The 59,307-nt window shown below is 42.5% G+C and overlaps 4 protein-coding genes across 6 annotated transcripts; 2 read left to right on the top strand and 2 right to left on the bottom strand.

Annotated features, from left to right (window-relative positions):
• Positions 1 to 9,206: 9,206 nt before the first annotated feature.
• Positions 9,207 to 17,030, top strand: LOC130210917 (microtubule-associated tumor suppressor candidate 2-like). Of its 2 annotated transcripts, none has more exons than XM_056441445.1 (9): positions 9,207 to 9,395; positions 11,286 to 11,352; positions 11,726 to 11,940; positions 12,102 to 12,207; positions 12,292 to 12,365; positions 12,485 to 12,583; positions 12,706 to 12,825; positions 13,068 to 13,165; positions 14,653 to 17,030. In XM_056441445.1, the coding sequence occupies exons 1-9, from the start codon at positions 9,339 to 9,341 to the stop codon at positions 14,858 to 14,860; spliced, it is 1,044 nt and encodes a 347-aa protein (XP_056297420.1). In that variant the 5' UTR covers positions 9,207 to 9,338; the 3' UTR covers positions 14,861 to 17,030. The 2 variants fall into 2 exon arrangements, with proteins under 2 accessions (XP_056297420.1, XP_056297419.1); XM_056441444.1 differs by having other exon boundaries at positions 13,065 to 13,165.
• Positions 17,031 to 17,113: 83 nt separating this feature from the next.
• On the bottom strand, positions 17,114 to 21,118 carry stoml3a (stomatin (EPB72)-like 3a). Its single transcript, XM_056441446.1, has 7 exons — positions 21,027 to 21,118; positions 20,248 to 20,351; positions 19,540 to 19,612; positions 18,500 to 18,582; positions 18,009 to 18,212; positions 17,492 to 17,626; positions 17,114 to 17,402 (listed from the first exon to the last, which is right to left on the bottom strand). The coding sequence occupies exons 1-7, from the start codon at positions 21,103 to 21,105 to the stop codon at positions 17,211 to 17,213; spliced, it is 870 nt and encodes a 289-aa protein (XP_056297421.1). The 5' UTR covers positions 21,106 to 21,118; the 3' UTR covers positions 17,114 to 17,210.
• A 1,142-nt stretch (positions 21,119 to 22,260) lies between these two features.
• On the bottom strand, positions 22,261 to 27,851 carry slc25a15a (solute carrier family 25 member 15a). 2 transcript variants are annotated; one of them, XR_008834833.1, is made up of 8 exons: positions 27,398 to 27,851; positions 27,128 to 27,200; positions 25,956 to 26,214; positions 25,563 to 25,703; positions 25,301 to 25,476; positions 25,039 to 25,197; positions 22,935 to 23,230; positions 22,261 to 22,720 (listed from the first exon to the last, which is right to left on the bottom strand). XR_008834833.1 is itself a non-coding variant. In XM_056441000.1 (7 exons), the coding sequence occupies exons 1-7, from the start codon at positions 27,491 to 27,493 to the stop codon at positions 23,109 to 23,111; spliced, it is 1,026 nt and encodes a 341-aa protein (XP_056296975.1). In that variant the 5' UTR covers positions 27,494 to 27,851; the 3' UTR covers positions 22,261 to 23,108. The 2 variants fall into 2 exon arrangements, 1 of the variants encoding a protein (XP_056296975.1); XM_056441000.1 differs by having other exon boundaries at positions 22,261 to 23,230.
• Positions 27,852 to 28,338: 487 nt separating this feature from the next.
• On the top strand, positions 28,339 to 56,159 carry foxo1a (forkhead box O1 a). The gene is made up of 3 exons (XM_056441481.1): positions 28,339 to 29,265; positions 51,276 to 51,467; positions 51,908 to 56,159. Exons 1-3 carry the CDS (start codon positions 28,636 to 28,638, stop codon positions 53,060 to 53,062), a joined length of 1,977 nt encoding a protein of 658 aa, XP_056297456.1. The 5' UTR covers positions 28,339 to 28,635; the 3' UTR covers positions 53,063 to 56,159.
• Positions 56,160 to 59,307: the final 3,148 nt, after the last annotated feature.

Below are 59,307 nucleotides of genomic sequence, written 5' to 3'. Positions count from 1 at the left end.
GTATTAGAGAAAATTAAACTTGTATTTCTTGTGTGCATTATTAAACATACAGACATTTATCTTTGCTATACAGCCTCGAGGAGAGAGATACAGAGGACACAGGGCTGGTGCCCTGTGTCCTCACCCAAAACATGTGCAGTGGTTCCTTGAAGCCACAGTCCCCCGGTGAGTGTTATGTCTGTGTGTGTGTGTGTGTGTGTGTATGTTAGGTTTGTGTGTGTGTCTGTGTGTATTAAGGTAAATGTTACGTAAACTCTCATACTCTCATATATGTATTATTATATGTTTAGTTTGTTTTAAAATGGCACAAAAGGAGAAGTCAATCATGCTGTCAACTCTACTGTACCTGTAAAATCCTGCCGCTCTCTCCGCCTTTCTCTCTCTCTCTCTCTCTCTTTCTCTCTCTCCCTCTCCACACTTTATTACAAGACCCATGGCAGCCAGCTGTTGTCATAGCAACAAGCGGAAGGAGCTGTAATGCTCAAGTTTCTTCAGGCATCTGCTGGGTCCGATCCTACAAGCAGTCAGTATTTTGTTTCTCTTTCCTCACAGAGCGACGGACATTATTATGCGATAATATATTTCTCACTATGAGCTTCTTGGTGAAAAAAACTGCAGCTGATTGGTCAAGCGGGCAGAAGACTTGGTAACAGTGAGACCATTTGTCCATGTTGGACAATATAAACGCTACTGTTCCCACCAACCAGCCATTACTTTGTGTGAGCTCAAACTGCTGATATTATCTGCGTTATCTCAGTCTGAAAATTTGAAGTCTGCAAGTGACACTATTTCAGTCTGCTCTGCTCATCATTCCGCTCTCTGTTGCTGTATTTCGTGGGCAGGCGGCAGTTCACAGCTATTGGACTAGCGGGCCCAGAAAGTGGACGGGTTCTGATCCAGCAGCTGCAAGACGCTGTGAGCAGCAGGACCTGCAACTTCTGAAACCTTCAGGCCCAGTTAAAGCCTCCCTGTGCCTGGATATTTCAGCATCTACCCAGCACTTCTGTCTAAGGTAGGCTACAGCAGGCGCTCCGGCACCTCGGCATGGCAAGCAAACTTGGTTTTTGCCTCCATTACACACAAAGTTTTAATGTTTCAGGGATTTCTGACATCCAACATGAGCATTGCATTCCTTTTTTTCTGTTCGTAGGGGTTGCATCTTGAAAACCACCCTTGCATGCATTTGCATTATTGTGTAACAATAACATATCGGCCAATAAGTGAATTTGACATTCGTGATTTTGAAATTAATAACCATCTGGGTTCAAATCTCTGCCAGTTACTTTCATGCCACAATGAAATGGGCCGAAGAGTCGTTCACCAAGGTTGGGGAAATAAATATAAAAAGCAAAATTGAATGCTTTAGAAAGTATTTTGTTACTATTTTAAATAATAACCACAGCATGCAACAACAACCAGTATGTTTTGATATTTTGAGTGTCATGCAAACAAAAATACTGTCATGGGTATTGCATATTTATTTCAAATCAAAAGCTGGCGATGGTTCATATTGTGATCAATGCATTTGGCCTTTGACAATTTTAAATCTACAAAGGAAAAGCCGTTGTGAGCTTCAGAGGCGGCTCTTTAGCACAAATGACACCTGAAGCGTCTGGCTTTTGTTTTCAGCATTACTTTGTTCACAAAGCTTTAAAACCTGGAGCAGTAGGTTTGTCAATGCAATGTGATGATGGTTTGAGAATACTGAAAGTTTAGTGATATGTGAAGTGGATACATTGACATGTGATGGAGCTGTGTTATATGTCATGTTGGGTCTGTCCTACAGCTGCTGAATGATTGACTCAATGGGATCTAAAGACATTTGGTGTTCAAATATCTGGGTTGATCATTCTCATGAGTATTCTGCTATTATGGAAGGTAATCTGCCAACAGTGTCAGAGTCTCCGTAGCCTACATCTTCTGAAGGTCCAGCCAGTCTGCTTGCACACACTGTGACGAGTGTGCTTCTCAAACATGGATTAAGCGCTTTGTTTCTTGCCCTTTCCTGATCATCTGCTTTATCGTCGTCATTTCCCAGCCCCAGCCACGAATGCGGTGAAATAGACAGATATACCAGATGATAAATGATATTAAACTGCCTGCATGAATAGCTGTGCTTTAGTAGAACTTATTGTCCTCGGACTGGTACCAGCAATTATGTGCATCTGAGATATATATCTGCAAACAGTCATTCATTGTTAATCTTCTGATTTTTGGTTGGCAAACTACGGTGAATTTGATAGCCAACTTTACGTTTTCATTTCATCTCTCGTTTCCTGTCTATTTTGCGATATTGGCCAACATACTGTTGTTGTTTCGAATCTTGCCACATGAACCTCCTCTCTCTCTCACCTTTCCACTGCTCGTTCATTATTACTGGTCATACAGTCTGTCCAGCCTCAAACAGTGACATCTTTTAATCTTTGGGCAACCTGTGTGTATGAGACTCATTGATAGGCCGACGTTCTTTTTGCATGCACATAACAAGATTGAAAGTGCTTTGTATTGAATATAAATTGAGCAGTTTAGAGATAATTGTTTCAGTCAGAGCCATGAAGCATATATATGTATGTGTTGAAATGCCTGCATGTGGCTATTTTCTCTGAGCTAAGTAATAGAGCAAATAACTGTCCACTTATTGATCATCTCCCTCCCCCATCTCCTCCTAGTCCAATCTTTTTTTTTTTTTCTCAAAGATGCAAGTGTGTGTTTGTGTGTGTGTGTGTGATTTGCTCGTTGCCATGCGTGTGGATGTGATGTGGCTGTGGGGTGGGGTGGGGGTCTAAGGGGAGGGCAGGCATGGGCTGGAGCTGGCAGTCTTTGTTCATGCGGGAAGTATTGCCGGTCGCAAACCAGGAAACGAGGTGAGTCTCCCCATCGCTCCTCCCCTCACCTTCCTTTGCCTGGTTCCCTCCCCCCTCTGCCTCTCTTTCTGTATCTCTCTGGCACTCGCATCCATCACTGCTGCCTCCCCCGTCGGCTCAGGGATGCCGCTGTCTGCTAGCCTAGTATGGGCCACTGCTGCTGTGGGCTCCATTTCCTCCCTCTGTGCTTTCTGGACCTCGAGGAGAGAGATACAGAGGGACACCGAGGCTGCGGTGCCACCAATGTCCTCACCCAAAACATGTGCAGTGGTTTCGCCCAAGCCACAGTCCCCCGGTGAGTGTTATGTCTGTGTGTGTGTGTGTGTGTGTATGTTAGGTTTGTGTGTGTGTCTGTGTGTATTAAGGTAAATGTTACGTAAACTCTCATACTCTCATATATGTATTATTATATGTTTAGTTTGTTTTAAAATGGCACAAAAGGAGAAGTCAATCATGCCATCAGCTTCTACTGTACCTGTAAAATTCCCTGCCGCTCTCTCCGCCTTTCTCTCTCTCTCTCTCTCTCTTTCTCTCTCTCCCTCTCCACACTTTATTACAAGACCCATGGCAGCCAGCTGTTGTCATAGCAACAAGCGGAAGGAGCTGTAATGCTCCAAGGTTTTCTTCAGCAGGCATCCTGCTGGGTCCGATTACCACAGCGAGTCAGTATTTTGTTCTTTCCTCACAGAGCAGACGGACATTATTATGCGATAATATATTTCTCCACTATGAGCTTCTTGAGGTGAAAAAGAAAACTGCAGCTGATTGGTCAGAGCGGGCAGAAGACTTGAGTAACAGTGAGACCATTTGTCCATGTTGGACAATATAAACCGCTGCTGTTCCCACCAACCAGCCATTACTTTGTGTGTGAGCTCAGAGAAACTGCTGATATTATCTGCGTTATCTCAGTCTGAAAATTTGAAGTCTGCAGAGTGACACTATTTCAGTCTGCTCTGCTCATCATTCCGCTCTCTGTTGCTGTAGTTCGTGGGCAGACGGCAGCAGTTCACGAAGCTGTTCGGACTGAGCGGGCCCAGGAGTTGGACCGGGTTCTGATCCAGCAGCTGCAGGAACGCTGTGAGCAGCAGGACCTGCAACTACAGAGCCTTCAGGCCCAGTTAAAGAAGGCCTCCCTGTGCCTGGATGTGTTCAGCATCACTACCCAGCACTTCTGTCTAAAGGTAGGCTACAGCAGCGCTCCGGCACCTCGGCATGGCAAGCAAACTTGGTTTTGCCTCCATTACACAAAGTTTTAATGTTTCAGGGAGTTCTGACATCCAACATGTGTGAGCATTGCATTCACACTGTTCATCAGGGTTGCATCTTGAAAACCACCCTTGCATGCATTTGCATTATTGTGTAACAATAACATCGCTTAATGAAGTGAATTTGACATTCATTGATTTTGAAATTAATAACCCATCTGGAGTTTCAAATCTCTGCCAGTTGTTTTTCATGCCACAATGAAATGGACGAAGGAGTCGTTCACCAAGGTTGGGAAATAAATATAAAAGCAAAATTGAATGCTTTAGAAAAAGTATTTTATTTACTATTTTAAAATAATATACACAAGCATGCAACAACAGCAGTATGTTTTGATATTTTGAGGTGTCATGCAAACAAAATACTGTCATGGGTATTGCATATTTGGCCTAAAATCAAAAGCTGGCATCGTGGTTCATATTGTGATCAATGCATTTTGCAGCCTTCTTCCAGGCAGGTACATAATCTACAAAGGAAAAGCCGTTGTGAGCTTCAGAGGCGGCTCTTTAGCACAAATGACACCTGAAGCGTCTGGCTTTTGTTTTCAGCATTACTTTGTTCACAAAGCTTTAAAACCTGGAGCAGTAGGATTTGTCAGTAAATGTTGTGATGATGGTTTGGGGAAATACTGAAGGTTTGCAAAAATGATATGTGAAGTGGATTCAAGATTCAAGATTCAAGATTCAAGATGTTTTATTTGTCACATACACACACAGGGTGTGCAGTGAAATGAAAGTGGCAATGCTCAGCAGGAATGTGCAAGGGCAACAAGTACACACTATTTACAAATAAAAAACAACACAATATTTACAGTAAGTGTGTGTGTGTGTGTGTGTGTGTGTGTGTGTGTGTGCCTAAGAGGGGCAGTTGTGTGGGTCTATGTGGGGGTCCTGGTGAGGTCGGAGTTCACAATCCTGATGGCCTGAGGAAAGAAACTCCGTCTCAGTCTCTCTGTTCTTGCAGCGTGACTACGGAGGCGCCTGCCTGACCGCAGCAGCTGAAACAGTCTGTTGTTGGGGTGGTGAGGATCCTTCATGATCCTGCCGGCTCTGGTTCTGCACCTCCTGGTGTACAAGTCCTGCAGGGTGGGAGTGTAGTTCCAATAGTGCGCTCAGCCGAACGCACTACTCTCTGCAGAGCCTTCCTGTCCTGAGCGGAGCAGTTGCCAAACCAGGCTGTGATGCTTCCTGTCAGGACGCTCTCTACAGCTCCAGAGTAGAAGGACTGAAGGATCCTCTGGGAAACTTTAAATTTCCTCAGCTGCCTGAGGTGGTAGAGGCGCTGCCTTGCCTTTCTCACCAGAGTGTCTGTGTTTGTTGACCATGTCAGATCCTCGGTGATGTGGACTCCCAGGTATTTATACCGCTCACCCTCTCCACAGTAGTCCCGTTAATCCCCAGTGGTGAGTACGTCCTCTGTTGTTGTGCCCTCCTAAAGTCCACAATCAGCTCCTTAGTTTTGGTGACATTCATGATGAGGCTGTTGTCCTGGCACCAGAGTGACAGATCAGCAACTTCCTCCAGGTAGGCCTTCTCGTCGTTGTCGGAGATCAGGCCCACCACCACTGTGTCATCCGCAAACTTGATGATGGTGTTGAGCTGAACCTGGCCACACAGTCATGTGTGTACAGGGAGTACAGTAGGGGCTGAGGACGCAACCCTGGGGGATCCTGTGTTCAGGGTGAGGGATTTGGAGGTGTGTCTGCCCACCCTGACCACCTGTGGCCTGGCGGTCAGGAAGTCCAGGATCCAAGCACACAGGGGTGTTCAGTCCCAGCTCAGTCAGCTTGCCGCCAGTCTGGAGGGACTATGGTGTTGAAAGCTGAACTATAATCAATGAACAGCAGTCTCACATAGCCCCCCCTCTGGCTGTCCAGATGAGAGAGTGTGGTGTGCAGTACCTGGGAGACAGCATCATCCGCGGATCTGTTTGGGCGATAAGCAAACTGCAGCGGGTCCATGGAGGAAGGGAGGAAGGCGCAGATGTAGTCCTTTATCAGCCTCTCAGCATTTCATGACCACCGAGGTGAGGGCCACGGTCGGTAGTCATTCATACATGCTGGAGAAGCATTCTTGGGCACAGGGACAATAGTGGATCTCTTGAAGCAGGCGGGGACCACGGACTCAGCCAGGAGAGGTTGAATATTGTGGTGAACACTGGAGCTAGCTGGTTAGCACAGGTCTTCAGTACTCGCCCAGATATGCCATCTGGACCTGCAGCTTTCCTGGTGTTCACCCTCAACAGAGCCCTCCTCACACTGTGCTCGGTCACAGAGAGTGTGTGTTCATCCCCAGCGGTAGAACTCACCTCGGCTACGCTTAACGGTGTTGTTGTTAGCCGGCGAGCTAGCGCTGTTGTTGCTAGCCTCAAACCGTGCATAAAATGAGTTCAGGTCGTCCGCTAGGGATGCGTCGGCACTCACCATTGCGCGGGTCTGCTCTGGTAGTTTGTAATAGTCCGTAGCCCCTGCCATAGGCGCCTGGTGTCGCGCTGCTCCATCTGTGATTCCACTCTGTCTCGGTACTTCCTCTTGGCCTTCTTCACCGCCCTCCTCAGTCCATAGACCGCTGCCTTGTACTCGTCCATGTTGCGGATACAAGACCGGAGTTATAGGCAGCAGTGCGGGCGCTCACAGCTTCACGGATGGATCTATCAACCCACGGCTTTTGGTTAGGAAAGTCCCTAACTTTACCGTGGGGACGATGGTGTCCGTTAAGCGTTGCTATGAGGCTCATTGCTACTTCCAGAACTCGCTGACGTCACTGGAACTGGATTGGATCATGTCCCAGTCGACAATACTCAGAGCGTCCTGTAGCTCAGCCTCTGATTGGTCAGACCACCGCATTACGTTCCTCGTCACTACCGCTTCCCGCGATCCTTTGTTTATACTCCGAAGCAGAAAAATGGCGGCATGGTCTGATTTCCTAACGGAGGAGAGAGACAGCCTTGTAGCCTCTCTTGAATGGCGATAGCAGTGGTCCAACGTTCTTTCCTCTGGTAGCACACGTAATGTGCTGGTGAAAGTTCGCAATGCTTTTTTGTAGGTTTGCCTTGTTAAAGTCCCCAGCCACCACCACAGCCGCGCCGGGATACTTGTTCTGATGCCGACATAACACATCATGTAGGTCCGATAGTGCTACGTCGGTGTCCGCTTGTGGTGGAATGTAGACGGCTGTGGTGATGACCGAGCTGAACTCCCGGGAAGGTAGAATGGACGGCATGAGATCGTCAGATGTTCCAGGTTCCGCGAGCAGGAACGAGAAAGAGTCTTAATGTTCTTGGGGTCGCACCACATGTTGTTCGTCATGAAGCAGACCCCTCCACCCTTAGATTTACCAGACTCTTCCGTTCTGTCTGCACGGAAAACAGAGAAGGACTCGGTTGGGCATATGACTCGATCCGGCACCAGCGGGGTCAGCCATGTTTCCGTCAGACAAAAGATATTACAATCCCTCATGTCCCGTTGGAATCTGATCCTTGCCCTAAAATCATCCATCTTATTTTCCAGAGACTGGACGTTAGCAAGAAGGATGCTGGGCAAAGGTGGACGGTGGGCTTGAACTCTCAGTCTGTTCAATTCCGCCCGTTTCCCTCGATGTTTTCGCTGCCTCCCGTAGTAGCGGCTCCACTGTTGTTGTTGCGGTTCGCCGCACAATCTCCGCCGGCCACGCTGGATCGATGGAAAAAGTGGACAAAAACCCTTGTTTTGCGCAAAAGTTTATGTCCAAAAGTGTGCTGCGGTCGTATGTTGTTAGTGCCGATGTGTTTGTGGCAAAGAAAATATTAAAAATAAACACAAAAACTAAAAGAGCGCACAATCTCCGCGGAGCTGCCGCGACGGCGACTGGACACGGCCGCGCCATCTCCTCCAGGCTACATTGACATGTGACATCTCCTCCAGGATACATTGACATGTGATGGAGCTGTGTTATATGTCATGTTGGGTCTGTCCTACAGCTGCTGAATGATTGACTCAATGGGATCTAAAGACATTTGGTATTTCAAATATCTGGGTTGATGCGTCTCATGAGTATTCTGCTATTGTGGAAGGTAATCTCTGCCAACAGTGTCAGAGTCTCCATCATACATCTTCTGAAGGTCCAGCCAGTCTGCTTGCACACTGTGACCGAGTGTGTTCTGCTTCTCAAACATGGATTAAGCGCTTTGTTTCTTGCCCCTTTCCTGATCATCTGCTTGTACGTCATCCATTTCCCAGCCCCAGCCACGGGTACGGTGGAAATAGACAGATATACAGATGATAAATGATATTAGAGCTGCCTGCATGGGCCCAGCTGTGCTTTTAGTGAGACTTATTGTCTCTCGGACTGAGGTCTGCCAGCAGAATTATGTGCATCTGAGATATATATCTGCAAACAGTCTCGTTCATTGTTAATCTTCTGATTTTTGGTTGGCAAACTACAGGTGAATTTGATAGCCAGCTTTACGTTTTTGTTCATCTCTACGTTCCTGTCTATTTTAGCGATATTGGCCAACATACTGTTGTTTCAGATCTTGCCACCATGAACCTCCTCTCTCTACTCTCACCCAGCACCACTGCTGCGTTCATTTATTACTGGTCATACAGTCTCTGTCCAGCCTCAAACAGTGACATCATATGATGTTTTGGAACGCCTATTGTGTGTATGAGACTCATTGATAGGCCGACGTTCTTTTTGCATGCACATAACAAGATTGAAAGTGCTTTGTATTGAATATAAATTGAGCAGTTTAGAGATAATTGTTTCAGTCAGAGCCATGAAGCATATATATGTATGTGTTGAAATGCCTGCATGTGGCTATTTTCTCTGAGCTAAGTAATAGAGCAAATAACTGTCCACTTATTGATCATCTCCCTCCCCCATCTCCTCCTAGTCCAATCTTTTTATTTTTTTCTCAAAGATGCAAGTGTGTGTTTGTGTGTGTGTGTGATTTGCTCGTTGCCATGCGTGTGGATGTGATGTGGCTGTGGGGTGGGGTGGGGGTCTAAGGGGAGGGCAGGCATGGGCTGGAGCTGGCAGTCTTTGTTCATGCGGGAAGTATTGCCGGTCGCAAACCAGGAAACGAGGTGAGTCTCCCCATCGCTCCTCCCCTCACCTTCCTTTGCCTGGTTCCCTCCCCCCTCTGCCTCTCTTTCTGTATCTCTCTGGCACTCGCATCCATCACTGCTGCCTCCCCCGTCGGCTCAGGGATGCCGCTGTCTGCTAGCCTAGTATGGGCCACTGCTGCTGTGGGCTCCATTTCCTCCCTCTGTGCTTTCTGGACCAAACGGTAAAGACAGTATCTCCTGAAGGCAGCACGTCTGCCTCAGCTCCCAATAGGTGTGTCTGCATGTGTGGTTGAAGGGAAAGGTGGCTGAGTGTGCCGGTCTAAAGGAGCTTTAAATGCACTCCTTTCCGATGAGCAGGAAGAGCAGTGCAGGATTATGCTGAGTCAAAGCAGGCTTGTCCATCTCACTGTTCCTCTTTCTTCTCTCTGAGTTATCAGGGAAATTACATAACATGCTATTGCTGCTTTGCTATATTTGTATACACTTGTCTCTCTAGTCCTGACTGTCTGTTTGCTGGTGTAAGTCTGGGTGATCACATTCCAAAGTCAATGTTGTTAAGTTTCTACAAGATATGGCATGGATTTTTAAGGATAACGTTCATGTCGTAGTTGCAGTTTCCTGCGTGTTGGAGTCTGAATAGCTTCAGGACAAAAAGCACAAATGAAACTGCAGCTCCACATTAGAAGGTGTGTATGGTCCCACTGACACTGGATTGATTACATGGGTGCAGACCTTTGAGAGGTTCATTAACTCATTACAGTATCTCGCTGAGAATGATCCCCTGCAGTATGGAAAGTCATATTTATTCTTTTCCTGAAGGTAAAATGAACAGGGCTGAAATGATTGACAGAATTTCATTAGAAGTTAATTTGTGATGTATCAAGAGCAAATGCCAAACATTAGCTGGTCCCAGTCTCGAAGGTTAGAATTTGATTACCTTTTGTTTTCTGTTTCACATCATTGTGAGGATATTGCCGAATATGTCCTATATCCTATGTTACAGACCGACCAATTGTTGAATTAATCAACAGTGCAATCAATAATGGGAACAATCTTTGGTTGCGTAACTCAAATAGATTGCGACGCCTTGGTGAGGGCTGAATGTCAGATGGGAACATTAGAATGAATGTCACAAAACTCACTGGAAATGTATGTAGTGTGGGCGGGGCGCGTTTGGGCAAATGATGGCTGGGAGCAATGATGGCGCTGAGGAGTAAGACATGAGAAAAGGCTGCTGACCATCCTTCCGACCTCATGAGGTCACAGCAGTCTCTCTCTGATGACTGTATGCTCCGAGTAAAACCTCTTAGAGGGTGACATCACTGCTGCCGAGACATACTGCAGTCTGTCTCATACATATTTAACCCACTTCTCTCGTAGACGCTGCTTTGTGATTCCTACAGTGTACTCGTAGCTGTCTTACTGCATGTTTGAAGTTGTGATCAACAGTCCTTTAGCTGCCTGTGTGTCTTTCTCTGTGAGTAACAGGTGATCTAAGGGCGTCGCACATTACGAGCCCTCAATCTGTGTGTTTCAAAAACTCTGTAGTCGACTCCTGAAGTATTGGAATTCACAATTGGACCCTTTGCTATGACGATCTCGGGGAACTCGATGGCACTCTGATGTCAGATGATGGTTCTGCAGTGAACACAAATGCTGCAAATAATATGTGGTTACCATTCTTCATGGTTATCACGTGGAGTTTTAATATTGTAATGTCATGTTTATCAATGAAACACGGCCCCAGCAAATCTCATGTCAGTACATTCCGAAGGATAGACAACCGGAGAAGTTTTTTTTATTCAGATAGCATTCTGGTGTTTGGTTTGGCAAAGATTCAAAATGGGTTGTGGTTATTGTGAATTACCGGTAAAACGTGTTCTAACTGAGGTGTTATAAGACATACATGGCATAAGCAGTGCCAAAAAACATCCGTTAGTTTGAACAGAAACAGAACGCTATGGTAGAAGGGCTGCTGTTGTATTAGACTGCATTACGGTAGTTACACCTTCTAACCTGGCAACTGGGTGCATATCATTATAAAAGAAAGTGGCAGTGAAGGTGTGTGTGCAGTTCAGAAGCGATCACTGCTGTGTGTGTTTGCTTTTCAGAGCGAGAGTGCCATTGTGAAGGAGAGGGAACTGTCCCTGGAGCTCGCCAGAATCAGGGATGAAGTGGGTAAGTGGGATACAGCGTGATAGACATGGCACCCCAGGGACTCTCTGCTTACTGGATATCATGTATTATATAGTAGACTAACACACGGAAAGGAGGAGTTTACTCTGCTGATGGAAGTCTTTATTTAGCCAGATCAAACACCATCTACCAAGTTCTTATTCAGTACTCAGATGTATTTTATTAATTTTTTTAAACATTTGATCAAATAATTTAATTTGTAATGTCTGGTGTTAATCATCCAGACATTACAATGCCACGATAACAACATCGATGATTTAATAACGGGTTTTACTTTGGTGTATCTTCTTGAAACATTGTGCATGACCTGAGTTGGATCTGTTGAAAGAAACTAAAAGTCCACGTTGTGTTCCAGCTTTCAGTGTTGCACACTGGGAGCAACTGCAGCGGGAGAAGGAGGAACTGGAGCGTCGCTTTGAGGCCGAGCTGCAGGGATTGCGGGCTCAGCAGCAGCGGGAGCTGGGAGTGCTGGAGGAGCGGCTGAAGACGCAGCACGTGGCCGAGGCCAAGAGCCTGCAGGCCCAACTAGGAGCCGAGCTGGAGGAGCTTCGGGTCAGACAGAAAGAGCAGGTGTGTGTGTTTGTGTAGGTGTGTGTGTGTGTGTTTATGTAGGTGTGTGTGTGTGTTTGCATAAAGACTCGCTCTCAGTCCATCTGTTTAATCCACATTTTGTATGAAAAGGTCAAATGTGCACTGTGACTTTAAGATAACTTCTCGCTTCCCTTCTCCAGATTGAAGAGATGGGTGAGAACCATGAGTCTTCCTTGATGGAGATGGAGACGGCTCACGACGACACACTGGCCACGCTGCAGGAGGAGCATGCCCGGACCGTGAAGAGTGAGCACCGCGTTGCAAACCTGTTGCTCTCCTGTACTCACGCTCTCTGCTCATGAGATAACGATGTGTTATGTCTCATGTCAGATCTCAAGATGGCCCACGAGCAGCAGACCAAGTCTCTGGGAGAAGAATTTGAAAAGATCAGACTTTCACTGCAGGTAAAGAGTTCTGAGTGATGTGTTTTTTTTTCATTTTTATTTTTCACAGATTCATGGAATGATGCACTTTGTTGTTAGAGACAGTAATTACCAAGTTTATACCTGTCACTGGTCCCCAGGATCAGGTGGACACGATGACGTTTCAGAATCGTAGCCTCAGAGATCGAGCCAAGCGCTTTGAAGAAGCTCTGCGCAGGAGCACAGACGAGCAAATTGTGGTAACTGCTGCACGATACAGTACAGGACCGTTATGTTGAGCGCTGTGATGACAGAAGCTTGGTAGAACTTGTCTGTGACTGGGACTGTTTTTTACTCATGTTATGTTATCTGCTCTTGCCAGGATGCTTTGGCGCCATACAAACACATTGACGAGGACCTGAAAAGTCTGAAAGAAGTTCTGGAGATGAAGAATCAACAAATTCACCAACAGGAACTAAAGATCTCAGAACTAGAGATAATAGTAGGCTTCAAATTTCTGCTTTTCTTTCATTTACTTTCAAATTCCAATACCACCTAACATCTCGTGTAAACTAATGACAGCCTCGAATGACAAAAAGGGACCTATGCACCCATAGTATTCTATGGAAGAACTTTGTCCTTTGTTAACTCATAGCAATTGTCATATTGCCTGGTTTACTTGTAATGTCATACATCATTTGAAGAATTTAATGTTGTGCACTTTTCTCCTGTGTTTTTGAGCAGGCTGAAAAGAATGTGTACCTGGAGGAGAGAGTCCAAGTGTTACAGCAGCAAAACGAGGACCTGAAGGAGAGAATAGACAAGAACCTGGTTGTGTCAAGGTCAGATATGTTTGAATGCATACTAGTACCAAGTTCAAACTATGGCTGCATAATACATCTGAATCTTAGCAACATTTCAACATGGGCTCGTGCAATATCTAAATCGCAAGAGGCCAAATATGTTTTTGAAGGCCAACTATGGGGTCAAAACACCATTCTGATTCAATATTGGGGTCCTGTGGAGATAGCCCAACGTACAAATCGTATTCTACCAACTAAAGGAGAAAAAGTATTTGTCTGTCACAGATCACACCATGATATTGATATAGTCTCAATACAAATTGGAATAATTGTGCAGTAGTATCATTCCCTCCAATAGCGTGAATCCTAAAACACTTGCAATATCACTCATATATATCAGATATTTATTTTGTCCCTAGTTTATACCAGGAGAAGTAAATGTCCGTTTTCTCATCACACACAAGATAAGAGTCTTTTTCTCTTTCCAAACCATCAATGTAATCGCCAGGACGTGATCACATCCCCCATATCCTCCAGAACTCCACTGGCTCCCTGTCCCACAACCGATCCAGTAGTCCTTCTCATCACCCACAAAGCCCTGCTTCCACAGGCCCCCCTCCTACGTCTCGATAGGATTGTATAGTATATGTGGTGGAATAAATGTTCCGATGCCTTGTGAGAAATCAAAAGTATTTTAAGCACGGTGGTCTTATCACACTTTATTATATAGTAACAAGTTCACAAATGATCAGAATGTGAGCCAGGTACAAACAAGTGGACAAGTGATTCAACTAGACAAATAAGTCATCAGACAAATAAGTAATCACATCAAACAAGTCATGGAAACACCCAGCTGAGTGGAGCAAAACCTGAAACCCTCCGAATGAGAAGTCTCCGATTTAATGCTGCCTTCGAAGTTGATTCTTCTCCTCCTTATACATCTCGCGGAGATGTACACATTCCAGAGTCCATCTGTTTTCTCCAAACTAGGACCTCGCCGAGACGTACACATTCCATAGAGAATGTGGAGACCCTTTTAAGGCTTTGTTTATTCTGCCTAGTTCAAGCTCAGTTCAAGACCCCTTGGTTGTGACCTTTACCCATGACCCCTATGAATGATTTAGCTTCCTCCCTCATAGACCTTTGGGAGAGATAATTGTGAACACATTTTCTACTCCAACAGTATACAGTACAGTATAGTATACTTTAGTACAGTACAGTATAATTGGTTAAGGGTTGATGCACATAGAAAGACTTTAAGCAAATACAGCAGAGGTCAAACACTGTTTTATTGAAGCAGGGGTTCTGTAACGCAGTGGTTCTCAAAAAAATGTCACGCCCCACCGTCCCAAAGAAATTGTAACTAAATGGTCCATGCTGAATTTTTATTGAAATAACAACTTTTTGTGAATACTCACACGAAATATATTTTCAAAACGACAACGTGCAACCGGTGCAAAACAAAATTAGTGCTATAACGCCAGTCCATTGCATTTATGTTTTGACTTTTCCCTCTTCCTGCTCAGGCAACTCTCCGAACATAACGCCAACCTGCAGGTCAACGTGGAGAAGGAGAGCAACGAGAAGAAGCGGCTGAGTCGCAATAACGAGGAACTGCTGTGGCGTCTTCAGACAGGCGAGCTGAGTCCTCGTATGTCCCCCAGCTCCTCCCCCCTCCATCGGCCCTCCTCCGGACCAGGTTCTCCAGCCCGCCCACACTCCTACCATCAATGACACTCTCACTGGAAGCTCTTGTATCAAACGCTTCCTTTTATCTGGCATCCCTGATGTATTTTTTAAACTCTTTGCTGAATGTCCCTTGTGTTTTACACCATGCAGATGGACAGACACATTTCTTGGCACATGCAGCTCACCAATGCCATGCATTTCCAATGTCAACCCCTCTGACCTAATGAATTGTATTTCTGCCAGACGCTTCCTCTACTCCACCGGAACGCCACACAAAACAGACAGTGGATGAAAGACCTGCTCATTGTAGACTTCAGAGAGCAGGAGCGGAGTCCCGGTGCCTCATTTTCATTTGTATGCTTCACATCTCCGCCACTTTCTAATGCAGCGCGAAGGATGAGAGGCATAGCGAACATCCAAAGTGCAGCAACGAACACAAGAAGCGCCTTTGCCGCCCATTCTCTCTCACCAGCAACGTCTATGAAGGCAAGAGCTTGATCAACACCCCCTAACTACCGACAGCAAGTTACTCTCAACAGGTGTGGGGTTATCTCCGGGGTATGCTCATCTTTTAATGCTGAAATACTTCATATATCAGGAGTGTATGAATGACCAGCCATATAACCTCGATCTCCCATCCTACGTTTTCCTGAAGCAACTAAATATCAGTGTTGACATGAAATGTATGGTTACAAGAACATGAATTATAAATCCATCGACTGCCAACACAGCATAATATCAATATCAACAGTATTGATCATTTTGTAAAAACTGTACATGTATTGCTCTCTTTAATAACGCATGTTCTGTCTTCCAGTGAAATGAAATTCATTTTAAGATGACCTACAGTGTGACCATGTGGAACATAAGTTGCCTCCTATTTCTAACACAACCAGGATGTATTCAAGTGATACCAATAAATTGTTCATTATTATTATTATTAGTAGTAGTAGTAGTAAGTATTAAACATTGCTGATAAAATAAAATGATGTCAATCAGGATATAAAACATAAACACTGCATTTCATTCTGTACTGAAGCTGTCATCTTTCTGAAGTTAAGCAATTCATAATCTGCCCTTCATGGTGCAGACACTGCAGTCCAAATATCTTGACCTGTCCATATGTAAATCCAACATGTGGTCATTATGTTGCATTTGCTCTTTTTTTAAATGTACCTTATCATCGCTCTGGCAGCTGACTCCAATTCTTGATGTTTGCTGCTTGTTTTCTGTGTGTTTGGAGATGCACCACATGGAATCTCTCATGAGCAAATGTGATGGACGAATCCGAATGACTTTTGGCAAAATTCCTGTTGAAAGCGTCGATCCAATATTTGATAGAGTTGGAAATGATTGAAATTAGAAAATCCTAAAAATGCGTGAGCTGTTACCTCATTTGTCATTGTAGAGAATAATCTCAGGTCTCAAGGAGATGAAAAAGCAACTGCCCAATGTTTTTTTTATTTTGTTGTTCTTCATTTTATTTGTATTGAAGTTTTGTTCATGTTTACTTTACCACTCTGTTTTGCAATATGTCCTTCGTATAACATGATTTGGATATACAGAATATGTATGACTATTATAAAGAGCATAGTGCAGTCGGCACATATATCCAAATAATCATAATAATATTATATAATGATCAGCTCCCCCAGATACATGAAATGTGGAAATCTGCTCAAACAAGGATTTGGTTATAGTTGAGTTGCAGTTACTGTTCGGACGTGAATTGATTATGTTTGACATGGTGAGCTTTGATGTGGGTGGAAATAATGGTATTTCTCTCCATCCGGTACTCCGGTTGCACTGATTGCCTCTGTGTCCTGTGGACATTACCTTGTTCTACTTTACTGAATGTTTGTTTGACAGTACTAGAATAAGAGGGATCTGTTTACAGTTTACATCCAATGTCAAAGTCGGTTCATCTGTTGGCCGTTTACGGGACTTCTGTTCTATCATGTAAAGATTGTATTTTAAGACGTTATTCTATGGATAAGGTTTTATGAAAGCATGCCTTGTCATTTATTTATTTTTTAACTTTTCTTGTGTATTTTATCGATATATTTATTTATGTTTCCTTCTCCAGAACCACAACTGTAGGTTAGCTGGTTAAAATAGTGTGGTCAGTGATAAGACACTAATGTCCAAACTGTATATGTTGCACTTTGTATTTAAGTATTAAATCACAATCGAAAAATAATTATACAAAAAGTAAGTTCTGTTGTGGATGCATCTTTAAGTTAATAATTATTCTATTTTATATTATGCCAATCTTATGGAGTGAACGTTTGCATAAGAAGTGATAAGCAGTGCATTCAGCAGTTTACATGCGAGGCCATGGGACCATACAGAGTATCTGAAAGAGACACCACTAAAGCACATAACACAAACTTCATTATTCCCTCTTCATAAAATTCTGCAATATATCTATAGGCAGAGGAAAGATGATGGTGGAGTTCTTCTCTCCTGCAATGGAGGTGAGGGTCTGCAGGTATCGCAGCTGGAGACCAGAGGGTGACTCAGCAATAATCAGAGAGGCTTCTTTCAGAGCCCTGGAAGCGTTCATCTCTCCCTCTGCAGAAATGAGCTGAAGCACAGACAGAAAAACAGTATTTCTACAAATATTCTCTCTGCATTAAGAGAAAACTACATGAAATTGTCCAACGCCAACTCCACCTTCGCTCTGGCCTCCCGAGTAGCTTCTGCCTCTGCTGCCATGGCTCTCTGCAGCTGATGAGGCAACTTTACATCCTTAATCTCCACACGCTCCACCTTAATACCCCATGGATCTGTGGCGTCATCCAGAGATGCCTGCATGGGAATATCAAATAACAAATACTCCGGTCACATGGAACCACCGTCAGCTCCACTAATCAGTTATGATTTAATCAAATAAGTATGAAACATATTGACCCACTTCTGAGCTGCATGGTGCTTTTTAGCCTTTATAAATTATAATTCCTGGATCGTTGTGGTATAGAAGTTCTCTGGCTCAGCGCGATCATAAGCATTTTTGCAGAGGCGGAAAGCAGTTTCATGCAATGTTCTGAGAAACACTCAGAATCCAACAACAGGCAGAGTTAAAGATGGCAGATTGAAAAAAGAACCAATTCAAGATATTTAACAATCCCACTTTTCTTGTGTGCTGCAGCTCCTCATGATTGAACTGTACTACCACACAGTTTATGCTCACCTGCATATTGAGGGATATGCCCTCTCTGTCAGAAAGCAGTTCTGCAAGGTTTTTGGTACCAAGTACATTCCTCAGGGTGGTTTGAGCGAGCAGCCGTGTAGATGAGTGTACGTTGGACACATTGGCCACAGATGATATGGGGCACTTTATGCGGAAGTACACCACGCCGTCCACAGACACCGTCACTGAGTCTTTTGTTAGGATCTGCAAGGTGAAAAACAGCACTTATTATGCGGCCACAGTTCTATTTCATCCTTCCTGTTCACCAGAGCCGGTGCTTACCACTGGATATCTTTCGTCTCGTGCACACGCAGGTCGAGTCTTAATAACAAGATATTCAGTGCCAAGCACCGCCTCTGGCGGTCATCCAGGATTCATAGAACCATAGTTACATCCAAAACTTTCGTTTTCACTGATGACAGAGCAAAAGGAGAATTCTATTTTACATAGAAAAATTACATTTCACACAAATGCCCAAAACTGAAATGTACCTCTTGTGGAGGGATGTCAAAGGATACAGTTCTCAGATCCACTTTCACAAAGGTGTCAGTACATGGCAGAACAAAGAAAAGTCCTGAAAAGAAAAAAAGGTTGGGTTTCTAAATATTGTGGATGAAGCCTTTTTTATACGTCATACAAGTGGCATGTCTAAAGTCATATAACGCCATAGTATAGTATGAAATAGATTTCTGATTTAAAAAAGTTGTAGTCCAGTAAGCTATGAATATGTCAATACAAATATTATTACAAAGTCATAGTATTATGACAAACATATCATGTATAAAGAGATACAAAACTCTATAACTAGTATAAAAAAGGGACATACCGTATAGTACGGTAAGTATATGCCATTAGAAAAAGTTAAAAAGTAATGGTATCGTTAGTTGAACAAGTCATATTGTAAGTCAAAAGAAGTCGCAGTGTAGTACATCAAAAAAGTAATGTCATATGTAGAAACATTTAATTAAATGCCATTAAAAAAGTATTAAAATATTAAAGGATGCCATACAATGTCATTAAATAAAGTCATAGATAGTTTCAACATTGTCATATATAAAGTCATACTTAAAGAAAAGTAATGTAACGTCTGGAAAAATCCACAGCGAAGAAACAGACTCAAAACCTCCACTCAGAGAGCAGTTAAGCAGTCGTTACTTTCCAACACAGGTTTGGTATCCAGTCAGTCAATAAGCAAACACAGAGGGCGAAGATTTTTATTAAACACAATTCTAAAAAAGTCGGGAAAAACAGGCAGAGATTAGAAAAGAAACGGTAGAACTAACAATTGCTGGATTGCTTGACATGGGGAACAAAGTGGCACTGAGAAAGGGAAACACACAGACTTGCACACACAAGGGAGGTGAGGGTCATCAGACTCAGGTAAAACCACCAGGGCTCGCAAGAGGGGAGTAACACAAAATAAAACAGGGAATAATAGGAACGATTAAAAGACACACATAGCCTAAGGAGCTGGATAAGACATGACCGGTATGCCATAAACATTTTTAAATCAATCGATCAATCAACAAACCTGGTCCTTTAGGTTTCCTGTCTGTGATCCGGCCGAGTCTAAAGATGACGGCTCGCTCGTACTCCTTCACTATCTGGATGTTAGAAATATGGCCAGTCGGACAGAGAACATGAATAAATGAATTCTATAATTAGATTAAACTCACTGTCATCTACAGTATACTTCTTATATAATATATGTTTGTCTAAGACCACAGTCCCTGTGTCTAACATCTTCACATTTCATTCACTTGATTGGCTGTGGTACAAACTGAAACCGACACATGCACTGCTCCAATTGTGGAGACGCATTTTCTACAAACACAAACTTTCAATCGGGAAATTTTAAGGATTCTGTAATCACATGAAAAGTCTATTAACTTGTATAAACACAGAGACAAAGTCACAGAATACATTACATCGGTTTCTTTCTGTGCGTCACCTGCCATGCCTCCCCTTTATGAAGAACAACGGAATTACATTTATTTATCGCAAATATGCTTTTCTCCAAATATTAGAAACTTTTTGAAAGCTAGGCTAGTGGAATTAATTCCTCTTTTCTGACAAAAATTTGGAGAATGATAATATAAACGGTCTAATTCCAAAGCAGTAAATACTGACTGGAACCCCAGCAAGTCCAATACGAAGACACTGGGATGCGTATCGGCTTCAGACAAGTACTGGCCTAATCCTATACTCGGTGGTGTACGTCAATCAGAATAAACTCTACCTTAATACACATAAATAATGTGATCGGGAAGGTCGCTGCTATAAGGAGAAGGGATATGAGGACCAACAGCCAACCGAAACATCCCAGTCCCTCTGCATTTTTTTCTGTTGAGAATGAAAAGCACTTTACAAAGTTGTATTGGAAGGTCCAGAGAGGTGTAATATTGTCCTCACTTGTGGTAAAAGATTGCTGTTGTAATTTTCTTCACACAATTGAACAGTAAAAGGATCCAGTGGGATAGCATCTTTTATCGAAGATGACAAAACATTCATGTGATCGAGATGTGAGATGAAGAGGATTCACACTTATAATTTGTCACCAATGGCCTAATTAAGGGTCACAGGGAAAATAAGCGACTAAGTTATTTATGTACCTTCCTTAGGATGCTTACACTGTGATGTAATGCACAAGCATCTCTTTCTTTATGAAGCCATTTTTGGAGATCTGCCACCTTATATCAACTATTTATTGATCTTTACCTCTGGACCTTATCAGACTCACCCCAATGATTGGCTTAAACTTAAAGCCGCCAGATATACGACAAATGATTTCAGCATTGTAAGCAAAAAACTAAATTATTGTAGACAATTAACTAGGACTCCAGAGTTTCTGTGTCCCTTGAAAACAGTGGACTTAGGCCCCTCAAACAATATCCATTATCGCTGGCATGTTCACCCTGAATGATTCAGACCGCTCCCTTTCCTTCGGCACCGTCATATTGAAAAGCCCAAGGGACAGCCTCGTCACTCTTTTTTTTAAAGGTCATAAAAAGTATTTACCTTGGATATTGTCCTCGCTGTTGATCTGAACTGTACCCCGTGTAACCATCTTGGCCGTGCTGGACGTGGCTGAGATCATTAGTGACGGTGTGTTTTGTTGGCGTGATGGAGCAAGTGAAGCAGTGCTGCACTTGTTTACCGTGTGGGTGTGGCCTGTCCCCTTCCCTCAGCGCATGACACATAACTCCCACTTGGTGTGTGACTCCTGGACTCACCTAATGGGTGCCAACAGGGAACATGAACCTCAGAGCCTAACCAGCCCCTGTGTGTCTCCTGGATTGGATGCCTTCAAATTCAGCTCATGTGCTTTTCCATTATACTCTCACATCCACTAACAGGAGTTTGACACCTGCTGCTTGCAGGTTATGAATAAGCAATAGGTGGCATCCAAGTCGTGAAACATGAGAGCTGGTGCAAGCAAAAAGGAGAGGTGATCATGTGTATGTCTTCTACCTTATAATGGAAATGTACCCACATTTGTATTTTATTCATTTTTTTAAACAATACAAAATGTATTGAAATATTTTCGATACAAGACAAGGGAGATGGAGAAATGTGCAAAAAAAGACCAGCGAAAACATGATAAATGATATATAATTCATTTTAATCGCAGTGTCCTGTTGAGCGACTGAGAGTAATGTAGAAAATTACAGGATGTAAAAAAGCTACGCTAGACATTAAAAAGACTGGTTATTTCTGTGGTGAGAAGTATGTGTGAGCTGTGGAGCCCTAACAACCAGCATGCAAGCAGCTCAGCGCCTTCCTATTACACTAAGGGCCCTTTGATTGACTGCACTACTCCACACAACAGGCTCATTTTTCCCTTTTGTAAAATGTCATTTTGTGTAAGGACCTACTTGTAAATTGGGAAGAGAATTACATGCGTGTACTTTCTCCAAATCGGTTAGGACAAAGACTGCTCATAATTCGTAGCAGTTGACATTTGTTCAAAATGATTTCCAGAAACCCTTCATACGAAATGTGAGAAAAAGGGAATTTATCATATATATATATATATATATATATATATATAAGGGAGTTTATCATATATATATTTCTCACATTTCGTATTAAGGGTTTCTGTAACTAACGGACATTTATTACTTCCGCTTCACACAGTCTTATCGCACACATCTGTGACGCCTATTCAACCCCTAAATCCAGATTTATTCATGTCATTAAGTCTCTTTTTAAATCTTCACCAATCAAAAGAGTCTCTGTCTGGACCATTCAATTCAATTCAATTCAGTTTATTTTGTATAGCCCATTAAGACAAATTACAAATTTGCCTCAGAGGGCTTTAGTCTGTACACATACGACATCCCTGTCCCTGGACCTCACATCGGATCAGGAAAAACTCCCAAGAGATAGAAAAAACCCTTTCACAGGGAAAAAATGGAAGAACAAGTGTTGGTGTCATCACTGTAACATGTAGTGATGACATGGATTTTTCTCAGATTGGAAAAATCCAGATGAGAAAAAAGGATGAGAATGAGTTTCAACACACCACATTTCCAGCATCAAACTACAACTCTCAAGGTATAATTTAAAATCAGCAAAAAATACCTTTTCTTTTCACAGAATATGGTTTTCAAGCGATTTTAACGCCGGTGCATAAAGACATTGTGTTTTCTGTGGACACAGAAGTTTAGTGTGAACAGGACCCTCCAGGGGTGAGGCAGCCAGCTAAGAATCTGCTTCAGCAAAGATGAAATAAAAGAAACACAGAAAAATGTTTTTAAAGAGAGAGGTTTTCAGTCTAAACATAGCCATTTCCTCAGGACATGCATTTACCATTATATTTTTGAAAAGCTTTATTTATCTATTTATAAGTTGTTGCTACTTTACCACAGAAAATGCTCTCTGTCTATATTCCGCTCTCTGAGTTCTTGACATGATTTGACTCACTGAGCAACGAGTGACGAGGTACAACCGTAGTCTTCGGGCCACGATGAAGTATATTCACAGTAAATGTCGCACTTTGACTTGGGGATGTTAAGATTCAGACTTTATTTCAAATCACTGTGGATCACAGGAGGGAAACATGCGTCACACTTTCTTCAAGTGTCAAGATGCTCCACATCAGTTCCCAGCTTTCTCCATCATGAACCTGCGACTCAGCTCATAGGACAGGAAGAGGGCTCCGTTGGCAGGGAAGGTGCGTATCATGGTAGGAGTCAGGCCCGAGTACAGAGCAGTGATCCCTGTGGGACAAGAGAGATTCAAGCAGATACACAGGTCCTTCCCCACGGATACGTCTGACCCCCAGCTTGTATTGGGCCAATTAGCAACATGATGCATCCCACTCTCTGTGTCAAACTTGGACCAGCAGTGGTGCGTTCAGAGCTTTTCCAAGTAGAAAAACTTCAGCCCCACGATGAAAACATTCAGGGCCTCTATTTAAATTTATAGTACACAAGTTCACATTCAAGTTCTGACATGTGATTAAAGTGTCCTCCCAGGCTTAATCATTAGGATTATTAAGGGTCGCTTCATTTGTGACATGTCACAAATTATTTAGTGTCAAGCTTTGCCAATTTTTTAATTACCAATTTACGTTAATGGTTAATAACGTACTTCTAAAACGTAATTCTATTGTATTAGACCTGCTTCATACACTCCTAGTCCAGGTTATTCCGTATATATCTCCATGCCAACAGATGGTGCCGAAGGTGTGGCTATGTCTTAGTACAGTCAGCATGCAGACAGAGATGATATGAACAGTTAAATCCCAGAACAGGTCAGACTGGACCTTTTTCCCCATGACGGCGTCTCTCTGTAATTTAAAGAGATCCGCAGTAAAAAAATATCCCTTCAGAGGCTGCTTTGTTGAGATGTGTTTCAGCCCGCCATAGGCCCATTAGCACCATCACCATGATTTTAGCACCACAGCATACAAAAAACAATGCATCACCTTTATCTTTTCATTTTGTTGCATCTTGTTATGTTGTTAGTTATTATGTTCACACTGTATATATTCAGATATTACTAATTGACTAAACTGGTGTTTTCGTTGTTGTCAAGTTTCACAAGTCTGATCTGTTGCAATCTTACTTTTTGCTGATCAAATAACCAGATCTCCTTCATGGCATATTCGGCTAATTTTAATAGTACTGAATATTTTAGTCTTATTATGCACATCGTCTGTCACCGTGAGACAGTATAACTCTAAACAAACAGTCTGTCTAATGCCTGTCCCTCTCATCAAACAACTGCCTGAGGGTCACAACAGAAAGAAAGGTGGCTAAAAATACCTCAATGTCTCACTGTATTTAAACACTACACGTTTGTCTTTTTTGCAGATGTCTAAGGGAAGGTGAGAAAACATACAGTAACACAACAAATATTGCTGGAGAATTCCTCTCTTCAGAATTAACTTACAGTCATAAGTGTGTCTATGCAGAGTCATTTCTTTCTGATTTGAATGTCTAAGCTGCTTATGAACAACATTTCAAGTATAGACAGTAAGTGTGTGTATGAGTCAGCACCGCTCTCTACTCGACCATGGTTTTTCACAAAAAGCCAAATTATACAGTTGCAGTTATTTAAGCTATGATTATATGGTTGAGTGATGCACGTTTGCAGTTTTGCTCCCCTGTTGTCACAAATGGTGTTTTGTAAAACTTAGTTTGGGTCTCTCATCTTACTTCTCAAACCTACTTTCCATGACCCCCTCTACCTTTCTCATTCCTTCTCTCCCCCATACCTTCTCAATAAACCCCATCCCCATCCCTTCATTAATCAACACCCATCCCCCATCCTTTCATCCCTCAAGCCCTTTCCACTTCCTAAATCTAACCCTCTTTTTTCATCTCGCAATAGACCATTTGAAACCCATATCGCTATTAGCGTGGTCATTGTTAGTGAAATATGGTTTGGATGGAAACATTTGAGGGACATTTCAGAAGTCAGCAACAGGCAATAGTGATCCTTTTACCAAGTAAACTGGGCTGTTGAGAGACATACACAATCTGGGTTCATTTCTATTTAAAAATACATGTTCAAATCTTACCCTCAGTACGTATGATACCCATGAAGGTCTTCATGAAGCCGTCTTGCCTCCCAGTTAATGAATACACCTGGATCCTGGACTTCACACAGTCTATGGGATAGACCATCAACCACAGACAAGCTCCCCCAAATCCACCACTGAACATGAGTGGAAGATAACCTGCGAAGGCCAAAATGATTTTGTGGGAGCAGATCACAGAAACAAGTGCAACATCCTCAACTGCTAAAAAAATATTCAAATAAATGGAAAATAATAACCATACCTATACCGTCCTTGTCCGTGCCCATGTGCTGTGCAAATTTAGACCGACTCAGTTCATAGGCCCCAAAGAAGCAGAAGTATCCGGGTATCTCCCTGGCCATGGTGGACGTCAGTCCTTGGTAGAAACCCAGTGGGCCGTTTGTCTTCAACACTGTCTTCACTACTGACCACACTGTGCTGGAGTCACATCACAAAACAGTCAGACATGTGGAGACGGAGTGGACGCTCTGCTCATTCCAATGTCTCTTGTTAACCACACTGACCGTCTCTGTCCACTGGTAATCTTGCCAGTTGCTTCCATTTCGTGCATGGCCTGCAGGCGACATTTCACCAGCTCGGTTGGACATATCACTATAGAGGAAAAGATGGAGGCTAAAGAGCCCGCAGATGCCTTCTGGATATCGCTGAAGAGCAATAAAGACAAGTACAATACAATAAATAATGAATAAAAGGTATTTAGTGTGCATACGGGAAGTCTGCCTGGCTTCGTTTTTCAGGAGTAACTGGGAAATTAAAATTCTTAAATTAAGAACATGTCATTTTAAAGTATTTGAACATACAGATTTGTCCAAATGTTGCTCCTCACCTCATCCAGCTGTGGAGCATACAGTATATAGATACCTGAATATAAATGCATGTAAATGTAAGAGTCCAACCTGAGATGTGCTCCTTTATCCATCCTGGACATAAAGCGAATAGCATCCTGGCAGAGACCATAACTCAAGAAGAGCACAGCGTTCTCACTGATGTTGGCGATGAGGGCCGGGGTCGAGCCTTTGTAGAGACCACTGAGGCCCACCTGCCTGAAGGTCGATGTGAAGCAGTGGATAAAGCCACGGTACATGGTGGGGAATGTCTGCATCTTGACCTTTGCGGTGTCAAACGGCTGACCACTCAGCACACATGCTGTCCCACCTGAGGAAGTATTTTAAGACGTGTCTATTTCAGATTCAATAAAAGGGATGTAACTCATGTCCAAAGCAGGGTCCAGGGAACAATTTGAGTATGTTCGTGTTTCCCCAACTAAATACACACAGAGGGTATGATTTTAACTTTGAAAAGATAAAGATAATATACAGGACTGTCTCAGAAAATTAGAATATTGTGATAAAGTTCTTTATTTTCTGTAATGCAATTAAAAAAACAAAAATGTCATGCATTCTGGATTCATTACAAATCAACTGAAATATTGCAAGCCTTTTATTCTTTTAATATTGCTGATTATGGCTTACAGCTTAAGAAAACTCTAAAATCCTATCTCATAAAATTTGAATATTTCCTCAGACCAAGTAAAAAAAAAGATTTATAACAGCAAAACAAAATCAAACATTTGAAAATGTGTTTCCAGGTGTTTCGAGTTAATTAGACGATTCAAGTGATTTATTTAATACCCTACTAGTATACTTTTTCATGATATTCTAATATTTAGAGATAGGATATTTGAGTTTTCTTAAGCTGTAAGCCATAATCAGCAATATTAAAAGAATAAAAGGCTTGCAATATTTCAGTTGATTTGTAATGAATCCAGAATGCATGACATTTTTGTTTTTTTAATTGCATTACAGAAAATAAAGAACTTTATCACAATATTCTAATTTTCTGAGACAGTCCTGTATGTCATCCTTATTCAATTCATCAAGAAAGACTTACATTACTGCTCAAATAATCATTATGAATGTAAATTAAATTAGAGATGGAACACGGAAGCCTTTCTTTGAAAAACTCTTAGAAAAAAGAATGTTCAAAACCTGTGTAGCTTGTCAGTGAGTCAGACAAACAGACCGAGAGAATATATCAGAATATTTGATTAGTCGTACTGTTAACTCACCGATTGCTCCAGCCGAGAAGTCGATTATTCCCTGGATTATGGGATGTGGAGCCATGATTTTTCTTCTATAATGCTGTGAAAATGAAGCTTGTTAACTCCTGTGTCATCATATCTTCACACTCAAAGTACTAGTACACCTTGCACGGATTGATTACGATGTAATCCTACAAAAAAGAAGAACAATAGTCACACTATTGCAGCGTATTACAGACTTCTGACACAAGACGGGGACACATCTATAAAGCAGATCCGGACACATTGCATGCTCACCTGTAGCCTACTCCCCGCGGTCTCTGAATGTTCGTTTATCTTCCTCACACTCTGAACACTTTGAATGCACCATAGACAGCCTGCGCATTGCTCCATGCGGGCACAACAATAATGTACTCCATGACTTCAAAAAAAAATCTTAATCGAAAAAAGAACCGTGGTTACTGTCGTGCTAAACTTTCGCTTTTAAGCAACGTCTTGTGAAATCCGTAGTAGGCCAGTCGCTTCCGTCTTGCGCAAAGGAACGCACCAGCGCGCAAGGAATTGCGGCAAGCCCCAATAACAGAACATATTTATTTAAAACGTACATCAAAGTGTAATGATTAGGCTATTTACTCGATTGTAAAAAAGAAATCTTATTTTTTAAATATCTTAACTTTTAATTTGATAGATGGTACGTTACAGCGCAGAAGGTCAGAGAAATGGAACGAAAAAGGTGATTACAACCATAAAACGTGTCTTCTGGTGAGTTGTCAGTCTTTGTCACGCTGACGAACTAAACATGCGGAAGAGATTATAATGATGCTGACTGAGTCTGGTTGTTATACTACACAATTGCCACAAGATGTCCATAAAGTCCACAGTGGGCGTATGGTCCAACAGACCACCGAGGAGCAGTGCGCCTCCAGCTGAAGGAGGATTGGTTGTATACTTTTCACACGGAGGTGGCACTACTCTTCCCTCGTGTCTTTCTATCAAAATATGCTTGTATTTTTTTCTAAAAAACATATTTATCTTTTGTATCAGATTTGATAATTACAAGACGAAACAAATGAAAACAAGGACACTCTTTTTTCATCCAACACTTTCGATGCCATTCATTGGCGCTCTTCTAGTGTCAATCAAATGTGGCGGCGTCAGCTGACAAATGATACTTCTGTAAATCCTCACATGCTGTACAACACAGAGAGTCCACAGGCTGTGCGGGGCGCGCACGGAACTTCACTACTACGGGACAACCAAAACAAAGCAGCGGGTCCACACGCAGTGGACAGTCAGACAACGTTTGATTTTAACAGGAAAAGGATCTTTACATACTTTTGGTTATTGTTATCACATTTTTATCTGTTTACCGGCTTGGGATGTGACTTGCCGTGTAGACTGCGCCCAGGCGGAGCACAGCATTCCCGGACAGATTGATCTCATTTCAAAGGCGAAGTTGCTTTTTACTTTTGAGGGGCGCCCGCTTCGTCACACTTACATGACATTGTATCATTCGACTCCTTCACCTCTCGACCATGGCGGAAGCGGCCCAGCAGCCACATCTGGTGGAAATCGACCCGGATTTTGAGCCCCTGTCGCGCCCACGGTCGTGCACTTGGCCTTTGCCCCGGCCGGAGTTCATCAACCCGGGCGACTCCAACACGTCCTCGCCGGTGCCGTCCGTGAAGCAAGAGCCCACCGGCAACGAGTTCATCAACAACCTCAGCCTACTGGAGGAGACCGAGGACTTCACGGAGCAGGAGCCAGTCATCCTGTGCGCCGACTTCCAGTGTCAGGAGAACTGCGTCCACCAGCAACCTCCACAGCAGCAGCAGCAGCAGCAACATAATCATAATGCACAGCAGCAGCAGCAGCAGCACCCGAACCAGCAACTCCCGCATCAACAGCAGCAACAGGTGTCCCTGCTCTCCTCCCCGGTGGGCTCGTCGTCCTCGGCGGCCGCAGCTGCCGCCGCTGCCCAGAGGAAAAGCAGCTCCTCCCGGCGAAACGCATGGGGGAATATGTCATATGCAGACCTCATAACCAAAGCTATCGAAAGTTCTCCCGAGAACCGGCTAACTCTGTCTCAGATATACGACTGGATGGTGAAGAGTGTGCCTTATTTCAAGGACAAAGGTGACAGCAACAGCTCTGCAGGCTGGAAGGTACGTTTTTATTTATTTATTTATTTGTTTTAATTTGGTATAGTTTGGAAACAATGTGCGCGTGTGCGCAAGTGTGTGTGTGCATGCTTGCGTGTGTCCGTGTGTGTGTGTGTGTGGTGTGTTTACAGCCTAAATGGAGCATGTCTATATGAAGCAGTTCTCGTAGCCTACACAGTGTTCCAATTCGGACTGTTCACTTAGCTGAGGGTTCACAATGAGACACATGTGTGCTTTATGTTTTATCTCCTGGGGTATTGCTGTTACATCCCTGCAGGGATGTCACGCTTTTCTGCAGCATTTAAGAGTCAATGTGTTGTGATTACATAATAATGTGTTTATTGTTTATCTCCATCATGTATGGTTGTCACTGATATGTCTCCTTCAGGGAATTTTAGTCAGATTTGCATTTAGTGTCCCCCAAACCACCACACCACTACACACCACACACACACACACACACACACACACACACACGGAAAGACAGACAGACACACAAATGCATTGACAAAAAGAGCATCCATCAATATTCAAGTGTCTGTTACTTTGTTTAGAATGTGCTCCCAGTCTTGGCCTCTTAATTGTGACCCATCCAGCTCATGGCGATTCAGTAAACTGGGCAATTGCTACCATGACCTTCGACAGTTATCTGACTTCTCAGTATATGTGATTTATATGAGTCTGCTGACTCAACAGGTTGTTTTCTCTCTCTCTCACTACCTTCTTGCTTCCCTCAATTATGTGCTTTTCAAAAATGCTTTGAGTTCTGGCATGGTGTGTTTGAGACAGTTCTACTGTCTCTGCTGGTATTTTTTATTTTGATAGATTTTAAGGCTAAATCCAAGTTGTAGTTTTTTCCCATAAGAGTAGGGATGGGAATCGAGAACCGGTTCTCTTTTAGAACCGGTTCCCAGTGAACCGATTGTTTGGAATCGTCAGCCAAATTCTTTAACGGATCTGCTAACGGTCCTCTGTGGCGTTGCGCATGCGCACACTTTTTTAGTTTCTTCTTCAGACTGCAGCAAACATGGCAACGAGGCAGAAGCGTTCTAAAGTTTGGCTCTATTTCACACGACAAAATGACAACTACGCCGCTTGTAACGTGTGTAAAAAGTCTATTTCGCCGAAGGGAGGAAATACAACAAATATGAATAAGCATTTGAACACAGCGTGGAATTTAATTACAGGAATGTCATGTGTTCGATGCAGCAGCTCAGCTAACGTCGGCGCTTCATCTCTTTCTGTCCAAGGTAAACTCCTCAGAAGTGATCACAACCACTCACTGTGTGAAGCAATTTGCCTTTATTGTGTGGAGTCGATCAAGTTATCTTCTGTCCCTTCGTTTGAAGCATACATTTGAGCTCCGGCATTGGTCTCCCATTATTGATCACTTCACGTTTGGATTGAAAGTCCAGTTTTGATTAATGTTTGATCGTAAGGTGTTAATTATCGGAGGGCGTGTGTTATCAGCAAACGTTCGCGTTATCGTGTTAACCCATTATTAAACTGAGCATATCGATTTTTAATCCATTATTAAATTTAGCATATAGCTACGCTAGCATAGCTATAGAGTCTTCCATTTTCAGCCCCCTACATTGAGGCAGAGGTAGTGTTTGCCTCCCCTCTTAATGTGGCTTTATGTCATTGTCAGCTCAGCAAATTCAGCGATTTTGTTAATGCCATTTGTTTCATTGTGTAAACCAGCTTTCACTATATAAATAATCTCCATTGCCATCCAATTTAGCTGATGACGTTCAGAGTCAGACCGGTTCAGAGGCTGGTAGTCTGTCTGGGTCACAGGCTACAGCTAGCACGTCTTGTACACCTCCTCATATCTTTGTGTTCAGGCATCCTCCATCCCATCTGAGAGAGTGTTCTCCACGGCTGGAGACACAATAAGTCCTGAGAGATCGCGTATCCTCCCGGAGAAAGCAGACATGCTTATTTTTCTGCACAAGAATTGTTGATGATCCATACAATTGATGGTTGCACACTTGGTATTTGCCACTGCTAGTTTCATTTTTGGCAGCTCAGTTCATATACCCTTTAAAAAAAAGGAAGGAGCACTGTAATTTCTAGGAACATGTATAAATTAAACAGAATACATTTTATTTAAGTTATGTAAGTTTTATTTTAAGTTCAAGAGGAATATGTATAAATGTTTTTGGTTATTTCAAAAAATGTAAATGTGTATGTATACATACTGTATATGGTGTGTGCAGCATTATAGAACATTATATAAAAGAAAATTAATGTAAATAAACCCGTTTGTGCTCTTTTTTTCACCCCTTGCCCAATAAGAATCGATAAAAGAATCGATAAGGAATCGAATCGATAAGCAGGAATCGATAAGGCATCGGAATCGTTAAAATCGTATCAATTCTCATCCCTAGATAAGAGTGTGCACCTTGACTGAAGCTGTGTTTGGACGTATTTTGTCTTAAGGAGATACCAAAAGCGTTCATGTGTCCTGAAAGCTGTCCAAAACATTACACAAGAGAGGACTTAACGCTTCTTATGTGGTGTTGCAGGCCCTTCCACTGAACACTATACTGAAGGGCGTAAACCTCCCTTCGTAGACGCATAGTTTCAGTGGTGTCTGACAAAAAAATTGATGACAGTCTCCACTCTCAGAGGGAAATCATATTGAGCCTATAGTCACACATTGAGAGATTTATTGCGGCTTCCCTCCGTTATAGACTTTTTGGGGTTACCGCTTGCCAATGAAATCTAAAGCAGTTGTCAAGTTTTTTTTGTCTTTCTTTGACACAGCTTCTATGTTTGAGTCATGTGCTGAGAGATGACATGTCCGTGTCAGGCATGAACGCCTGCATTTCTTTTTTTTGTTTTTACTGAATCACATAGATAGACACAAACAAATCACAATAATAATTCAGTCACAATTATCTTTTTTTGACATACACTGATTTAGCCTGTTGTACCATTAAAAGAAAAAGAAGAAGAAAAAAAAAGGAAGTTGACGAATCCACAAATGCAGTTGTCAGCAACGCCCTACTCCATATTCATCCATATAACTTTTGTGTTTACAAAAGGCACGGAAATCATTTTGAGCTGTCATACGTAGTCCCGTCAGTCAAATTATATGGGAGTGGAAGAAAGAATACTCAGTGTGGTGAGACACGCATGGGCAAGTACACAAAGCAGGTATAGGGCACTTGATGTTGTGCAAGTAGGAAAAGCAACATTTCCACTTATTCATCACATGCAGTACATTGGTACTTTGAAAGGTGCAGCATCTCTCCTTTGCCGTGTGTGTGTGTGTGTGTGTGTGTGTGTGTGTGTGTGTGTGTGTGTGTGTGTGTGTGTGTGTGTGTGTGTGTGTGTGTGTGTGTGTGTGTGTGTGTGTGTGTGTGTGTGTGTGTGTGTGTGTGTGTGTGTGTGTGTATGTATGTCCCTTTCCATACAGGGTTGCTTGTATGAACTTGCTCTACGTTTTCCTTGAAAAGAGCAAGGATTTTGTGGAACAGTGAATAACACTCATCCCAAAATACTCAATACAAAATGAAGAGGTATGCATTAATGTGGGGATTAGCCATGAGGGACAGTTTGTGGAAGATAACATGGATCTGAATAATGAATCTATGAATAATGAATCTATAGGCAGTGTGGCGGTAAGGTGGCACCTCTTAACACAAACACACAGGTTATTATGCGATAAGGAGGTTCTTGCAGAGTGTAGTTAAGACATGGGAGTTCAGCATCATAGCATAAAAGCGTAGATCATTTACACTTTTCAAAGCATGCAGTAGAGTCACGGGTAGGAAGACTCATTAATGCACCTAAATAAACAGAAGTCTCTCAGTGCTGTTCGCTCCATTTAACAGTTATTGTGCGAATGGCAGCTTGAAGAGAGGCGCTCAGCCACCGCCTGGGCTCGCTGCTTATCCTGCCATGTTGGGGGTGTAGACTGAGTAATACTGTGGGAAAGCAAAGTGCCATTCACTGCTGCGAGGAGAGTTATTCATAGAGCTCCCCTCAGTTCCACACAGGGGGGCTATCACACATTGTCCTTTCAGTGAGAACTTACTTATGAGCCGCGGCCAGAGACGTGCTGTTGTGTTGCTTCTTCTCCAATGGCCCTCTGATGTAAATGTGTATTCCCAAACAGTGAGATTCATTAATCAGCATTTAAGTCTTTGATCCTCTCCATTTAATGTAACTATATATAGTCGACTGAGGCCCCATGACTGATTGGAAATACGGAAATATGTAAATTGTGTTGCAGACCTCATGTGGAAGACACCAGCTTTGCAGAGTGACTCTATCATCGAACAAAAGCACTCGAAACAATAATCATACAGCCTGGGATTTTAACTTTGTGAACCTCCAAGAGAGAAGAAAACAAAATGATTGTTTTGTGTATAGGGCTGCAACTAATGATTATTTTAAGAATCGATTAATCTGTCGATTATTAGTCGGATTAAAAAATTAAAAAAAATTCCAACTCTTTATTCAAAAACAGAACTTTACTTGTGTGGATCATCCGTGCCTCACGTCATTTCCGCCATCCACCATGGAAGTATTAACCACTAGTTCTGCTTTATACTTGTTAAGGTCATCCCACAAACATTGGAATATCTAACGCCCTCGTGTTTGGGTTCATAATAATAATATCATCATATATATACTGTATATATATATATATATGACGGGTGTAGCGTCTCAACGCTGATTGGCTTTCGCAACGCAGCAATATGGTCTTTCCTCGACCTCCGCTTCGCTCTGCTCTGTGCTGGGCTCAACTTTTTTTTAATATTCAAACATCTCCACGACTTATTGAGTGGTGTAATAATCGTGCAACACAACAAGTCGATAATGAAATTTGTTGCCAACTATTCTAATAATCGATTTTTAGAGATTCGTTGTTCCGACACCCCTAAACATTGGTTCGAAATCACTTTCAGCTGAGTCCGTCTGAAGTTAAGCAGGGATCATTTCTCTCCCAGATGGGGCTCTCCTGAAGGGAACGGGCTGAAGCAGAAAAAGTTTCCATTAATCTATGATTCAGGCTGTCTGCTCTGTAATTGTTTTTGACTGAGCTTGTTTCTCAGCGCTGCTGATCCTCCACAGTCGGTGAGTCATGGCAGCCTCCTCACTCCTCGGGCCGTCTGCGACAGTGTGATTTTTGAGGACAGTTGTGCCAGGCGGGACCAGCTTGGAGAACTCTGCGAGTGGACTGGTCACTGGCACATGACGCCATCCAACAGGAAGAATAACAGATGGCACAAATTATGCACCAACCCTCTCTGCAGCGCTGGTTATTTATTTTTAATAATGTTCTCGCTTTTTAAAAATGTCACTCCATGAAATGAATGTAGATAAAGTATTACAAATAACGTTTTAGGCTGCAGCACACACACACATACACACACACACACACACACACAGATTTGTCACAGTACGATATATGTAGTACGCACACATCTTTGCATACCTGCAAAACAAGTCTGTTCTTTACTCATATTTTGTCACTACGCGTACGTCACCACGGGATAAATATTTGGCTTTAGCCAGTGAAGCTGGGCGGCTCGGCTGCTCTTTGATGTCAATATCGAGATCAATTCGGTCATAGGTTTCCTCATGTACGCGGCGCTCTCTTGACCTGAAATTCCTCAACCTACGCTGGTAAACACTCCCACGGATATCCAAACAAACTGTGCCGGAGCAGACAAACACGCAGGTCCGAGCACAACGTACAGCAAGTGACACCAGGGTCATTGCCATGTAAATGCACCCATTAACTCCAATCCCTCTGAGTCCAGCAGTAAACACTGGAGGCATCACCAAGAGGGGAGGCTCAGACAGGGTGTGTGTGTGTGTGTGTGTGTGTGTGTAAGAGCTGAATTGGTATCAATAGTGTCGCACAACTTCTAGAGATTTCGGTCGTCTCACGGTAATTATTGCCCAGACTTAAGTTACTGTAAACATCACATTGAAGGTCATTCTAACAGCTTTAATATTTCAATATAAAAATTGTTATTGATAACTTTGTCTCACATTGTACCCGTTTAGTTTAATTAGTTTTAATGGTTTCACTTTCCCGACAGTTCATGCAGAGGTGTATGTTTGCTGTGTGTTATCTCAATGCCCCCCCATGAACCCTAGGTAAAGAGTATGGCTTAACCCTCCTGTCGCCTTAGGGTCATTTTGACCCGATTCAATGTTTCACCCTCCTGTTACCTTTATATTTACTAACATATTTTACCCTTTGGGTTCAATTTGACGCCAGCAATTGAAACCTCCAGAAAATTATTAGAATTAATATTGTTTTCCAAGTTTAAGTGTGAGGCACTTTATGTTTGTTTGTTGACTACCGAAAGAACACCGACATTAAACATTGAATGGGGTCAAATTAATCCTAAGGCGACACGAGGGTGTAATATTGATTCGGGTCAAATTGACCCTAAGGCAACACAAGGGTTAAAGAAATACAGACGCTAAGAATTAGAATAATCATGCTAATCTGGAGTTTGCAAAAAGCCGGTTGGACTTTATCAACAATCACAGACTGCTGTTTCTCTGGGTCTAAATGTGTATTAGTATTGGACAGGGAGCTGGATAGAACAGCAGTCCTCCTGTTTCTACTGGTTCAACACACACACACACACACACACACACACCTCACCCCCCTGAGGCAATCGAGGAGTCCAACCTTGGCATTGCCCCAAGACATGAGGGGCAGCTGTGTTTCTCAGGCAAAGAGCTGGAGGGGCGCTGCTCACCCTCCTCCCCATTTCCTGCCTGCGCCGCCTGCCTCTCCATTCCTGGTTTTCTGCCTCCGCACAAAAGCAGGGCACACTTAATGCTGTGAAGGGTTAATGTCCTCCCTTTGTTCAAATCCTGGAGAAGCTAACCACTTACTGTCTTTTGTAAAACATTCAAAAGATAAAGAGAACGAAAGAAAGAAAGGAAGCAGCAGAGACCCAGAATTCTCTAAGTTCAGACTGGGTGACACTTGTTGGGAGTTGCATAACAAGACATTTACTGGAATCAGGGAGCCGCAGGCCAAAGTCTGGTGCCACTGGTTAGTCAGCGGAACTGTGAGGCACTGTGTTAGAGATATGTGGGATGCTAGTCTTCTGTGTGTATGTGTGTGTGTGTGTATGTGTGTGTGTGTGTGTGTGTGTGTGTGTGTGCGTGCACATAACCTGGGCCTCATAATTAAAGCCCTGCTGCTAGCAGATGCACAGACACGATGGCAGACAGGCCGACACAGGGAACATTCCTGCACAGGCTTTTATATCTTTTTTTATTTATTATCGTGGCGTGATATTCTGACTTTCCTACTCTCCCCAGCTGATTTAAATCCAGTATTTCCCTTTCAATGGCTTTTTTCCCCCACCTTTGCTTTTCGGCATCACTTATTGGTTGTGTTTGCCTTTAATTGACGAATTGTTTCAAATAACAGTGGAAATGCCCATCACAAGTTCTAAAAAAGGAAGAAGACCTTTAAAGTTCAAAACCAAAACCAATCAGAAGACTATTCAATTTCTAATGATGCAAAACTAATACGTCTCACATTTGAGAAGTGAGTGTTTGTCCATTTTTTTCATTGTTATGAATGTCTTCCGTTATTAAAATGTTCTGCCAACTCAGAACCCGTTTAACTGACTAATCGGTTCAGCACGAGCAGATCCACCTGTGTTCTGTCTTTTTGGCTCAGCATGGCATGAAAATGTGATGACGATGAGTGTAAAATACAGTCATGTTCAAAGTGATATAACTGCCCCTCCAAAGCGATTGAATTAACCAACTGAGTGAAACTACAGCAGCTTACTTCACAACCCCATGCTGTCTCCTGTCCTGCTCCACATTGGTTTACCTGTCGGCTCGGCTTCAGTACTCCCTTTTGTTTTCTGTCTCTCATTCCCTCTACCAAGGAACATTTTAGGATATCAATGACTTAATACTTAACCGACTTACATTTAAAAAGATGCAGTGTCAGTGTGGCGCAGCAGGGATATCGAATGGTGTTTACGTCTGTGGGTGGTACATGTTTGCTGATTGATGGATCTCGCCGTTCTGCAGCTATGGAGTCGCATCACTGCAACAAGTATGGAAGCCACCGGGCCACGACGGAAGCTGTGAGGACCACGTACCAGATCATGTCTGTCTGTCTGGTGGTCTGTCTGAGTTCAGATTACGTTGGGTCATTGCTCTTCCTGACAGACTTCATTGCAAAAGCAACAATTCTCTCCACTCAAAGTTCCTCAAAAACATGCAGAACCTTTGGAATATGCAAGTACGTTTGACTTTGAACAAGCAATAATTGAGAGTTTGTTGCTCCACAAAACAGAACAACCATATGTGCATGGGTTTGATTTGGTGGTCTGCTATACAATCAAGTTTTTTTTTTTCCTGCGTCAGGAAATTTATGTCTGCAACAATCGGAGCCAGCAACGAGACATCTTTCCTCTAAAACTGTGGCAAATGTTGTGTGATTTGTTTCTGTTGTCATTGTAAAAATCACAACATTTGGCCTCATTATACAGCTGTTGAATTTGAATCCTTTTGAAATCCCTCGTTAGATTTCACTAAAAGGGAAGGTTTTCTAGGTGAATTACTTATTGTTCTAGTCAGGCACGTGCACAGACATCTTGGGGGGCAGGTGCTCAAACCAAAAAAAGGGCACCCATCACCAAAATGATTTTTCTTTTGATCGCTGTAACTTGAAGTTAAGTAATTGGTTGCTAGCAACACTTGAAACACATTGTGTCGTGAGAAGACATGAAAGTTGAATAAAATGACATGTTTTCTATTAACAATTACAATTTATTTTCATTTACAAAATGATAGGAGCGAAAAATGCCATATAATAAACAACTTACGACCTGTAAAAACGTTATAAAGCCTCAATCTGATATTTCCCGGCATGAGATCACTCTTCTTGGTTAGTAAGAAGCCTTTACACGTGTTGTTTTTTCTTTTGTTTACTCTTTTCAGCTTATGCAATTACTCATACAAGATTGATCTCTGTAAAACTGGAACAGACCAAACAAAGAGAAACATACCGCATCCAACAATATGGCACATGGATAGCATGACACCCAGAGCTATTGTTAGCATAGTTTAGCTGCTATGTTCTAGCTGTGAATTATTGTGACATTTATAAAATTAATTAATAAATTCAAAATACTTTCGACATTGTCTAAATGGCATTTATAAAACACAAAACAGATACCTGCCTGTATCTCTCTCTCTCACGTTGGGGGCTCGTGAGCCATGAGCATGTCGGGGCGAAATTCTCACAATAACTCAAATAAATGCCCCGTCAGATATCAAAACACATTTGGGGGGAATTGATGACAGAGACTAATTTTTATTCTTAAATACTTATTAATAAAGAAAAAAAGTGTCTCCAGCAGAAAGGGCACTTTTCTCATCCAGGGCAAAAGGGCAGGTGCTTGAGCACCACTAGGGCTCTACCTGTGCACGTGCCTGGTTCTAGTTATCTCCATTATTATTATTTGTGTTTAGATTGGAAGAAATTCTCTAAAACGGATGATGTACTTAATTTGAGCATGGCTGTATGTTTTCTGAGCTGAGTAATAGCTAACTATGTTATAATTGATACAAAAATATAAAAGAAATATGACACAGCTGGCTCTACAACTGGTAACTTCAGACTCATACAGTCTATCTCACTGCAAAGGACCCAGGAAAATCCCAGCAAAGTGTCCCTTTCATTCAGTGCATTCAAACACTGTGTATACGCTGGTTCCACCCAACTCAGACACTGGCATCACACAAACCCGCAGCAAGCCTGCCAGTTTTGTCAGTTCTTGTTCTGGCTGTGGGCCAGAGGACAGATCATTCAGTGAGTGTGGAGTCCAGTAACTGCACAGAGAGTTTAAGTGACATACAAAAAGATAGCAGCACAGTGTAGAGCCTCATTCATCGGGACAGAGGTGCCCACACATGCTGCTTTACTCTGGAGTAAGTTGACATCCAGCAGCGTGGTCAGGTAAACAGTCATTTAGGATGAGTCAGATTGTTTTGTTTTTCTCACTGCGGGTTTGGTAGTAGCAGGCCGAGAGCACGTGATTGTTTTGGCAGAGTGTTGGCCCAGACTTGGCCATTTGTTTCACAGAATATGCTGTTGCTCTGTCTGGCAACACAACTTCTCCTCGTTCAGAAGGTTTGGAAATTTCTCCTGAGGGGTGAGCTGCCAGACCTGAGCAGTGTTTTACAGTGTGGGATGAGGAACTGTGGTTTTTGGACAATGTCACCATTCAAACGAGAAGTGGAATCCCTCAACGCTTCTTCACCCATGAATGTGGTGTCCTATCAGTTTCTCAAAGCCTTCGTGTTTCTGTGAACCAGCTGCAGGGAGTGAGTAGAGCTACACTTTTTTACGGGACCGCTCACTGCTGAGGGCCCCAAACCACAGGCATTACCCAGACCCACATTGTTGTGCAATTCCCGCCCGAAGGCGATTAAGCGTAGTGCCCAGCCGGGCGTTATCAATCAATCACACATGTGATTGTCTTCACATACATGAACGCTCACAGGAGCTCTGTAGCTGGCTGGCACGGGTCAGAAATTTAAATGGACGCTTGAATCAGAAGTGCCGTTGTGACATCAGACAGTCACAACGGCAGGTTCCCCACTTTTGTTGTCATGGCGAATAATCATTTGTTTCCAGGTCAAAGAGCATCAAAGTGTAACCGCCCTCAGGAGTGTTTACTTTGGGTTCGCATTGGTGGAGCAACAACGCGGCACTATTGTCTGTGATGTGTAGCGAAGCTCATGGATGACGTGGTGTTTACAAAAGCAACACCTCCCGGTTAGGTTTCACTTGGCGTTCGCTTCTACTGACGCAAACCGCGTAGACGAGAACCACAATCACGTCGAAGCTTCCCTGTGAGTCTTCACGTATGCCCGGGGCACTGCAAGGTATACAATGTACTGTTCGGTCTAAAGGTGGCAGCTTTAGTTTCTACATTAAGAGTTCCTGTGTTGGATTCAAGGACACGTGTTACCATTTTAAACTTTTTTATTAAATCTAAATTTAAAGGAAGAGAGAGAAAAAGGAATCATGCTCCGTTAACGGCACTAGGTTTTGTGTCGCCGTGTAAAGAATCCCGAATGGCTAATAATTTTTTTAAAGACACTGTCATTTGGAATTGTACTAAGAAATAGTCTTCTACCATGGTGCCATTTTTGCATCTGTGCCCACATCTTCTATCCAGCAATTATCACTCTCTCTCTGTCTCTCTTTTTTTCTCTCTCTCTTTTTTTTTCTCCTGACAAGAGACAATCTAAATCCTGTGATTATATGGATGTAGTAATGTTCCAGATGTTGAATGTATTAAACAATTGGTCCTTTGCCACTACTGTTTTTACCAATATCTGTTTATTATATTACCTCTGATAGTTTCTATGCCACCGATATGAAGTCGTCTGCAGCAATTGCATGAATCATCTCACGAATGTCTCTGGAATGACGAGTAGAGGAAGCAACACTGAGCGTGACGCCAGATTCTGCCCCTTCTTTCTCTTCCAGTGTTTCCTTTATTTTTATTTTCCATTCTTCCGCTACGCTCATAAATCACTGAGATTTCTTATTGTTCCTCTCAATCATTTCTTTAAATTCTCATTTTCATATATGGTGGTTTACACTTGACACAATCAGCCGTAAAAGATACTGTATTGACATCAGTTAAATGAGAAGGGAATGCTGGGGTGAGGCTTCGGTTTGGTCATGTGTGGCTCCTGGGCCCGGTACTGGAGCCAGCTTGATAAATGGACCCTGTGATTGGCATGCCTCGTTCAGGTCTCAGTGCTCTGGTTTAATGTCATACTTGCTATCTACTGTCTCTCACAAACGTGTGAGCCCTCATGTGAGCCCTCATCGTGAACGATAGGGTTCATCAAATTAGATTTGTAATGTAGTTTTATTCATGTGTGTCATCGAATGGCGGTGGTGTAATGCCAAATACCAAGGGCGCTGGTTATAATTAATAGCAACTGTGTTCAACAAAGCAGTGTGTTTATGTTAAACAAACTGTGTTTTACAAAGGGGAAAAGTCTAATCTTTCTCTTGTCTAATCTAATCTTCAGTTTCTGAGAAAACACGAGTTAAATAAAGCACTCCTTCTGTGAGCTTCATATATATATACAGGACTGTCTCAGAAAATTAGAATATTGTGATGAAGTTCTTTATTTTCTGTAATGCAATTAAAAAAACAAAAATGTCATGCATTCTGGATTCATTACAAATCAACTGAAATATTGCAAGCCTTTTATTCTGATTTATTGCTGATTATGGCTTACAGTTTAAGAAAACTCAAATATCCTATCTCTAAATATTAGAATATCATGAAAAAGTATACTAGTAGGGTATTAAACAAATCACTTGAATTGTCTAATTAACTCGAAACACCTGCAAGGGTTTCCTGAGCCTTGACAAACACTCAGCTGTTATAAATCTTTTTTTTACTTGGTCTGAGGAAATATTAAAATTTTATGAGATAGGATTTTAGAGTTTTCTTAAGCTGTAAGCCATAATCAGCAATATTAAAAGAATAAAAGGCTTGCAATATTTCAGTTGATTTGTAATGAATCCAGAATGCATGACATTTTTGTTTTTTTAATTGCATTACAGAAAATAAAGAACTTTATCACAATATTCTAATTTTCTGAGACAGTCCTGTATATATATGTGTGTGTTGTGTAGTGTCTCTGTTGTTTCCTTTTCATAATGAGCCTTATCTTTTGATCAAAAGACTATAATGGCTTCACTAATCTCATAAAGGTTTGTTTTTACGTGCATTACAGCCCAACATGTGCATCATGGACATATTAATGGGATAGTTCAAAGGAATGGAAAGGAAGCTATGTTTATTTTAGACAAAATGATTTCATGAAAAACCATATCATGTTTATTTTGGAATATAATTGATAATATTGTGCCCTCATTAAGACTTTTCAAAGTGGGAACCTGCAACTAAAGTTTTAGTTTAAATCTGGGGACTTTTCTGCACTTTGTTAGAAAACAATCCATATTTAAATGGTGTGGGTGGTCATTTGTCTTTTACTCATGACTAATATCATTGGTATACACATTTTGTTCACATGAAAACGGTTTGGAAGTGCACCTTTTTATGAAACCGCCTACAGAGTAGTAAAACATCACAGAAAGGCTCAACTCTTTAACCCATTTAGGATTTATTGTTGGAATCAAGCAGCCACGGGGATATAATAATAATAATAATCATTTATTTTATATAGCGCTTCTCAAGACACTCGAAGTCGCTTTACAGTTCAGAGTCCAGTAGTCATACACACACAGTCATACCGGTGGTGGTAAGCTACATCAGTAGCCACAGCTGCCCTGGGGCAGACTGACGGAAGCGTGGCAGCCAATCAGCGCCTACGGCCCCTCCGACCACCACCGGCAGGTTGAACTGGGTTAACATGCTTATAAATATAACCCCTCAAACGCTCCCCTCTCTCCGTGCCGTGGTGGGTCAGGCCTATGGATGCAGGCCGCCACAAGGCACCCAGCAGTGGTTCATACACTGCATCTTTATCCAGGCGGGGCAGGCGGCGGCCCGGCCCGGCCACTCTGCTGATCAGAGGCAAAAATATCCCCGCTCCACAGACACAGCTCTGTGCATTTACAGGCTCACATTGTGTTGCACATAGCAACACATGCGCATATTTCAGCACGGTAAACTTGGCCAGCACAACCCGGTCCCTGTCCGCACACATGAGTCGTGTGCTGCTTCATTCTGAGTCAGGAAGCCAGGGGGCACAAGGCAGAGCTCCGCGTTGCCGTTAACACGCTGCTGGGACATTATTTGAAAAGTATGTGCCGCATGTTATCACAAACAGTTTATGATGCCTGTGTATGGGCCTGGCAGGTGACACGAGAGCTGTGTTGAAAAACAACTTCTCACATGTGTTTATGTTTTCTTCTTCTTTTTCTGAGAGTTATAGTTGAAGTTGAACCACCAAAATGGTTTGAAGTGTCATTTGAAGTGTACGCATTACAAGAAGTTGAGTTAGTGACAGTGAAAGCAGTTGATGTATCAGTTGAGAGTTAAAACAAAACTTTCAATGACAATTTTTTTTACTTTTTTTAATCACAGTTTGCATTATAACAGAAAGGTGAAAAATGACAACATGATAGAAAGTGAAGGTCAATAAGTGATGATATTGAATTATCACAAAGCTGCTGGTAAAGTCCACAGTTGTCATTCCTAGAACACCACTACTTTAAGCTGCTCCATGCAAATATTTAAATTGACTTATTGGACATTGTCATCACGTAAGAAGATATTTGATTTCTGAAGCTTATAATTAGATATTATTATTGTCTCCTGCATCAGTCTTTTCGATGTTAATTGCAGTAGAATTGTCAGCTTTGCATTTTGCCTGTTCTAATTGACCTGGTGTAATAAAACGTGTAAGAGCAAAGTACAGATTGAATTTAAGGTTTACAGCCAAAGAACAAAAAACTTTCTGCCTTCTTCGCGCAACTGTTTTCCCTGTTAAATATCTTTCTATTGCGCATTTTAAAATTTTGAATATACAATTTACTCACTAAGTCAGCCATGGCTTCTTTCTGAGCGATTTGTCTAAATGTCAGACCTTGGCCAAACCAGAGGAAATGGACGATGATTTATTATTCTCTCACCAGGTTCTGTTTGTTTGGATCCATAATGGGGGCATACATGGCGAAGTGTTTCTAAGATGTAAAGCAAGAGCTTTATCCACCTTTGTATTTGTGCTGGAAAAGCCTACCTGGACAAGGACCCCCTCTTTCCTTCTTCCTCTGGTTTTGCTCAGTGAGACTACAGAGTTTTGATTTGGAAGTACTGGCTCTTGAACTCATCGTTTGCGTCAGCTCCTTGCATTGCACCAACCAGGGCCGCATTCTGCAGTGTTTTGCATAGAAATCAGAGGCATCAATGGGATCAGTATCAGGACCGGCCAGCTCTTCCTGTGCGGATACAATGCAGCAGGAAGTTCGCTAATAGCCCCTCGACTTTGTCTCCTCGTCTCACACTATCATACGCCGGTGGAAGATCCTGACGTGTCAGTGGCTTTGCTGCTTCTCACCTTATTTGCCAAACCACTCACGGACTATTTATCATTTGTCGGCAGCCTCTGTGAGACCAATCAATCCTGAGCTTAGCCAATCATCATCAGCTCAAGCTTCCGAGTTTAGCTGTGTGTGTGTGTGTGTGTGTTTGGGGGTAGGGAGTTTGGTTCCACTCAGATTCCTTGCAGAGGATTGTGAAAACGAGATCCTGCCAAGAGGCCGTCAGGAAATACATTTGCAGACAGATTTGCTGCTGTGTGACTTGTGTTTGCTGCCTCTCCATCTGTGCTATATGATGGTTTGATAAGTCACCATTTTGTAGGTACTTTGCTGTCATAGACTGCTATTTAGGCTTATAGCACTCCAATGTGAGTTTAAGGAGATTCACACTGGGCGCTCTGTGTCGGGGCCTTCACTCTCCCCTCTCTTTGCCAAATTGAATAATTGGAAGTTGACGTCAGCGGGTGAGAAGGCACCCTTTTTGCTGCAACATGAGTGTGAGATCAGTTGTGGCCAGTAGTGTATGTGCATTATGTCCCAGAGGAGCACGTGAAAAGGACAAGGGAGGAATAGAAGATTGGATAGAGGGCGAGGGCAGAGATAATCTATTTCTGGTGCAAACCATGTCCTAGGGTCAGTTTCCATTTTTAATCCGCGACTGCTTTTAAAAGCAGAAATTGTGGCCAAGTCGACTTATTTTTGTATCACTGAGAACAGTGACACATTTATGCGGTCCCGACCTGAGGTGCTGTGCTGTGTTGCTCGCTGCTACGCAACATTAATGACAACATTCATTCCCTTTTCTCCGGACTGTTTTAATGAAACCGAGGGTATAAATAATATTTTTAAAAGGCCCGGCACTTTACATTTCCTGTGCTCTGCTTTTTATTTCCACTGCCTTTTATGATCATTGATGTATTGACTTTAGTAAATAGGTCAGTGATTATCACTGGTCAGTTCAATATTGTTGCTGATGATAACTTATCAAACTGCAAACACATGAAGTCATCACAAACTATTCAGATTGCTTTGCGAATGTTGTGATGTGAAGGTGGTTAGCACTGTCGCCTCACAGCAAGAAGGCCCTGGGTTCGAATCCCGGTCGTCCCGGTCGTTCCAGGTCCTTTCTGTGTGGAGTTTGCATGTTCTCCTCGTGCCTGCGTGGGTTTCCTCCGGGTACTCCGGTTTCCCCCACCATCATAAAGACATGCACCGCAGCCTCACCCCGGTTCGTATGAATGTGAATGAATGTTGGTGGTGGTCGGAGGGGCCGTAGGCGCTGATTGGCTGCCACGCTTCCGTCAGTCTGCCCCAGGGCAGCTGTGGCTACTGATGTAGCTTACCACCACCGGTATGACTGTGTGTGTGTGACTACTGGACTCTGGACTCTGTAAGTGACTTTGGGTGACTTGAGAAGCGCTATATAAAATAAATGATTATTATTATTATTATATTATTACTGCTGTGTGTGTGTGTGTGTGTGTGTGAGAGAGTGTGTGTAAGTGTGTGTGTGACAGAGAAAGAGATAGACAGATTCCTTGTGTGCATCTGATTATGTGTGAAGATCACACCCAGTCTGACTGTAACTGTCTCCTTTTATTTTCAATAAAACTAAACTAAAATGGCTGTAGATAAAGAATGTATCCTATGGCTCAGCACATTAAGGGAAAATCTAGGTGCAATTCATTTGATCGTGTCTTTATTGACCATTGTAATAAAGCAAAAATCCCTCCCTAAAAAAATTTCAATGTGATGTGTTGCTGTTTTAGGTCATTTGGTCTCGAAAGCCAACTCATCTTTATCCTTGAAGAACTGACTCTGTGGATGTAACTATCATGACCTCTTGCTCATGTTTGTGCTTTCCCTGGCTGCAGGGGTTTTCTCTCTCGCCAGTTCACCCCAATCTTTAGGGAACCCGATGTTCTAATCCATCAGAATCAGTTGGACTCCTGAGTGTGTCTGAAATGACGGAGAAAAACCTGCCGCAAGTGTGTCTTTTCGATGACTTTGTGATCCCGGTGGCAGTTTCACTCACCTGGAGCCCCGTGCTGCCGCTGAGAGGCCAGTCTGCTGAGCTGGTGTGAGGCTAATAACGGGTTTACGTGTTCTCTCTCCACCACGTTACTCAAACTTAGCTAGACTCAGCACAAGGCTCCAGACATGACCAAGCTGCAGCTTTAGGGATACTTACTTTGGCGGTTAGAAGTGGTTCACGACACACTCTATAGGTTTCCCTCTGCACATCGGCAGACGTGACACAGAAAATAGCTAGTTGCAGTGCAGGAACACACCTACTGCTTAGTCTGAAACACGGTTCACAGATGGCGGAAAGGCTTCTTCAGGGCAGCACTGTTTCTCTCATGAGTTCAGTGGAAACAGTGCAGTGAAACCACATTTCTTCTCTCACTTTCATCGGTTCCATATCTCTCCTATACGTATACACTACCGTTCAAAAGTTTGGGGTCACTTAGAAATGTCTTTATTTTTCAAAGAAAAGCACTGTTTTTTCAATAAAGATAACATTAATCAAAAATACACACTATACATTGTTAATGTGGTAAATGACTATTCTAGGTGGAAACGTCTGGTTTCTAATGAAATATCTCCATTGGTGTATAGAGGCCCATTTCCATCAACTATCACTCCAGTGTTCTAATGGTACATTGTGTTTGCTAATCGCCTTAGAAGACTAATATCTGATTAGAAAACCCTTGTGCAATTATGTTAGCACAGCTGAAAACAGTTATGCTGGTGATATAAGCTATACAACTGGCCTTCCTTTGAGCTTGAAGTTTGAAGAACAAAATTAATACTTCATATATTAATCATTATTTCTAACCTTGTCAATGTCTTGACTATATTTTCTATTCAATTTTCAATTCATTTGATAAATAAAAGTGAGTTTTCATGGAAGACACAAAATTGTCTGGATGACCCCAAACTTTTGAACGGTAGTGTATATGTGAAACTTCTCAGAGATCTGCTGGCGTGTGAGCTCGTATCTGCTGCTCGCTTTCAGTCAGTGAGGAGGACGCACTGCTGCAGATACGTTCTACCTCTAGCTGGATGGGCTTTGCAGCTGAGGTTTCACTTGTGGCTTCTCTTGATTCAAAGCCGCTCTGCAAGTCGGTGGTGTTCGCTTCTCCGGGGATTTTTTTTAATCGACGATTTGACATCTGAGCAGCTCTGAGAGCGTCAACACCTCGGACAGTGTACCAGCGTCGGTCTGGCCCACTGCCTACAGCTTTTTGTGAATGTTTTTTCTGAAGGTAGGGAAACTGAGGAGAGGAGGTGAGGTGAGAAGAAAGCAAACCGAATGAGGAGAGGAGAGGACAAGGAAGGAAACAAGATAAGGAAATGTAGGAATAGGAAGGAGGTGACAGAAGACAATAAAAGAAGGTGAGGAGGGAGAAAGAGAAGGAAGGAAACAAGTTAATGAAAAGGGGAGGACAGGACAAAGAAGGAGACGAGAGAAGAGAATAGAAAGGAGGATGAGGATGAAACGAAATGAGAAGAAAAGGATCAAGGAATAAAGAGAAGGAGAGGAGGAGAGGGTGATGCACTGAACACTGTGGCTTTTCAGTCGTGCTGCCAGTGAGGGAGTTTAAACCAGCACAGTGTGTTCTATACTGATGCATGCCCACTCTGTGACACACAACCCCTCTTTCTCTATTTCTCAAATAGTCTACCCTCAAAACACATTCTCTCTCTCTTACTCTTTCTCTCTCATTCTCTCTCTTGCTCTCTCTCTCCATCTCTCACAACACCCAGACGTCCTTACTGGGAGTCATGACCTACCCAGTCATGTAATTCAGTTTCAGCAATTACACGACAAAGTAACCATTACTTTTCAAAAAGTGTGACATCAGGGATTAGCCGTAAACTCTATGGCTGGGGAAGGGGCGGGGTGTGTGGGTGTGTGGGTGTGTGTGTGTGGGGAGGAGGGGGGGGGGGGCTGGGAGAGGAGGGGAAACTAAGTTAAATGTGTGCTGTCCAATCGTCTCACGACGCTGTGGCTTCGCATTCCATGCCTTTTTCTCCACCTCATGACCGCCGCGTTTCCGGTGAGGCAGGAAGTCAGCTCCGTTTCCTGTCACAGTCCTCTTTCATGTGGTCACTTCCTCGTGTTTAGCCAGCACCGCTCTGTTGACTCAGAGAACAGACGTGGTGCTCCTTGCGGCGGACTCAGGCAGAACAGAGAAAAGTATGTTTTATTATCTCTACATGAACTAGCCTTCAGAGATAACATCAAGTTGCTACCTGTTTTCGAATGATTAAATTCCTCAGTGCAATATAAAGGGTTTTATTCACATTACAAAAATGATGTTTATAGTATTTTGCAGGCTACTTCATCTTCATCCAATCTTTTATTTCTGTTCCAAAACTGTCTCCCCAATCTATTGTTTTGTGTGTAGAAACAAAAACAGTTTGAGACGGGCCAGTGTTATTGTCATATTTCACACAACACAAGATAGGACCGTCCTCGTGCGACAGTGATCAGAGTTCAGTTCTGTGAAATCATGAGTTTTGTAACCTTGCTGAGGAATGTTGATTGTGATGGCTGCCCGGCTGGGAATCCTGCCTTTACTGTTTCCTCAGAGATACGAACAAGTTGGCTCAGATTACGATTGAACTTTGCACACAGTGATTAGCTGGAATGTTTAGATTCCTGTGTAAAAAAAAAAAAAAAACTGACTTTGAAATTATTTATTTTTATAATAAATCAGTGTGTTTGTCTCATTAAGTGTAGTATGATTGTACTTTCATGTGTGTGTGTTCATTCCAAATGGCACAATAACCACAATAACACCGTACCACGCTGCTGTTTGTCGTCCTGCCAGTGCACTCACACACACACACACACACACACGCAAACATTCTGAGAAAAGGCTTTTCCATTGGCCCTAGTTCTGGTAAATCCCATCAGAGCAGTTTTTATGACCCCTCGCTCTCTTACATCAAGACTTTTGAACTGGTTTTACAATGTTCTCCAGAATCACAACGCATTGGGTATTGTCTTGAAACCAGAGCCTCCGTTGTGGAGACTTGAGCTGTGAGATTCTCCTTCCTGTCACCAGGAAGATGCAGCGCATTGCAATCATTCCTTGTTGCCGCACAGTTGAAACTACCAGCACTCCAGCGATGATGGAGAGGAGAGGCTCATGACCAGACTTTACTCTTCACATTTTGTCAGCGATGTGCACGCGGAGGAGTGAGGAGAAAAGCATTTGTAAGGCTAGTCAGAGAAGGGCTGTCGCGTCGCTCTGATTGTGCAAGCTAACCCGAAACAGTCGGGTCATTTGATTCAGAATTTCATTAATTTGTGAAGGGCCAGTGTTCATGTGGCCCCTCAAGTGTCCGAGTGCCTGAGGTCCTCCAGAGAGGAGAGAAAAGAGGTGCAGGAAAGGAAAAGTCGATTTTGCAGAAAAACGAGCGATTACAGGGTGTTGTGGCTGCAACGGGATATAATAGAATTTGATGCAGCGGATTAGTCAAATAATTGATCCATTGAGAAAATGACCCTTATAATGTCATAACGATGTATTGAGGGTAATCTCAGTTTGGGTTTATGATTTACAATTTCTAGCTGACACCTTTCATGACAAACTGAGATTGTGGTGTTTGAAATATGTTGCCATTTAACAGAAGAAGAATGAAAAATGCAGTGTTTTAAGAGCGTGGCCCATACCAGGGTATTGAAGTCAGGATACCTCTTCTCTTTTCAAATGTGTCTACCAACGTTATGGAAGTCCACCACTCAATGGTTTTAGTTTGCTCCTTGTCCCAGTTGTATATCATGGTCAAATGAAAAGCTTTGTTTTTGAGGCTGTTGGGCAAAACAAGCAATTTGAAGATATCTTTTGAGGCAATGGAAAACTGCCCAGCATTGTTTATGAATTTCTAATTGGTGGGGGGGGGGGGGGGAGAGAATTAACAAATCATTGAATGCTTAGCAAAGAAATTAATCAACAACAACACTACTTAGGTTAGTGGGACACGAGTTTGGTAGAGAAGCAGAGGTGAAGGCGGACTGTGAACCAGATGTGAAGCGGTGACTCACAGCAGGAACAGGCTTGATGACGTGAGCCACCATGCACGCTAAGCTCTGCATGAGTGTGTGTTCCAGCCTTTCTTCCAAAATAACAAGCGTTACGCATGCACAGTAATGTCTGGACATGGTTTATTACTCCATGTTTTGGCCCGGACGCGAAACGATACGGAGCCAAAGAGCGTCAATTATCCTCTGAGGGTTAAATGGTCACTTCAATCACAGTTTGGACAGATTAAGCGTTTCAAAATCATAACGGGACAAAAAACAAAGCGGTACAGCAATGTTTTCAGCAAATTAGGACAAAAAGGCTGTCTCTATGTCCGTGGTTTGCTTTGCAGACGTTTGCCCAATATGCTTGCTCTTGTTTGTTGTGTTTTAATACTGCTTCACTAGCTTCCTGCACAGAAATGAGTTTTTCCACTGGAGGTGTCACTAAGCAATGTTTTCATTTACCGGTTTCCTCCTTTTCATTGTGTGCTGGTTCTGTCAAAACACACAGTCAGGTGGAATGTGAGTTGGTATATTGGTGTTTTAAAATGGACTCTGGATTTAGTGAAGGAAATAAAGGCCCTCATGCGCACTACGTAGATTAATTCTTGTTCTGATCAGGATGTATTGCCCATGGAGGAAACGTATTGACATTAATTGTGTGTATGTGTGTTTGTGTGTGTTTGTGTGTGTGTGTATGCACACTGTACATTGCATAACATTGTTGAGTGACCTTATACTCCTCTTTCTCTTCTGCAAATCACCTGTCAAGGATGGATTTGCACTTCTGTTCGTAAACAGATCTGAGGTGTTTGGAGAAAAGGGCAAACACAAATCTGGTGTCCGCTTTCTGGTTGGTCTGCCTCTCACCCGGCCTCCCTCTTTCTCCCTCTCCCCCAGAACTCCATTAGACACAACCTGTCGCTACACAGCCGCTTTATTCGCGTCCAGAATGAGGGCACGGGGAAGAGCTCGTGGTGGATGCTGAACCCCGAGGGCGGCAAGAGCGGCAAGTCCCCTCGACGCAGGGCCGCCTCCATGGACAACAACAGCAAGTTCACCAAAAGCAGAGGAAGAGCAGCGAAGAAAAAGGTAGATAAATAAAGAGGCTTTTGTGCTTTTGAATGTTTGAACCATGCCAAGATGTTCTTCATAATCTGTCATGATCAAGGCCAGACATCATTTGGGATTTTGGTAATATTCTAACCTTAAATTGGCCCCTTCTTTGTCTTACTGGATACATTACAGCTAAATACAATCATCTGGACTTATAGAGTTAAATGAAATGAACTAAGAAGGAATTAGGTCATATCCATGCATCTTACTGTTTCATCATGGCTGTAAACATCCCTTGAAAAGCTATTCTCAAAATATTAGGACTAATGTTATTTAGCGAGAATACTGATGTGTTATCTTTTCATAATGAAATCCAACCCTTTGTTGTATTGTCATTAGTACCCACAACATGAGTTCCACTGACTGTCTCTGGCACGTACAGGACACTGAGAGTCTCCTTGCCCCCCCCCCCACAGCTGTCCCTGCAGAGTGGCCCTGATGGCGGCGCTGACAGCCCAGGCTCCTACTCCAAGTGGCCTGGCAGCCCCAACTCCCACAGCAACGATGACTTTGATGCATGGAACAGCTTCAGGCCTCGGACCAGCTCCAACGCCAGCACTCTGAGCGGTCGTCTCTCTCCCTTCATGCCCGAGGACGACCTCGGAGAGGCAGACGTGCATATGGGCTATCCAGGAGCCCCCGGGGCCAAGATGACAGCCACCCTGCCCAGTCTCACAGAGATGACAGGCTCTCTCGGACACAGTTCTGAGAATGTCATGGAGAACCTTTTGGACAACCTGAACTTGCTCTCGCCCAACAACTCTCAGGTTGGAGGGGCGACAACCCCTGGCTCCTCCCCCTCTCCGATGATGCAGCCGAGCCCTGGGTACCCCGCTTACAGCTCCTCCGGCATGGCCGCGCAGCCTCAGCAGGAGTACCGCAAATGTGTGTATGGCCAAGCAGGGATGAACACCCTGTCCTCCATGCCGCTGCAGACACTGCCAGAGAGCAAGCCCAGCTTCGGACCCAGTATGGGCCAGTACAGCTGCCCCGCGGGTCTTCTGAAGGAGCTGCTGACGTCAGATACAGACCAGCACAGTGAGCTCATGTCGTCAGTGGACACCGTGGTCTCTCAGTCCAGCGGAGGCTGCATGCTGCCGCCGTACAGCAGCAGCCAGCATGCAGCCAAACTCATGCATGGTCTTGCTCACTCTCACCCTCGGAATGTGCACAGCCAAGCTCTGTCCACATCACCGGCCATGAATGGCCACCTGCTCATGTCCCTGAGCCACAGCGGGGTGCCCGCTCGTTTGCCTGCAGCCAAAAGCCCGATGCAGATGCCTTATGGCCTCTCTAGCCACCTCAGTGCGGGAGGCATGCCTGGTGGCTTCTGCCCTCTCAACATCAACGGATATGGCCGACCAGGCCTGCCACAGCCCCTGCACCCAGAGAAGCTTCCCAGCGACCTGGACGACATGTCCATCGAGAAGTTTGAGTTTGACATGGAGACGGTCCTTCACGACACGTTGATGGACGGCGACTCCTTGGACTTCAACTTTGAGCCAATGGTGACCCAACAAGGTTTCTCCCACGGAGTGAAGAACACCACGCACAGCTGGGTGTCAGGGTAGACACTGTAGTGCTTGTTGCTGTTTGGTAAAAGGCACAATCGGAACTCATTTGAGACACAAACATGTCTATCTTTGGATGTTTAATCCTCAACCTAACATCACCTGCAGTCCATGTACCATCATCCATCAACACCTCTGTTTCAAAAATACCTTCCGGATCACTTCAGCGGACTGAGACGGGTTGTAATCAGCTGAGGCCGATCTCCGTTAGAGCCCAAGAACGGGTGGAGATGAAATCTGAATTATCTTTGAAATATCAAATAATTTGTACAAACTTAAGTGCCAAACAATTTGCCTTAACATAAGAGCCAAACTGAAACACACCTCTCTGTTTTACTCACCATGGTTGCAGCGATCTCTTTGCAAGTGACACTGCCAACTACATATCAGCAGCAGCAGCAGCAGCACAATCTATAGAAGTGCACAAACTCATATTATGATTTGTATTGGGTGTCCACAATCAGCCTTTCCGTATGTACAGCGTAGTGATAATTGATTACCACCACGGAAGAATTATGAAGGTAATCTGGTTTATGGGTTTGTGGACGTGATGTAAAGTGTGAGACTTCTCAAGGGACCCTCAGATCATGTTCCATAATAATTCACTTTGTTACTGAATGTACATAGTGTCATCAAACAGTTTGTAAAATCCAACCTCTTACTGTGTTTTCTAAGACTGTAAATAGTGTTTACAGAGCAGAGGCAAAAGTCGAGGCAGCAGAAGTGAGCCCACGTTGAAAACTAGATCTGACTCTTTGAAACACACGTCGAGTGGCCAGATCTGTGCTTTAGGAATTATTTTCAATCAGGCTGTACAATTGTAACACACTTTCTGATTTCTTGTACATACATTAAGAATGTATATTAAAATTATGTCGTAGATGTTTATTGGATTTAGTATATATTTGAGACCTAAATTATTTGTGGTTAATATAGATTTATTCTAGTGGATAACCTGCACTCAGGTAACAGAATTGTTCTGAGTCATTCGTCACTCTGAACCGTAATACCACAGGAGCCTATTTATTGTGCCTCACAAAGTAGATATTGACTGCAGGCTTGAAGGGTTTTATATTGTAAATGTCTATGGCTCAGAAGATACTCAAATCCAGCAGTCTTGAAGAAAAGTTCAGCATATTCTTTATTTCCAGTTCCCTGCTTTCACTTTTGTTTTGGGAAGTCAAACAGAAACGAGTGACTGTAGATTGTTATTGTTCGGGTTTCCTGAACGCCTCGCAGCCATATGAATGTTAGGAGGTGAAGGCAGGTTGGTGGATAAAAGATATTCTACGCTGCTTTTGTTTTCGGATCGAGACTGAGTCGCCGGGAATTGTCATTAACGACACTGAGTATTTAAGCAGCCTGTTCCCTGTCGAGATTCAGAACTTAGAAAAAAGATGTTTCTTCTTTGTCTCAAACGGTTAGTGTGACTTATTAAACTTAGGACAGTATAACAACTCTTCATCCAAAAAGAGCTTGTCTGATGATATCGGTAGGATCAGCTTTTTGGCTTTTAATGAGACTACTTTTAATCTGCCCTTCTACCTCTACCAATCTTCAAGTCATATGATCGCTAACATAAAGTTAATGTGTGAATTTATAGCTCAAATCATCTTCTCAAAGACATGTCTATTTGAATTTGTCCCTTAAAAGCGCCACTAAGTGTTACGTATTTTATCTAGCGTGTATATTTGCATTTTCTGTCTCGCTTCTCCCACTTAACGCTGTACTATTAATGAGTTTGACCGCCTGTCAGTGACTTATTATTCAATCACAAATAGTGTGCACGTTTGTGTAACTTTGTGAAGATGATCTCTGTGAACTTGACTGCTTCGAATGAAGTTGACTGGTTTGGTGGCTGAAAGACTGGGTGGTTTAGAGATAACAAACTCTAGCTGCCTATTCTACCTTAATTTTTATTGCATTATTTATCTGGAAACCACAAACATCAGCGTGAGTCTGAGCATGTGTTGTAAAGGGCTCTGAGTATGCAAGTTTTTATTTAAGTCCTATTACTAATGAGTAACCCTCCAACCAGGGGGGAACGATCTTTAATTGATTTGGGTGTTTGGTGGAGATGAAAACTTGCATACTCCAGATCAGTCAAAGCACATGATCTGACACCGCCACTGTTGTTTTCATTTATATGAATCCAATGAGTGGGGCAGGTTTAAGAAGAGTAAAATGAAATTCTTAACATTTCAAAAGGCTGTTAAAGAAGCTGCTGTTTGGCTTTGGTGCCAGGTGTTGCCTTTTCTTACCCAAATATGCCATAGTGTACATTAGCCAAATTTGCCTTTTGAAGTCAAAGTGATATATTTAAAAAATGTTGTCATGTCATATGTTCAGAATGAAATATATGTGTGCCGGTCACTCAAGTCAGGATAAACTGGAATTAATCCATGTAGTCAGTGTCACACGGGATTCACTCTAAAAGTAAAAGAGCTGTACTAAGTAAATGATATCTCTACATCTATAAATGATTGAATCTATGCATTGTGTTCCTTAATTTTATGTTGCTATTTTCCTTTTCTTTGAACTTATGAGAAATGTATTTTATTGTAACATAGCGCTGTGAGATATTATGGTGTTGTCGTTGTCAAAACTCTATGTTCCAGATAGTTATATGGGATAAAAATGAAGTTTATTTAGAAAATAGATGATGCAGTGATTAATATGCTAAGCTTTTGTTAACTGACAATGTTGTATTTCTTGTATTTAGCTCCAGTTTTTAGAAAATAGCATCAAAAAGCAAATTACTGAAAATAATGTCAAGATATATTGAATTTTTTTAATGGAAAACACAATATTTAGTCCGTTAGAGAAGTCCTGCTCAGAATGCAGATTCTGGACACATTTTTGTAATTTTTTGAGTACAACGATATTGCACTTTTACTTAAAAGTTATGACAAAGTGCCCTTTGCAACAAGAGGAAGAGTTACCATTACATATTTTAAAAAGACAAATCTGTTACATTGAATTTATATACAGTACTAACTAAATTGGAATTGTGCTGTGTGATTTGCAATCAATACAAATATGTAACTTGTTCAATATTAATGTATTAAGACCTGAATAAATGTTCTTATGTGTTAAAGATGTGTCAAATGTGTCATTCAACAACAACAAAGGTATTGCACGCAGAAGTTTTGGTTTGGTACAAACATGATCAAAAGAGATAATCAGTAGTAAGTGGGCTATTGAGCTCACATTATTCTTTTTAACATAGAAGTAATCACCTTTGTTGTCTAAAATATTAGTTTGTGGGGCCAAATAAATTCAGTTTCAGGATAAAAATAAGCAAGGTCCGAAACTTGAATAGCAAAAACAACCATGCAATACATCTATTTACAAACTATGATTACTTTTTATAATGTATGTATAATAATGACAATAATGTAATAAGAGGGATAATAATAGGCTTTAAATGTACTTCTACTACTACTACTATTACTACTACTACTATTTCCAATACGACTACCATTAATATTACTATTACGACTGCTATTACTAAAACTACTTCTATTACTATTACTACTACTTCTGATTCCCTCCTCCAGAGCAGTTTGTCACTGATTCACTGATTCACTGGTATACCATTGCTCTTTGTATTGTAATATCTAAACTGGTGAGTGGCTTTGCAGGAGATGATTGTCTGAGGTTGCCTGGCCTAAGGTCACATTTCCATCCCAACTAATGAGCCAAATGACATTTCCAGGCCAAAGTGACTCATGTCGTGTTGCAAGACCTACAGTACTTGACAAGGCGTCTATTAAAGTTGCAGAGGGTTAATGACAAAGTGCAGTAGGATTTTGAAATATTGTAAATTGGTTATGTTCGGAATAGAAAGTCAAAAAGTCAAAAGCTATACACATTGGCAGCTATCAATCTTTTGCCTGACAATCCAAGTATATAGAGATTTTGTGTATGCAGTGTTCACACTGGCACTAACAGTAAAGAAAGCATTGTCACAGGATGATACATAATCCTAGAACAGGAGGTGTAAGCCATGCACAGGGGCTTGTTTTATAAAAGACACAAAATTATCTACTTTTGTGCTGCAATCCCAGTTCTGGCGTCTCATTTCTTCCCTTCAATGATTCTTCCTGGCTTTTCCTTACAGCCACATTCCACACAATGCAACCCCCCCTCCCCCACCACCACCACTGAACCCAGTCACCCCAGACAGCAAGCTGCACAGCCTCCCTGGCCCCAGTGTCTTTGACTTTGAGTTGAGAGTAAAAGGTAACCTTTAACTCGACAAGCCACTGAGGAATAGTCTCATAAAAAGCACCCTGGCTACGAAGTATTCTTATGTTGAAGACTCGACGGGTTCCCCTGCTCGACTCTTTGTCTCACTTTAAAATGTGTATCCTCTTGCTCATTCCTGCAGGTCTGAATTACACACTGAAGAAAGTTTCCTTGAAATGAGCATAAGCGGCAAGTTATCATTGCTGAAATTAATCCCATCCCAGAAACTGCACGCATAACAGTCAGATTAGCCACTAGAATGTAGAGGAGACCTTGGACGACTTAACTTAGTTCAAGAAGTGGCACTCTGTATGTTTACAGTTTACAGGAGTAGTGTTTGCATTTATTTACAGTCCACAGCAATGTGGGGGTTAGGGTTAGCGTTAGGTGTCAGAGCGGGATAGAGGGGGCAGAGAGGACGCTTGTGAGCACATAGCTGAGGAATGTGGGAGTGGACTCCTACCAAAGGCATATGCAATGCTTATGTTCCCCTGGGTGCCAGAAGGCAAAATGCGGTGAGACAGTTGGGGCCATCTCAGGACACAGGCGCAGTGAGGACAAAGTAATACGTCATGGAGTTCACACTCTTTGCTGCATTTCATTGTAAAACACATTGACCCATTTCTTAAAGTGGATCATATAATAGCGCAGGTTTTTTGAGGAAATAAACCGTATATTATATGTAGTATTTACTGATATTCACCCAAAAAACTGGGAGATCTGCTAAGTGTATAGGCATGCATATTGTTTCATATTTTAAGGGGAAACTGGTGTACATCGGAGCAGTACACCAGTTTTTGAGACTTAATGTATCTACTGTACTCAGCTATCATGCAACCCTGTGTGTGTGGCTGTGTGTGAGCATTGGAGATGTGTCTCTAGAGCTCTGTGGGTTCAAACAAATAAGTCATGGAGAAACTTTTGGCCCAAAAGACATCAAGCGATGGAGCCTGTAACTAGTGAAGTGCTGACTTGAATGCCATACCCATGGGGGGTCACCAGCATCAACTGAGTCTGCATTATGCTCTTTGGGAAATGAACAAGCAGTTAATTAACATATTATTTATATTTTTTATTCAATTCAAGTAATGATGAGACAGTATAATTGTTTTCACCTGAAGGGCCTATGAACTGGAAATACATAACTGCACATAGCATCGACAATCGGAAGAATATCAGCCATCGAGTAGCTGGATCAATGAGACAGAATAAAACTAATATATTATTACGTCAAACACTGTAATATGCCAAATATTAAAGTGTCTTTTTAAATAAAAATAAAAAACAAAAACATTTAATCTGGATATGTTCATGCGCTAACTGGACGGTTCCATTTTCTGTTTCTTTCCAAATTCAAAAGAGCCCAAAAAGACTGGTCAGTCCACCCACAGCCCAAGTGCCCATAGTTTGCTCACAATGTCCACCGAGCGCTTCACTGCACAGCCCACTTCTCCTAATAACTAAGGATGGGTCAAATGCAGAGAATAATTTCCCCACTGTGGGATCAATAAAGGATACATTATTATTTTTATTATTATTATTTTTATTATATTATTATAAAGCCGGTAAAACAAATGGCAAGAAGAGGAGCTATCCTCGGTCTCGCATATTTAAGGTGTTCAGCAGTAATATGGTCCAAACCACTGGCTTTGAAATCAGCCATCTTATGTATAGCTTGTTACACCTCATGTGACATAATTGTAATCGATACGTTACTCTCAATATCGTCCACCTTATATAGGTCACTTTTAATACCGTTGAATAAGGTACTATAATGCTGTTGCCATAACGTAGCAATATTGTCAGCTCCTGAAATTCCATCAACAGTGCACAGCAAATATGTTTTACAGTTGTTAAGACCTCTCACTTCTTTAATGAAATCCAACACATTGTTAATTGTCAACTTATTGACAATATAATTCAATTCAGTTTATTTTGTATTGCGTCAAATCACAAATTACAATATTTGCCTCAGAGGGCTTCACACTCTGTAC

This window comes from Pseudoliparis swirei, chromosome 20 (assembly GCF_029220125.1).
Source record: "Pseudoliparis swirei isolate HS2019 ecotype Mariana Trench chromosome 20, NWPU_hadal_v1, whole genome shotgun sequence".
In the NCBI taxonomy this organism is placed as follows: Eukaryota; Metazoa; Chordata; class Actinopteri; order Perciformes; family Liparidae; genus Pseudoliparis; species Pseudoliparis swirei.
The sequence above is the reverse complement of the archived record's forward strand: the minus strand, read 5'-3'. Positions and strand labels throughout refer to the sequence as shown.

Coding starts and splice junctions, on each gene's coding strand:
- LOC130210917 (XM_056441444.1), top strand. CDS start 9,339: ATGGGCCACTGCTGCTGTGGGCTCCATTTCCTCCCTCTGTGCTTTCTG. Junction 12,208..12,291: donor GCATGCCCGGACCGTGAAGA/GTGAGCACCGCG, acceptor GTCTCATGTCAG/ATCTCAAGATGGCCCACGAG. Junction 13,166..14,652: donor AAGAACCTGGTTGTGTCAAG/GTCAGATATGTT, acceptor CTTCCTGCTCAG/GCAACTCTCCGAACATAACG.
- stoml3a (XM_056441446.1), bottom strand. CDS start 21,105: ATGATCTCAGCCACGTCCAGCACGGCCAAGATGGTTACACGGGGTACA. Junction 20,352..21,026: donor CAGCGAGGACAATATCCAAG/GTAAATACTTTT, acceptor CATTCTCAACAG/AAAAAAATGCAGAGGGACTG. Junction 18,213..18,499: donor TTGACATCCCTCCACAAGAG/GTACATTTCAGT, acceptor TTCACCTTGCAG/ATCCTAACAAAAGACTCAGT.
- slc25a15a (XM_056441000.1), bottom strand. CDS start 27,493: ATGGAGCAATGCGCAGGCTGTCTATGGTGCATTCAAAGTGTTCAGAGT. Junction 25,477..25,562: donor ATTACCAGTGGACAGAGACG/GTCAGTGTGGTT, acceptor ATGTGACTCCAG/CACAGTGTGGTCAGTAGTGA. Junction 23,231..25,038: donor GGGTATCATACGTACTGAGG/GTAAGATTTGAA, acceptor CTTGTCCCACAG/GGATCACTGCTCTGTACTCG.
- foxo1a (XM_056441481.1), top strand. CDS start 28,636: ATGGCGGAAGCGGCCCAGCAGCCACATCTGGTGGAAATCGACCCGGAT. Junction 29,266..51,275: donor ACAGCTCTGCAGGCTGGAAG/GTACGTTTTTAT, acceptor CCTCTCCCCCAG/AACTCCATTAGACACAACCT. Junction 51,468..51,907: donor GAAGAGCAGCGAAGAAAAAG/GTAGATAAATAA, acceptor CCCCCCCCACAG/CTGTCCCTGCAGAGTGGCCC.